This window comes from Oryctolagus cuniculus, chromosome 19 (assembly GCF_051225735.1).
Source record: "Oryctolagus cuniculus isolate XC-2025 breed Fujian yellow rabbit chromosome 19, ASM5122573v1, whole genome shotgun sequence".
NCBI classification, from domain to species: domain Eukaryota; kingdom Metazoa; phylum Chordata; class Mammalia; order Lagomorpha; family Leporidae; genus Oryctolagus; species Oryctolagus cuniculus.
This window is the reverse complement of record NC_142885.1, coordinates 1,663,227-1,735,315: the sequence shown is the minus strand read 5'-3', so window position 1 is coordinate 1,735,315 and position 72,089 is coordinate 1,663,227.

The following is a 72,089-nucleotide window of genomic DNA, read 5'->3' as shown; positions in this document are numbered from 1 at the left end:
CTATCCCTTGGTTGAGAGGTATCACAAAAGTCACCCAGGAAACTATTCTACCAAAAAAAAAAAAAACCTGATAGGGTTTAAATAGCACTGTGGTTTCAAAGTGTCCATTAAAAGTTGATGGTTTGGGCCGGCGCTGCGGCTTAATAGCCTAATCCTCCACCTGCGGCACCAGCACACCAGGTTCTAGTCCCAGTCGGGGCACCGGATTCTGTCTCAGTTGCTCCTCTTCCAGTCCAGCTCTCTGCTGTGGCCTGGGAAGGCAGTGGAGGATGGCCCAGGCCCTTGAGCCCTGCACCCCATGGGAGACCAGGAGGAATCACCTGGCTCCTGGCTTTGGATCAGCATGGTGTGCCAGCTGCAGCGGCCATTGGAGGGTGAACCAACGGCAAAAGGAAGACCTTTCTCTCTGTCTCTCTCTCACTGTCCACTCTGCCTGTCAAAAAAAAAAAAAAAAAGAGTTGCCAACTTACACTTTCATGAAAACAGCTGAAATGGTGGACTTACATTCTGGGAAAAAGAAAAAAGTTCATGGTTTGGAACTTTAATTATTCAACGGGACAGTTTTTGGACATGGCACCTAGTAGGAAGTGTGTCAGTTATAGAAGTGGAGCCTCGATAAATGAATTAAGGTCTTTTCCCCAAGAGGGAGCTCTTGTTCTTACAGAACTAAATTTGCAAGTGTGAGCCAGGCGTGATTAGCCTGCTTCACACCAGCAGAAGCCAATTCATCCAAAAGTCGTTAAAGATATTTGAGAAGCATCACCAGCAACAGCAGACACAACTGTTGTATTGGTTATTTGCTCGAGTGGTACTGTATTTATTTCCTGTGTGCTCCATTCAAAATCTCTGTTTTTTAAAGATTTATTTATTTATTTGAAATTCAGAGTTACATAGAGAGAGGAGAGGGGGAGAGAGAGAGAGAGAGAGAGAGAGAGGTCTTCCAACCACTGGTTCACTCCCCAATTGGCCGCAATGGCTGGAACTGCACTGATCCAAAGCCAGGAGCCAGAAGCTTCTTCCTGGTCTCCCACATGGGTGCAGGGGCCCAAGGACTTGGGCCATCTTCTACTGCTTTCCCAGGCCATAGCAGAGAGCTGGATCAGAAGTGGAGCAGCCAGATCTTGAATTGGTGCCCTTAAGGGATGCCGGTGCTTCAGGCCAGGACATTAGCCCACTGTGTCACAGTGCCAGCCCCTCCAAAATCTCTTTACACTCTGTTGATTGAATCAGTTGTAGAAGTGTCTCATTTTAATTAAATTTGAGCTTAGAAAACTAATTTGATGACAATGCAATTTCTGTCTACCGAGTATATTTTCATAAATTTCTTAGAAAGATAAGCTTAAATCCTCTCCTCTGTTTCAAACATAATATTCTTATTTGACTTTAATGTCAACTACTGCTATAGCAGCAGTGTCCAAATCATATTCATAAACAAGGAAAACAGAAAGATGCTGAAATGATGGGCTTGTTGTGATGTAATCTGGTTTAAAAAGTATTCTTGGCCGGCGCTGTGGCTCAATAGGCTAATCCTCCGCCTGCGGCGCCAGCACACCAGGTTCTAGTCCTGGTCAGAATGCTGGATTCTGTCCCGGTTGCTCCTCTTCCAGGCCAGCTCTCTGCTGTGGTCCGGGAGTGCAGAGGAGGATGGCCCATGTCCTTGGGCCCTGCACCCACATGGGAGACCAGGAGAAGCACCTGGCTTTGGATCAGTGCAGCGGCCACTGGAGGGTGAACCAATGGAAAAAGGAAGACCTTTTTCTCCTCTCTTTCTCACTGTCCACTCTGCCTGTCCAAAAAAAAAAAAAAAAAAGCATTCTTAAAATCCTTAAAATCAAGCCTATTCCTTTGTACTTTGACAAGATTATGTTAAGAATTACTACATCTATATTCTCTTCTGGATTCAAGATGGTATTCAGAGTGCATTAAAATTTATAAATCTCAGGCAGAATTTTAGAGTTTGAAAGAACCTCAGGGTTTTCTATTATCAGTTCATCAGCATCTTCGGGACAAATTACAAAGCTTCAGAGAAATGGCTGTGACTTGCTCAGGGTTCCCAGCAGTAATGGAAGCATGGCAGGGACAAGGCTAGAACAAGGTCTTGTGGGTGTTTTGGGGTTTTTTTAATGTATTTTTTGAGAGGCAGAGAAAACAAGCTCCTGTCTGCTAATCCAACTCCTCAAATGCCAGAAATTACCAGGTCTGGGCCAGGCTGAAACTGAGAGCCAAGAACTCCATCCAGGTCTTGCCTGTGGGTAGCAGGAACCTAACTACTTGACCCATGACCTGCTGCCTCCAAGGGTGCACATTAGCAGGAAGCTAGAATCTGAAGCTGTGCCTGGACTTGAACCCAGACGTTCCAATATGGAATATGGGCATCCCAACCAGTGTGTTAACCAGTAGGCCTGTCCTGGACCAAGGCTTGCTAGTTCCAAACTCTGCTCCATCTCCAGTGTCTGGATTGCAGTCACAGCCTTCTATTGTTGCTCCCCCTCTTCGTGGAGGAACGACACTAAACCCTGCCTAGGCTTCATATCCGAGTCACGGCACCATTATGTCGCTCCCCCTCTTCATGGAGGAACGACACTAAACCCTGCCTAGGCTTCATATCCGAGTCACGGCACCATTATGTCGCTCCCCCTCTTCATGGAAGAACGACACTAAACCCTGCCTAGGCTTCATATCCGAGTCATGGCACCATTATGTCGCTCCCCCTCTTCGCGGAAGAATGACACAGGACCCTGCGCTGTGCTTTTGTCTGCTTGGCCCTCCCCGGGTTTGCTGCTGGTTCTTCCTGGGTTGGCTGCTGATCCTTCCACCTCCGTGGAAGGGCGGTGCCCCCTGCCACTTCTTTCCCCACTTCCGCGGGGGAGCGGCACACCGCCGGCCGGCTCTCTTGGGGGCTGCTCAGATGTTATCCGGATGTTCCCCTTAGATGTTCCTGGTGCATGTTGTCTCTCTCCTCCTTTATAGTCCTCTTCCACCAATCCCAACTCTGCTACCCACACGCCGAGTACGCTGCTCTCCTCCAATCAGGACCAGCTCCTACAGCTTGTCAAGTTGGTGAAAGGCAGCTGTGTAGAAGCTGTTTACTCCTCTCCCAGCACCATATTGTGGGAGAGCAGATGCATAGAATAAGTCTTAATTCCAGTAACTTAGTCTAGTCCGAGTTGCTCCCCACATTCTATGCCATTGCTCTATGCTCCAGTTTCTTCCTACCTCTGTAAATCCTTTATAAATGCTACCAGCCAGCTCTCCCATGTGTTTTCATCAAGCTATTCTCTGGTTGAGAAACCTAAAAGGATGGTGTAGATTTGCAGCATTACAAATTTTCTATATCAAGTCCAAGTTGGCTATTTTTTCCCCTGGTTTTGAGTCCTTCTTTGCTAAAACAAGTTCTTTTACCTCTGTGAGCCTCAGTCTTCTCACCCACAAAGTGAAGATAATGATGCCTGCACCTTGGGGATGATCTGAGAATGGAGTGAGGGACTGTGTGGATGATGATGGAAAACACTTACCTCATGCCTGCTTCCAATAGCCCACACTGACTCTGCTTGTTTCTCTCTTGGGTTCCAGATAAATATGAATTGGAATTATTCATCTGAAACAAAACAAAAACAAAATGTCAAACATGCACCTGCAATGGCTTCTCCACCAAGGAAACACCCAGCAGGGGGAATCCAATGCTCCTACTTCCTCAGGAGCATCTGGGACATTTCCCCTCCTTTCTCCACATTCAGAGATCCCTAGTATCTCTTTCAGTAGCATTCATGGTTCAGGACATCATATGGCTCATGTGCAAATGTGAAACAGTGCTTCTTGGAATCATTTGCCATCCCTAAGTTACATGCCAAGCAGCTCTGTTACAATGAACCTTTGCTGAAGAAGGCAAGCAGATAATGGTTCCTATGCTCAAATTTTGTGACATTCATACCCAGAATGGTGAGAGGAACCATCACCAGGAAAATGCAATGGCTGTCAGCTGTGTCAACTGGGGTGAGGTCTTTCACTTCCCTGCCCCTAAGTTCCCTCACATGTTCTATGAAGGAAGGGGGTGCCCTCTTGATCAGACTGTTCAGTCCTGTTGCTCTATTCAAGCCTCACCAGGAAGGGCAATTTCCTTTACAAACTCTATCTGTTCAGATGTTACACCTACCCAGAAATTCCCATATAGACACATCGAGAATGAGGCTGGGCCAAATGTATGGGCAGTTGGTGGTTCAGGCCAGTTATTATTTAAAATTAACGTTCATACTATGAGCACACAGAAAATAAAACTCCAAGATTAAGGCAGGATTTTGGCATTCATAGCCATAACCCTAGATAAGCAAAGACAGGCAGGAGGAGGAAGAAGGGTTAGGAAGGGGAGAACAGGTTCACAAGGGAGCTGAGGGAAGGATTTTACTAGGGAGCAGGAAAATGATGAGGCTGGAAAGGTGAATAGCCAAAGACAAACAGTCCCATAGGGTCAAGCAGAAAGTGTAAAACTCGAGCTGGCGCCGTGGCTCAATAGGCTAATCCTCCACCTTGCGGCGCCGGCACACCGGGTTCTAGTCCCGGTCGGGACACCGGATTCTGTCCCGGTTGCCCCTCTTCCAGGCCAGCTCTCTGCTATGGCCAGGGAGTGCAGTGGAGGATGGCCCAGGTGCTTGGGCCCTGCACCCCATGGGAGACCAGGAAAAGCACCTGGCTCCTGGCTCCTGCCATCGGATCATCGCGGTGTGCCGGCTGCAGCGGCGGCCATTGGAGGGTGAACCAACGGCAAAAGGAAGACCTTTCTCTCTCTGTCTCTCTCTCTCACTGTCCACTCTGCCTATCAAAAATAAAAAAAAAAATAAAAAAATAAAAAAAATGAAAGTGTAAAACTCTAGAGTGAGAGAGCAGTTTCCTAAAGCCTGAGCCCTTGTGGTTCAGGCTATCCAGCAGCTCATGTGCAAATGTGGCACACATCCTTTCTTGGGATCATTTTTCCTCCCAGTGTATATGCCAACTGACTCTGGTGTGATGAACTTTTGGTGAAGGAGGAAAGAAGACAATGGTTCACATTTTATAAGATGAGAAACAAAATGTTGTGAGGATCTGACCATCTAGAGAACACCATGCCTGCCTGCCAGCTGTGTCACTTGTGGCCATGGCTTTCACCACCCTGACCTGTAGTTCCCTCAAATGTTGCATGAAGCAGGTACATGATCTGGATTCACCTTGACTGTTCATTGTTCCAGAGAAAAAGTTTCAGAAGAAGCTTGTAATGACACATTGTTCTGCATGAGGAAGGGATTCGGGCTGGCCATTGGGAACCCCTGAAATTGGCACTCTAGCTACCTCCCAAAGCATTTTTAAAAAGTGTGATGTGTGAAGAACCCCAGGACCAGTGCACATTCAAGCATAGTGGCCATGTGTTTATTGTTAGAAGGAAAGTTGGAGAATCCAGATGACTGAGAACAAAGAGAAAAGATCAAGGTAACTCTGGGAAATCCCTGTAGCTCTGAAGGTGTTTCCTGAATGTAGAGAGGGAACAAAGTTTAATGCCACCATGAAAACCAACTACACCATGACCCTCCTCAGCTCCTGCTCTATTTGAGAGGATGGTGAATTGAGGATGGTTTTATAGTTGTCCATCCTTTCCTTTTATTTCTTATTACAATTAAAAGAGAAATACATAAACATAATTAGAAATAAGCATGTTAGTGCACAGAAGTTATAATAATGTTATCTTTGACCAAGAAAAAAAAGGGTTGGACTGAGGTGTATAGGAACATTGTCTTTGTGTGCTATTGCAGGTGGCATCAACTCAGGCTAAGTGGCTATGTATTCAGAATGTTATATATAATATACATTTGAGATTTTTTTACACATTTGGGGCATGCATCCTTACTGGTGCATTAACTAACAGGCCCAATTCCAACCCCATATTGTCTTCTTGACCCAGTAATTTTCCTCAAAATAATGTTCTTCTTTTTCTCCTATATTAATCTTGCCAAGGTAAGTATTGGTAATAAGAACAAAAGTATCCTAAACATGTACAAATAGGAAAATGAGAAGGGAATCAAAAGTGTCCACTACAAAATTCAAGGAAATGAAGAAAATGCTGTGTGGGTTGAAATGAGATAAAAATAGTCTAAGAGAGAACAAAAAGCAAATGTAAAATTTCAGAAGTAATGTCATAATTATTCCAATATAAATAGTGTCAACACTCTAATGAAAAAGCAGATATCAGAATGCTTTAAAACTAAACCCATCCATACACTGTCTACATAAAATCACTGTAGATTCAATAGAAAGGAGGTTCAAAGTGATGGACAGAAAAGGAAATGTAGAATTGTATCATAGGTAAAAATCCAACTGGTGTGGTTATACTACCATCAGACAATTATATGAGAGACAAAAATCATTGCAGGAGACAAAAAGGACATTACATATTGATACAAATTACTGTGTTAAGAACATATAATATGGAGGGGCCAGTGCCGTGGCGTAGTGGGTTAATCTTTCCACCTGCAGCACTGGCATCCCATCTGGTTGCCGGTTCTGGTCCTGGCTGCTCCACCGCCAATCCAGCTCTTTTCTCAGGCCTGGAAAAGCACTGGAAGATGGCCCAAGTCCTTGGGTCCCTGCACCCATGTGGGAGACCTGGAGGAAGCTCTTGGCCCCTGGCTTCGGATTGGCGCAGCTCTGGCCATTGCAGCCATTTGGGGAGTGAACCAATGGAGGGAAGACCTTTCTTTCCCGATTCTCCTTCTCACTGTCTGTAACTCTGCCTCTCAAATAAAATAAATAAAATGTTTTAAAAAAGAACATACAATATGGAATAGGCATTTGGCCTATTGGTTAAGATACCAACCAGTTAGGATGCCTAAGCACCATATGCGTATACTTGGTTTCTAGTCACAGTTATGGCTACTGGTACCTGTTCTGCTAATGTAGATCACAGAGAGCAGCATGTGATGGCACAGGAACCTGGGTCCTGGCCACCAATGTGGGATATAGCTGTAGAGTTCCAAGCTTCTGGCTTTAGGCAAGCCTGGACCTGACTGTATTGAGTATGTGGGAAGTAAACAATCACATTGCTTTGCTCCCCATCCAGCTCACTGCTGTGCAAATAGGAAGCAGAAGATGTGCGTTCCAATACCTGGGGTTTTGCCACCATTTTGAAGACCCTGAATGAGTTCTGTACTCTTGGCTTTGGCCTGATTATGCCCAGGCTACTGTGCTGATCTGGTGATTAAATCAGAAAGTCAAAGATATCTCTCTCTTTCCCTCCCTACCCCCCTCCATCTTTGCCTTTAAATAAGTACATCTTTTTAAAAATCACCAGAATCAAACTTGATTCTTTGACAAATGAACACATATTACAAACATTTAGATTACAAACGAGAGACTCAGAATCTTAACTCAGAAATGAAACATAGACTGTTACAAATGAATTCACAGAAACAGAATTATTAAGAGAAGTCTATGGAGAAGGAACTTCAAAAAACCAGATAATTAATATAGGGAGAAATTCCCTGCAAACATGAATGCCATTGAAATTCTTTACAGAATAATTAGTAATCATCACTGGCATAGTACAAAAATGATGGTTAAGAACAATGCCATGGCATTCATGTTTTATGTGTAGTATACCAGAGTTAAAACACAAATTTAACTGGTTGCGATCTCTGAGTTTTGTGTTGTAGAAGCAATCAAACCTTCCTACCATGGAGGATAGAACAGAAAAAGAGCTGTTGGTAGGAGAGGGGCTGCATCTTGGCCTCCCAGTGCAGCCTGTCGTTCTCAGCACAGAGAAGCTATTGTAGAATTGGTCAGCTGCAGCCACCACACTCAGTCAGCAACTGAAAAAAGAATCTTATGAATGGGAAAGATATGCCCATTTCTCATTTACTATTATGAAGTTAAATACTTCTCTAACTCCAGTTTCAATAACTGAAGATAAACCTCAGTTGCCAAAAGTGGGCAATTCTGTAGTCAGATGTTCCTATGTGTTTCTTTGTGCTTATTGTTGCTGGTGCTGCAGTTGGATATCTATGGCCTTCTCATCTCACATCAGTCAGCAGATCAACTATAGCATTGTGAGGGTAACAGGGGGATGCTCCTTGAGTAACTATCTTGTGAGAATGCAGTAAGTGAAATACCAGCAGAAAGATAGGAAAATAACGGGTTCTGGGATATAGAAGTGTCCTTTTTTCTTAAATAACTACAAGATACCAGGTTCTGGTGTCAGAGCAGACCACCACATTTTCAACCTGTCAGCAACAGTTTCCAACTATGGCATTTCTATAGTGATCAGTGAGGTAACGTCTTTCAACTCTTTCTACTCAGAAAGATGACATTCTCAGCTCATCAGAGACCAGGACCACTTCCCAGATGTATAGAATGTTCCAGATATTGGAAGCCAGATCAGACCTCAATAGAGAGATAACCTGGTCAGAGACAATGACCACTTCCTGAAATGTATGTAAGGAAGCCATTTCTCAATTCACCAGAAACCAGATTCTTGAAGAAAACATGCAAACATGAAACAAAGCAACAAAGCAGGCCCCGACATAGGCAATTGATCAATCAACAGGCAATCGCTAAATAAGCTGTGTTGTCCACAACCTTACTGGAACACTCCCTTGGATCCCCTCCTCAGCAAAACTTTACTTCTCCTTTTTCTCACACTCATTATCCAACCTGAAATAAAACCTGACTCAAACTCCTGCAACAATTTGATTCTGTAATTCTTTTTTTTTTTGATAGGCAGAGTAGACAGTGAGAGAGAGACAGAGAGAAAGTTCTTCCTTTGCCATTGGTTCACCCTCCAATGACTGCTGCAGCTGGTGTGCTGCAGCTGGTGCACCGCACTGATCCAATGGCAGGAGCCAGGTACTTATCCTGGTCTCCCATGGGGTGCAGGGCCCAAGTACTTGGGCCATCCTCCACTGCACTCCCTGGCCACAGCAGAGAGCTGGCCTGGAAGAGGTGCAACTGGAACAGAATCCGGTGCCCCAACCAGGACTAGAACCCGGTGTGCTGGCACCACAAGGTGGAGGATTAGCCTAGTGAGCCACAGTGCTGGCTTATCTTTTTCATATTCATTAAGATACTCCAAGATATTTTGCTTCTCCTTATCATACAGAAGCAAGATGTCAAATAGAATACATAAACTTATGTTCAGTAGTTACTGTTTCAGTACTTTATCTGGCTTAGAAAGGATCTAGACTCTACTCTAGAGAGAAATAATATTAAAGAAAGCTAGCCATTGTTTTCAGTAATTTCCTAGTAACTTTTTATAACATGTATGTATGAGGAGACAGAGCTACTATTATTAAGCCTATGATACTACTATTTTACTTACCAAAGATTTAAATACTCACAAGCATTTGAAAGCAATTTGTTTCCTTTATTTATTTCTTGGAGGTTTAGAAATATATATCTATATATTTTTTCATACATTAAACACAACTGTTCACGTGCTAACCAAGACTAGGAATACAGGGTTACCACATGCTCACAGCACCTTCAATAATGGTCAGCTTGTAGCCTACAAAAACACTCTACAAGCTCTAGTTTTTCAGAACTAAAGGAAGAATCAAGTGGCTTTTACCAGGTATCATGGGATAACCATTTATGCATGCCTTGCCAGTGAGGTAGCCTGCTGTCCATGACTCAGAAACGAACAAATCACGTTTCTGATCTTTGAAACAGGATTTCATTCACTTATGGAATAAAGCAGGAAGGCCACACAGCCGCCTCAACACAGCAAGTGCCAGAAAAACACCATCTCTGTGCTGGGCCATGACATTAAGACAGAGAGTTTCCAGAAACTGAGGCCAAAGAACTAATACTTAAAACCACTGGGGAAGTGACATTTCTAGGCTCATGCTCTATAAATGGAAATGCCACCCAAAGGTCTCTGACACACAACAGAGCAGAGCCACCATGCAGCAGAAGGCAGTGATGTTAGACACAGAAGCTGTATGGGTGGGCCAGGATCATTCAAGCACCAAAGAAATCTACTCAAGCTGCTCCACATTGTTGACTCCTCCACGGTTTCCACCACCCAAACCTGTAGCTTTGCTGTCACAGGAGCCATGGTCACTAAGAAAGAAGGGCTGGCCATATGAAGGAGGCAGCCCCAGCAGATGGCTCTGCAGTCGAGGCTAAGCACTGCCAATGCAGAAGCCAATGCAGCATGGCCTAGCTCCCTGCAACAGTAAATTTCCATGGCATTGTTTGCTGTGCCTCTGTCCTGCTACCTTGTTGCCTGCACGCAGTGGGCGAGGCTGCTTCCAGGGACACTAAGGGAAGTTCACACTGTCAAGTAAACCTATCGGCTCTAGTCCAGGCTGCTTAGCGGGACAACAGTAACACATACATTCATCTCCACTGCTGCTGTTCCTAACCAAAAATAGGCCTGAATTATAACAGGCATTCAAAGGAACCTGCAAAGCAATAACCTGGAGGAACAAATAGCTAGAATAATATACAGTTGGACTCCTAGAAGGCAAAGCAGACCAGAGAGAAGCATGAATTTATCACTGACCCAGGTCCAAATCACCAAGAAGCCAGACAGAGATGGAACATCCCCCAGAAACTCTCCCTCCACACCCTATTTTCTACAACACATGGTTTAACGTCTATCCACAGCAATGGACTGAGATTCAAGTTGTGATGTTTACAAAAAGCAAAGGAAAAAGCAGTCTGAAAATCAGAAACCAACACAGTGCTCTGATGTGCTTATGCTTTATACTGCAGAACTATTACTAGGCGTCAGCTGACTACATCTGAGCGGCTTCTCATGGCCACTCTGGAAACACAACTAATGGGAACTTGTGCTATTAAAACCATGCTTACACCAGAGAGGTGGGGAAATAAATAAAATCGAGCAAATGAAGGGAAAAAGGAAACTACCTCAAGATTATCTATCTCGGCCGGCGCCACGGCTCACTAGGCTAATCCTCTGCCTAGTGGCGCTGGCACACCGGGTTCTAGTCCCAGTTGGGGTGCCGGATTCTGTCCTGGTTGCCCCTCTTCCAGGACAGCTCTCTGCTGTGGCCAGGGAGTGCAGTGGAGGATGGCCCAGGTGCTTGGGCCCTGCACCCCATGGGAGACCAGGAGAAGCACCTGGCTCCTGGCTCCTGCCATCGGATCAGCGCGGTGCACCGTTCACGGCGGCCATTGCAGGGTGAACCAATGGCAAAGGAAGACCTTTCTCTCTGTCTCTCTCTCTCACTGTCCACTCTGCCTGTAAAAAAAAAAGATTATCTGTCTCTAATGTTAAAATGATCTCCTTAGGTTCACATTAAAATGAGTTTATGCTTTCATCCCTTCATGAATGACAGAGGGAACCTCATATAATGTTTGCAGTCAATAATGCAGAAGGGTTGGTATCCCAAAGAGCAAATGCAAATTCACAGAGAATAAAGAAATGACTGGAAGAATCAAGGATGAATAGATTTATTAATTCATTAACCAAGGCAATGTTCAAAAATAAAACTACTTTGGGCTGACATTGTGGTATAGCAGGTTAAGCTGCCGTCTGTGACGCTGGCATCCAGTATGGGCACAAGTCCAGGACCTGACAGTTTCACCTCCAGTCCAGCTCTGGGCTAATTTGCCTGGAAAAACAGTGGCAGACGACTCAAGTGCTTGGTCCCCTGCACACATGCAGGAGACTTGGGAAAGATCTCTGGGCTCCTGACTTTGGCCTGGACCAGTCTGGGCCATTGTAGCCTTTTGGGGACTGGGCCAGTAGATCTAAGACCTCTCTGTCTTTCTCTGTAACTCTCATATAAATTTTAAAATCTTTAAGAAAACTAAAAAAGAAAAAGTCACCTCTAAATCTTGAAATTTACAGTTAATATGGAGTGGAATTTGATCCTTCAACTCTCACAATAAGCAAGCTTCCTGGGTTTTCCAGTGACCATTTTTACATTCAGTGTTGCAAAGCTGACATAGAAACAGGAGCTCGCCCCACATGACCTTTCCTAAGGTTCTCCATGGAGATGGGAACTCAGTTTTGCTGCGACATAAATGTGCACGACTGCACTGCTCTGCAGGATGCACCACAAAGGGGAGGACTCTCCACACCTGTCCCGTGGCTTTAGGAACCCAGGGAGTCTCCACTGTAGAGGAAGGCAGTGGAGGGCAGAGCTGGGGATTGCCTCTGGGGATCTCAGATTCAGGGAATCCCCTTCCAGGCTTCTCTCACTTCCTACTTATCTCCCAGCGCAGATGTGCACTGTGTCCCCTGCAATCCATGGTCTCAGGGAAAAGATTGCACGCTGGGAAATGAGTGAAGATAAAAGTGGAAGGGAGGCATTTAGGGTCTGTGCCACTTCACACAGGCTCCAGGATATGCATAGACTGGAGAGGCAGGACATGTGCTTCTGATGGTGTCAGAGTACCAGGGAGAGACTTACCCGATGCCTATATGGGATGCTGGTACTACAGGTTGTGGTTTAACCCACTACACCACAGCACTGGCCCCAACTTTTATGTATTTTTACTAGAAAATCGCTCATGGCTTCTAGGTCTCCAGCTCTATGCCATGAGTTTCTCTTTTCTGACTTTCCTCACAATGGGCCTGGGGTTATGGGTTTTCAGGAAGTAGATCACAACAGTAATTTATTGCCCGTGGTCCTGGACAGTAGACAAAGATTGAAGCTCTGGAGATTTCTGGTGCAGACCTGCTCTTCACTGATGGGTCTGCAGCTGTGGCCTTGAATGGCGGGACGGTGAAACGGGCTCCCTCAGACTCCTTTTCTCTTTTTCTTTTTACATTTTTTTTCGCTTCCTTCCTTCCCTCCCTCCCTCCCTCTCTCTTTCTTTCTTGAGCTACAGTGACAGAGGGAGAGACAGATCTTCCATTCCCCAAATGGCGACAATGGTGGGGTGGGCCAAGCTGAAGCCAGGAGCCTGGAACTCCCCCAGTGCCGTTCATGGGCGTGGCACGGGTGCAAGACTCTGGACGCCACCCAAGGCTTTCCCAGGCACATCAGCGGGGAACTGGATTGGGAGTGCAGTAGCTTGATCTAAGCAGCGCCCACAGGGAATGCCGGCATTGCAGGCAGCCACTTAAGCCGCTGTGCCGCAACGCCTGACGCCCGAAGCCTCTGTTGGCCCTGTAAGAAGGACGGTGCACTGCTCGTGTGCATTCCACTTTCATTCCGGCCTGTGGATTCCACACAAGCGCCGTCTCCCACCACGCGTCGTGAGTTTCCACGCATCTGTGACAGATGTCCTGTCGTGCTCTGCACTCCACACTCTAGGGCTCCATCGTTCTGAGGATAACGCGTGTGTGTGTGTGTGTGTGTGCGCCCTCGGGGAACGCAGGGAGATGGAGTCCTTTGAAGCTTGCCGCTGGAGATGGAGTCTGAGGCGAGCGCCTGCAAGGTGTTCTGGGAGAAGCGGTCCTCTGACGTGAGCATCCTGCTAGGAACTCTGGGAGATGGCGTCTGAGGCAGGCGCTCACAGGACCCTGGAAAGTTAGTCTGAGATGAGCGCCCGCGAGGTGTTCTGGAAGACGTGGCCCTCTGACGCACAGTGAGAGCGGGGACCTCTGGGAGATGGAGTCTGAAGCGGGAGACCACCGTGCATTCTGGGAGACGCGGTCCTCTGACGTATGATGCCCGCGGGGACCCCTGGGAGATGGAGTCCTCCGAGGCTTGTCGCTGGCTGGGCTCTGGTAGTTGGAGTCGCGGGGGGCGCCCGCGGGGCTTTCGCAGATGGCTTTCTGAGGGTTTCATGCTCAGGGGGTCTGGAAGCTGGGGTCCTCAAAGAGGGCAGCCCAGCAGGGCCCTCCGTGAGACGGAGCCCTAGGAAGCTGGACACCCACGGGGCTCTGGGAGATGGAGTCTGAGGCAGGCGCCCACGGGGCTCTGGGAGATGCAGTCTGAGGCAGGCGCCCATGTGGCTCTGGGAGATGCAGTCTGAGGCGGGTGCCCACGGGGCTCTGGGAGGTGAAGTCTGAGGCGGGTGCCCACCGGGCTCTGGGAAATGGAGTCTGAGGTGCCCACGGGGCTCTGGGAAATGGAGTCTGAGTCCAGAGCCCGTGAGGTGTTCTGGGAGACGGGGTCCTCTGATGCGTGACACCCGCGGGGACCACTGGGAGATGGAGTCCTTTGAGGCTTGTCGCTCGCTGGCTCTGGGAGTTCGAGTCTGAGGCGCCCATGGGGCTCTTGGAGATGGGGTCTTAGGGATTTGCGCAGAGTGCTCTGGAAGACGGAAGACGGGCTCCTCAAAGAGGGCACCCCCGCAGGGCCCTCCGTGAGAGGAGTACTCGGAAGTCGGCTGTCCGCGGGGCTCCGGGAGATGCAGTCTGAGGCAGGCGCCCCTGGGGCTCCGGGAGATGGAGTCTGAGGCAGGCGCCCATGGGGCTCTTGGAGATGGAGTCTGAGGCAGGCGCCCATGGGGCTCTTGGAGATGGAGTCTGAGGCAGGCGCCCATGGGGCTCTTGGAGATGGAGTCTGAGGCGGGCGCCCACGGGGCTCTGGGAGATGGAGTCTGAGGCGGGCGCCCACGGGGCTCTGGGAGATGGAGTCTGAGGCGGGCGCCCACGGGACCCTAGGAAATGGAGTCTGAGTCCAGAGCCCGTGGGGTGTTCTGGGAGACGCGGTCCTCTGACGCAGGATGCCCGTGGGGACCACTGGGAGGTGTAGTCTGTGGCGAACGGCCGCGAGTCCTGTGCCGAGTCCTAGAAGCCACCAGAGGGCGCGCGAGCCTGCCTCTTCTGGCTGTAGCCATCAAGGGTGTGAGAAGTGCGCCAGGTCCCCAGCAAGGATGAAATCTCAGATCTGCACTCTGTAAAATGCTTCCAATCTCTGGCTGACAGGTCTTCAGAGTGCTGGACACAGAAAGGTCTTGGGGGACAGGGGGAGAAATTCCACCTAAAGCACAAGATATCTACCAATAAGATATCCATGGCCGGCGCCGTGGCTCACTAGACTAATCCTCCACCTGTGGCGCTGGCACCCCGGGTTCTAGTCCTAGTTGGGGCGCTGGATACTAGTCCCAGTTGCTCCTCTTCCAGTCCAGCTCTCTGCTGTGGCCCAGGAAGGCAGTGGAGGATGGCCCAAGTGCTTGGGCCCTGCACCTGCATGGGAGACCAGGAGGAGGTGCCTGGCTCCTGGCTTCGGATCGGCGCAGTGCTGGCCATAGCGGCCATTTGTGGGGTGAACCAATGGAAGGAAGACCTTTCTCTCTGTCTCTCTCTCTCACTAACTCTGTCTGTCAAAAAAAAAAAAAAGTTGGCCACTGAAACTAGTATGAGGCCTGGACAGTGACCTGTAATACTGACTTTTAGGTCCACATGATGACCTGTAATATGGTGTGATATCTGATCTCTGAAACTAACTTGATGTTCCCTGTGTGGCTTCCAGTATTACTCTATCATGTCTGCATAGTGACATCCTACAAGGTTGATTGGTTTGGCAGGTGGCTGCACTGGACTTGGTGGGCTTACTGTATTAAATAAAGTTGGATGGTCTCTGTTTTTCCTGCATGGTGTTGACATGATTGTTTTCAAAAGCAATTTCCTTCTCAAATCTACAGGGAGGGTGGGACAGTGATGAATGCAAGTTCTTATTGCAACTGCTACTGTTTCTTTTAAAAGATTTTAGCAATGGGCCAGGTACAGTGGCATAGTGGGTAAAACCGCTGCCTGTAGTGCCAGCATCCCATATAGGTGCCGGTTCGAGACCTGGCTGCTCCACTTCAATCCAGCTCTCTGCTACAGCCTAGGAAAGCAGTAGAAGATGCGGATGGAAGACCTCTCTGTCTCTGCCTCCTTCCCTCTCTGTGTAACTCTTTCAAATAAATAATCTTAAAAAAAGATTTTAGCTGTTTATAGATACACATTCTGATATTCCTGTTTTTAAAAGGTTTATTTATTTATTTATTTATTTGAAAGGCAGAGAGAGAGAGAGAGAGAGAGAGAGAGTTTTCAATCTGCTGGTTCACTCCCCAGATGGCTACAATGGCTGGAGCTGAGTCTATCTGAAGCCAGGAGCCAGGAGCTTCCTCCAGGTCTCCCACATGAGTGTGAGGGCCCAAGGACTTGGGTTATCTTCTACTGCTTCCCCAGGCCATAACTGAGAACTGGATCAAAAGTGGAGCATCCAAGACTCCAACGGGTGCCCGTATGGGATGCCAGCACTGCAGGCGGTGGCTTTACCTGCTACGCCACAGTGCTGCCCCCCTATTTTTTTAAAGAGACTTATTTATTTATTTATTTGAAAGGCAGAATTACACACACACACACACACACACACACAGAGAGAGAGAGAGAGAGAGAGAGAGAGAGAGGTCTTTCATCCACTGGTTCACTCCCCAGTTGGCTGCAAGGGCTGGAGCTGTGCTGATCTGAAGCCAGGAGCCAGAAGCATATTCTGGGTCTCCCATGTGGGTACAGGGGCCCAAGGACTTGGGCCATCCTTCAGCGCTTTCCAAGGCCACAGCAGAGAGCTGGATTGGAAGTGGAGCAGCTGGAACTTGAACCGGAGCCCATATGGGATTCTGGCACTGCAGGCAGCAGCTTTACCTGCTACACCACAGCACTGGCCCCGTTTCCCTCATGACAACTGTTGTCATAATTTCTTTTTTTAGGATTTAAGTATTTGGCTTGTTTTCACATTTGAGTATTTCTTAAGCAGCTAAGTTAGATAATTAATTAAAATTTATAGATATTCTAGTTTTTTGTGGTTACCCTAAGGACTTATAACCACATAAGTATAGGGTAGAGAATTATTATTGTGTTTATCTTCAGAGTATAAAACTGTATACAAGAACTTGATTTAGACATCAGTGAACTTGAACTGAGTTCTGAAAAGCCATATTTCAGATAGGTGAGATCTCACTGCCAGATTAACTATAGGGTAAAAAGTAGCATAAGAAGGGACTGGGATCAAGGATGGATTAGTCTCACAGTGGGGGAAGTGTTCACTGACATAGCTTGAATGGGGATGGGAAGAATGGAGAGAATAACCACAGATCAGGAAGCACAAATCAATTTGTTGGGAAGGTGTCCTCCTGATGAATTCACATTTCCAACTCTTGATTTTGCTTCTGTTTTTTTATATTGTTTTGCAGATTTTTTTTGAGGGGCAGCAAGACTGACAGACAGAACTCTCATGCACTGGTTCATGCACCAAGCGCCTGCAACAGACAGGCTTCGGCCAAGCCAAAGCCAGGAGCTGGAAGTTCAATCCAGGTCTCCCACACCCAAGTATTGGATCCCTTCTGAGAGTCTGCATTAGCTGGAAGCTGGAATTAGGAGCAGAGACAGGACTTCAACCCAGGCGCTCTGGTAGGCAATGCAGGTGTCACAAGAGGCAGTGTAGCCACTGAACCAAATGCCTATGCTGACGCTGATTTGATACTGTCAACTGATAAACATAATCTTGCAAAGCAATAGCTTGTGTTTTTATTGAATGTAATTACAAAATAGCTTAAATGTCTATCCATCTTCGGAGTGATATAATTTGAAAATCTTTGGAATTTTTTGAAGATTCGGTTATTTGAGCAATGTCTTCTCACCCAAATCTTGTTTCTTGTGATGTCAACAAGTACTGAACATTATGTAGGATAAAAAGTGTTGATAGAAATATTTATAGAGTCTGTATACAAGGGGGCTTCAAAAATTGTGGAAAAATAAAATTAAGATATGTATCTTTTGATGCAAAACTGTTTCAACTCCATGCATAGTTTTTTCAAAATATGTACTTTCTATGAATTTTTGAAGAGCCCCTCATATTTTTAGGTCAGTAGCTTTAGAGTTCTTTTGAAGCATAAAGTTCTCCATTTTGAATAATGTAGAATTAATATTTTCTGACTCTTATGCAGGAAATCAGCTACATTTGTTGCTGTGGATTCATTCTGAGAGGAGGAGCATGGTGGGGGCAAGAGGCGTGGAGTCAGCACACAGACCCCGGGAGTCAGGTGAAAGCAGGCCAGAGGCGAGCAGCCCACAGACTCGTCTATTTCAGTTGCAACAGCAGCTTAAATTGCCAAGAAAGCCTATCTGGTTAAGGGGTGGTTTATGCCCTAACCAATCACAGCCTGTTGCCAGGAAGTATCCAAAGCCATCCAATCACAGCCTGTTGCCAGTCATGCTCTGTTGCCGGGGGGTTCCCAGGGGGTTTCCTAAGCCACTGCTGAGTAACTGATGCTTGCTTGCCAGTGGCCATTTTGGCATGGCCTTCTCATTCCACCATACATGAACATCTTTCAACTATAATTTGTCTGAGAAACTGTTTTTAAAACATTTCCTTCATAAAATTTAAATGAAAATCAGTAGGAGTTTATGGGTAATCTACTATATAACTTAGTGTTCAGGCTATAGCCAATGCCACTACTGTAAAGGCCAAGTGATTTGACTTGGCCCCTGGTTTGATCTTGGGCTACCCTGCTTGCAAAGTCATTGCTCTTTCAGAATGCTATGAAGTTAGAAAACGCTAGGTGGGGGTGCTGGCATCATGGTGTAGCAGGTAAAGCTGCTGCCAGCAGTGCCGGCATCCCATATGGGTGACGGTTTGAGTCCAGGCTGCTCCACTTCCAATCCAGCTCTTTGCTATTGCCTTGGAAAGCAGTAGAAGATGGTCCAAGTCTTTGGAGCCCTGCACCCACGTGGGAGACTCAGAAGAAGCTCCTGGCTCCTGGCTTCGGATCGATGCAGCTCCAGCCATGGCAGCCAATTGGGGAATGAACCAGTGGATGGAAGACCTCTGCCTCTCCTTCTCTCTGTGTGTTATTTTCAAAAAATAAATAAATAAAAAGAAAATGCTAGGTGGGAAAACATGAAAAATGACTACATATCAGGCACTAAGATCAGAGAACACCATTTCAAGACAAACCTCAAAAGCAAGTAATCAATTCTTTTTAAGAAAACAGAGCTTGTGAAGGTTCCTCTGGCATTTTTGCAAAGGAATACAGAGTTTAAAATAAAGGCGGGCATAAATAAGCTTTAGGAAGATAAGCTAACAAGTTTTACTTCAAAAGAATCTGCTGAAGCCAAGAAAATGGTCATATTAGAAACAGATTATTTGAGAGGATAGTTGACACCTGTATTTTCCTAAGAAAGTCAATCATTAGAGATGAAATGGTCAAATATCAGAGAAAGTAAGACTGTGTGGTGATAGAAATAAATACTAAAGTGCTCTTTAGACTCAGAGCTTCTACACAGAACAAATAGGCTTACGATGGCCCCCACACAATCCAGTGAATGTAACTGTTGTGCAGGACAGAGAAACACAGAGTAGTGGTCTCAACTTGGGAGTCAAAGGGTTTCCTCTGATCTCTCCAGAGAGTGCAGACAGCATACTGCCAGAGTGAGGTGTTCAATTGGGAATAAAGTTCTACGGACAGTTTGTAGGACCGGCACTGTGGCACAGCAATGTGACCTGAAGCACTGGCATCCCATATGGGTGCTGGTTCAAGACCTGGCTGCTCCACTTCCAATCCAGCTCTCTGCTATGGCCTGGGAAAGCAGTGGAATATGGCCCAAGTCCTTGGGTCCCTGCACCCACATGGGAATCATGGAGGAAGCTCCTGGTTCCTGGCTTCAGATTGGCACAGCTCTGGCTGTTGTGGCCAATTGGGGAATGAGCCATCAGATGGAAGACCTCTCTCCCCCTCTCTCTGCCTCTCCTCTCCCTGTGTAACTCTGACTTTCAAATAAATGAATAAATCTTTTAAAAAGAGGGCAGTTGGTTTAGTTCCTTGTCATTACACACACATATAAATGCTATTTGAAATCTCCCTGCCCATCCAACAAAATCCCACAAACATGAACACAGGCACACATATGTCACATACCCTAGCCCACACTTGAATAGGCCTGAGCCACACAAATGGACACACCACAGTGCACATCTAACACACACACACACACATACATGTGCATAGTATTTGATGTGAGTGGGTATACACAAACATATATTTCATAAAGGTACACACACACTCATACACTTAACCTTCACACACTTACATAGTACACACAGATGAAGGTACACATGAAGATATACAATAGCAACACTAACAGAGATGTATACATATGTTAGACAAGCACACACATCACAGTGCATGCGTGTGAACACTAACATATACTCGTGCACATGTGCACACAGACACAGACACAGATGCACAATCAGAAGGTTCCAGAGAAAGTAAATTTATCTCTATTAAGATGTTTGAGAATTTTAAAATGAAGAAAAGGAGACACTAACACAAGAAAGGTGGAATAAACATATTCCCAAGCCTCTGAGAAACAGGGGTGCAGATATTAAAGCCTACATCTTACTGCTCTCTTGTGGTGGTTCTAAAGAACACCTTTCTGATCACTGAACAGTCTCTCCTTCCTTTCCCAAATGTCTAAAAAATAATAAGCCTCTCCAAATGTTTTGGAATCCACTATGAGAAACTGATGATATTTGACGATTATTACAAAACCAATAATGCAGTATCATTTGGTCAGAACTAATTACCTCCTGATGGCCATGTTCTGAATTCAAGGACAACCATATACCAAATGCTTGGGTTGGTTTACATTATTATCCCCTAAGAATTCCCTCACCATATTTGTTAGCCATTTGCATTTCTTCTTTAGAGAACTGTCTTCTGAGGTCCTTTCCCCATTTCTTAACTCGACTGGTTGTTTGTTGTTGAGTTTTTTATGTTGCTGATATATTCTGAATGTTAACCCCTTATCAGATGAGTAGCTCACAAGTATTTTTGCACTTTCTGTTGGATGTCTCTTCACTCTATGTTTTCCTTTGACATGCAGAAGCTTCTGAGTTTTGATATAATACCATTTGTCTAGTTTTGCTTTTGTTGTCTATGCCTTGGAGACCTTAACCAAGAAGTCACCATCTACACCAATGCCTTGAAGTGTTTCCCCTATATTATCTCCTAGCAAATTTAGTTGTAGGCCTTAAATTCAGGTCTTTAATGCATCCCCAGTAAGCTTAGGAGCCCCAAAATTATTCAGCTATCTGATGGTAATAAGGTATATAACATGCAATATCTTTTAAGATGATTTATTTACTTTATTTGCAAGATAGAGTTAGAGGAATAGAGAGAGAGGGGAGAGAGAGAGAGAGAGAGAGAGAGAGAGAGAGAGAGAGAGAGAGAGGTGTCTTCTACTTCACTGCCCAGATGGCTGCAATGGCCAAAGCTGGGCCAGACCAAAGCCAGGAGCTGGGAGCTTCTTCCAGGTCTCCCACATGGGTGCAGGGGCCCAAGCACTTCTGCTACTACCCCAGGTACGTTAGCAGGGAGCTGAATTGGAAGTGGAGTGGCCAGGACTCAAACTGGCACCTGTATGTGCTGCAAGCACCTCAAGCAGTGGTTTAACCCACTGCACCACAGTACCAGTCCCAAAATGCAATCCTATTGTAAATACATCCTTAAGATGAACATTTTCAGAGAAAGAAAACAACTAGGAAAAATATTTTAATTCGGTGCAATTGCAGCATACCACACAATGAAAAATGGCTCTCAGATGAAAGACAATCTTCCCTCATCAAAGCACAGACAAACCAAAGAGAAATTGTTTGTTGATATTTCTCATTTCTAAAGTAAGTGCACTCTGAAGTCCCTTGTATGTTGATTTTCTACCAGTGTCTCGCATCAATCTCTTTGCATGGTTTGAGCATCGTATGCAATGTTCATCTGTGAGACAAAACCTCTGCATCACATGTCTTTGTGAACACTTGACTCTCTTTTCAGCAGGAAGCATGGACTCGTGTGTATACTCTTGTCCATGCTTCTGCCATTCTTTCTTGGGCTCACCCTAATTGGGCATTTACCACCATTCTAGGGACACTTCCTGTATGGTCACTAACAACCATGAGTCCCATAGCGCCATCTCAGCTCCTGTCATGTCCAACCTGCTGCAGCCCTGGAGCTGATGCTAAACTCTTGGTTGCCTAATAGTAGCTATTGTAAAGGACTCAGCCTAGGTATTATCCATTGTGATCCAATATTGTTGTTTCAAGGTATTTGGTATAGCATTCCTTATGTTTTCCTTTAAGAACTCCCCCTCCTTCAGACCCTTTGAGTGCACTCATAGTCTATTATGACACATGTTCAACCATTGTGTTGCTCTACCATTCCCAAATGAACATCATTCTTTGCAAAGCCTGATTATTTTTGCTTTTGAGATTGCCATTGTCCTGGGGATATCACAGAAAACCTGGCCAGGTGGCCCAAGGCATCATGTTCTCTCCCAAGAGGCCCCTTCTTTTCCTACATGCCCCAGACAGGTTCCAAGAGGCCTGACTGCTGGCCTTGGAGCTGTCACTGAGATCATATGTAAAGTGGGGGCCAGGATGACCCCATTCTGGTCTTGAAGGTGCTGACCTTTTGAAAGGATGAAAGAGAGGTTGTTCTCTAGTCACTGAGCTGCAAGGGGCATCTCTACTCCTAGATTCCATTACTCCATAGCCCGGGGGAGAAAAAAAAAAACAATTTCCTGCAGCCTCAGGCCCCCATAGGCAAAAGTCTCTTCTGGCTCAGTCATCCTGCCCTCCCTGTGTACTCTCAGAGCCTCCAGAGGTTTTGTGGGGAGTCTCAGAATATCCTGATGCTGGTCCGTGGTGGTGAGGCAGGCCTGAGAATGGATCTTAGGCACCCAGGGTGTGGGGCTGTGTGAGTGGGCAGAAATGAGTGCAGGCATCCTCAACTCTAGCCAAGTACAAAGCACTAGAGAGAATCCTCTTCCTGGATCCAGGCCTTGGGGACCTCTGGGCTGGTCTATGTATCAGTGTGTGCAAAGCTCATGAGTATTCACGTGGGGCCCAAATCACCTCATCGTTAGAGAAGTAAGACCAGTAACTGGAACATCTCTTTTATGTGGTGTGGATACCTGTTCATTTGTCAGGCATCCCCCAAGTGGCACCTGGAGACCTGGCTTGGACTGGAAGCTAAGTACGAATTCTTGGTTAACAACATCCAGGTGCAGAATGCAGTTTCTTTCTGAATAAAGGAGAGAAGATAAAATTTGGATGGGGGAATGAAGTAGCAGGGTAAGACCCTTCAAGCTAATCAAGGGTGGGTTATCAGGTAACTAACAGGAGCCACCCTGCAGCTTCTCTCTGGCAGGTATGTTCCTGCAGGGCTCCTGGAGCTGCATCCAGGCCTGGCTGTCCTCAAAGAGGCGCCCCTGGGCCAGAGTGCAAATCTCGAGTTTTAATCCACATTCTGAGGCAGCCCCTGCTTCCCCCCGAACTTAATTGTTACTGTGGATTCGTTCTGAGAGGAGGAGCGTGGTGGGGGCAAGAGGTGCGGAGTCACCACACAGATCCCAGGAGTTGGGTGAAAGCGGGTGAGAGGCGAGCAGCCCGCAGACTCATCTATTTCAGTTGGTACAGCAGCTTATATAGTCGAAGCAGCCAATCCAGTCAAGGGGCGGTTTATGCCCTAACCAATAATAGCCTGTTGCCAGGAAGACTCCATTGCATGTGGTTTTGGAAGCCATCCAATCACAGCCTGTTGCCAGGCAGGCTCCATTGCCATGTGGTTTCCAAAGCCATCCAATCACAGTCTATTGCCAGGCAGGCTCCGTTGCCAGCAGCCATCTTGGCATGGCCTTCTTGTTCCACCACATTGCCCCCTTTTTGTTTATTTTTGAGCAATGGGAGGCATGATTCTTGGCCATACCATTGTTGACCCCATTTCCATGTGGTCTCCATTCATGGCTGTGCCTGTCTTAGGTTGTCCCCCAGGGGATCTTACCCATCATTGACTAACCAGCGCTCAAAATGGGAGACAATAGGAGTGCTTGCTCAGATGGGGGTAGGAATGAGGAACAATGGTAACCACATGCAGGCTGTGGGCCATTTGAGTGGCTGACCAGAGCTAGTGGGGATATAAAACAGTAGTGGATGTGGCTATGGGCAGTTCCTGAGGGTAGGATGATAGGGCAGCAGCTTGACAATTGGTAGCAGGTGCATCCACTAACAAGGTGGACTCTGTCTTGTTCAGCTGGTTCTGGTTGACTATCAGTTGCAGGCTTGATGTTTCTGGCTGGTACCCAAATGGGCTGTCCCACATTCTCTGGATAGACACAAGCATATCCTTGGCCCTTGGTCAGCAAAAGCCTTTCTATGGGTGTTGGAATCCAGGGCCTGAATTCCACATCTGCTCCTACATTTAGGGCAAACATGCAGATGGGATGGGGTCTAGCAGCTGCTCTGGGAGCCTGGGGTACCTGGGGACTGCCACAAACATGGGGATCCTCACTGGGTGCAGATGGGATGACCTCACATGGGTTATTGCCTCAAGGTCATCTAAGTTCATCCCATGGGTATCTGGGGGGTGTCTGACCAGGCATTGCTGCGTTGTCTGCTGACACGTCATTTTCACTGTCAGAGCGCTCTCTCCCTAAGTCATCAACTGATGTCTGTGAGACAGGGACCTGGAGTGACAGGCTCTCATCACTCACAGATTCATTATGTTTGGTCATCTCTGTGGGTTTCTGAGAGGGGGTATCTTTCCCATGTTTGAGTGCTTAAGAGTGGCACGGCACACCAACTCTAGCCAAAGGAAAGACACGCACAGCACTGCTGCCATAACAAAACAAATTCCTAGCACCTCAGTGGTTGATGGCATTATGCAGGGGTTCCCTACTTTAGACGGACAGACAGTGGTATATCAGGTCATATGTTGTCCTCTGCAGGGACTTCCTTGATTTGTTAGGTCAAGGCCGTATGCCCACATGGTGTCTCCGGAGCGTCAACTCTCTCAAGGGAGGGTAGATGACTTGGTTCCAAATTCTGGGATGATCAGTCCCTTATGTGAATTCACCAGGCGAACTGAAAATAAAAGGAGGAGCCGCGAAGCGGCATTAGGTTTCTGGGCAGTGTGTGCCTAACCTGGGGTCACTTAGACCGAGGACAAGGACAAGGAACGGGGCGTAGGAGGGGGTTCTGTGCTCACCCTCACAGAACCGAATAGCACACAAAACACCGAGGGGCCTACTTGCTGAAATCAAGGGGGGACCTCGCCGAGTCCGACACACTGTCTCTCAGTCACGTTGGTGCCAGATGTTGCTATGGATTCATTCTGAGAGGAGGAGTGTGGTGGGGGCAAGAGGCGCAGAGTCACCACACAGATGCTGGGAGTTGGGTGAAAGCAGGCCAGAGGTGAGCAGCCAGCAGACTTGTTTATTTCAGTTGGTGCAGCAGTTTATATAGCCAAGGCAGCCAATCTTGTCAAGGGGCGGTTTATGCCCTGACCAATCACAGCCTGTTGCCAGGCAGACTCCATTGCCAGGTGGTTTCCCAGGGAGTTTCTGAAGCAATTCCTGAGTAACTGATGCTTTCTTGCCAGCAGCCATCTTGGCATGGCCTTCTCATAATACCACATGATCCCTTGAGGGTGCAGGGGCCCCAACATGTGGTGCCAGTGCCCCCCGACCCATGAGGGTGCCAGCATCCCCAGCCCCATGAGTGTGCCTGAACTACCAACCCCATGAGGGTGGCTGCTGCCCGCCCTGGTGATGGTGCCCATGCCCCCGACCCGTGAGGGTGCCTCTGTCCCCCGACCCATGAGGTTGCCAGCGCCCGCCAACCCCTGTGATGCCAATGCCCTCCATCCCCCATGAGGATTTCTGAGCCCACCCAATTGGGGAGAGGTTGTCTACGTGCCCCCCCCACACAGTGGCATCATGACTACCCCCAGCCCTCCCCCACCCCAACCACAGCCCACAGGTGGGCCTTCCTCAGTCTTCCTGAGCAGACAAAACTCCGGGAGGCTCCCGAGCTGTCTTTCAGAATCCCTCTCAGTGGCCCCTGAGGAGCGTCAGCCAAGGTAGGTACCTGACACTCTGCCTGCCTCAGGACTGCATCTGCTGCACTGCACCAGCCCCACACTGGGGGGTGCCCCTGGGACCTCAGGCCCTTCCCTTTCCCTACTGCAGCGCCAGACTCCCTCATTCCTATTTCTTTCCTTGGGCCAGCTGGCTCTCTCCTCTCCCTTCCCAGGCAGCCTCGGGACTCAGTGTCGCTGCCCAGGGCCTCCGTGGCTGAGCCTGGGGGTTCTCTAGACAGGATCCGCACCACTGGCAGATGTGGGTGCCCTCTGGAGCTGTCAGAGAGGCCAGGGGCTTGTGGTTGATGGTGTAGGGGCTGGGAACTTGGGGGGTGTTGTTGTGGGACAGCCAGAAGCCTTTGAACTTCCTCCTGGGTGTGCCACACCTGCCCCAATCAGAGCTGTGCTGCTGGGGGCAGGGTGGTATCCTGCCCCCAGCCTGGGAGCCCCAGCACAGGCCAGGGTGACATGCCGGGGGTCACCTCGTCCCTTGGGTGTGCAGTTGAGAGTGGCCGGGGGTGAAGCCTTTGGTTGCTTGATGACCTCAAAGCCTGAGAATCCTCTGCACCCATCAGCCCAGGCGAGGCAGGGACGTGCAGGCCTCCTGCCTCCCTCCTGGGCATTGTCACACCTGCTACTGGCTGAAGGTGGGATCCTCAGCCCCGGATGAGGCCCCTTAGCCAGGACAGGTCAGCTACTCTGAGTTCAGCCCAGCCAGGCCTCAGAGTTGGCCCAGGGCCCCACCTGCCGCTCTTCGCTGGCCTCTGACTCTCCCCTTCTTCTGCTTTTCTCCAGCAGGGAGGGTCCTGCCTCGCCTCCATGACCTGCAGCCCCCCGACCAGCCGAGACTCCCCTCTTAGATTTTTGAGTTTATGGCCGCCTGCCGGCCCTCGCTCCCCAGGGTCCCCTCAGAGGACTCCTGGGGTTTGTGAGTACCCGAGGGGCCTCCAGCGCCCCCTCCAGCCACCCGTTTTAGCTGCGTGCTCCTGGTTCAAGCAGGGTTCTTCCTCCTGTCTTTCTCCATCAGGCCTTCTGGCTGCCACATGAGCCTCCCAGGCTAGTGCTGGCCCTGGCCCGTGGGTCCAAAGGCAGGGCCGTCAGGGAGGAGGGAAGTCTGAGAGGGCCAGGCTTGTGTCAGGACTGTGGCTGTGCTGCCTGGGTGCTGTGTGAGAGGTGGTGTGAGTGGCAGGGGAGGCCCTCTCCAGCCTCCACCCCGACTCCACGGAAGCTCTGGTCACCCACTCCAGCTCCTCCTCCCATCTTCCTTCCCCTTCCTGTCCATGGCCTTTTCCAGAAAGCTCACTCATGTGCCCACCTCCTGCTGCTTCCCACCTCCGCCCTGCCCACCAGTGCCATGGCCTGGCTGCTCTTGCCTTACCACCTGTCTCCCTCCTCTCTCTCCACTGTTCTCTCTGCTCTCTCTCCCACTGCCAGCTGATTGGGTCAGGCAAGGCCATCCCGTCCTGAGAGCCCCAGGCCTCCCTTCGACCTCTAACCAGATCCCTCCTCTTCCTCAGAGACCTCCCTTTCCAAGCCTGCCCGGACACCTGCTCTGTGATTTGACAAGGGCCCCTCAGCCCCAAAGCCTCCCCTTCATCTGTGACTTTCTGTTGTGTGGTGAGCTCATACCTCCAGGCGTGACCTTGGTGAAAATTTGTGCCCTTCTGGGGTCCTGCCTCTGCCCTGTTCTATAAATATCTATAAGTACTCATAAATACACACACACACACGCACACACACACACACATGTGGTAGTGCCCCTGGAGTCGCAGTGTAAGGAGACCAGCCTGGAAGAGGCCTCTTCACCCCACTGAATGCTCAGCACAGCACAGAGGCTGCCCACTGCTGGCAGGCCCTGCTGCCCTGTGCAGTGCCCACCCGCAGCACAGCAGACCCTGGACCCTGCGACAAAGCTGCTCCTCACGGGGCCAAGCAGTATGGCTCTATCTCTTTATTTCAAGATAATAACAGGAGCCACATCACCATGGTGCTTTAACCCTGTCTCCGCCTCTTTCCTGGGCCATAGACTGTCAATAAATGTTTCCCAGCCCCAAATAATTATTAAGGCCTCCTCCTCATTTGCGAGCTCCAGCCTCAGCTATGATACAGGGGAGGCCCTACCCCCAGCATATACAAAATATACACAAGTACAATATGTACGTGGGGGTGGGGGTGGGGAGGCCCACTGGAGGCAGCCTCTTCCCCTCATCAGGCCTAGAGTTAGCCCCAACTGTCCTAGGGCCTGACAGAATGCTGCCTACTGCCCTGCCCCAAAGTGCCTCCAAAGAAAAGGGAGTCCCCCGAATGCCTGCCTAGCCTGCCTCAGCCCTGCCTGGCTGGTGTGCCTCTCTTAGTAAGGGGACAGGCGCCCCTGCATCACCTGCCCCAGCCGACCCTTTGAGGGCTGTTGACCGTGCCTCCCAGCTGGCCTGCCTGGGGGCACAGGCACGGAGTGAAGAGCTGGACCAAGCTTGGCCTCCCATTAGCTTCAGCTTGCCTAGGCCACCCTGCGATTTGGGACCGGGAGCCTCCCTTAATAAGGGACTGCCCTCGCCCAGAGGACCCTCATCCTATTGTGCCCTCCTCGCCCATATACCCTTACCCACGATGCCCCTGGCCTGGAAGTGACCCTTGCCCATGATGATGCCCCTGCCCCAGAAGTGACCCCTGCCCAGTGATGCCCTTGCCCGGGTGCCCCCCACCAGCAATGACCCTCACTCAGATGCCCTCCTCTCCTGATGCCCTCATGTCTGTGCCTGCTGATGCCCCCACGTGATGTTCCCGGCCAGATTATGCTGGCCAGGCTGACAGTTAGCCCCAAGAGGGGTGATGAAAACTGCCTGGCTGACTTGCCCAAGTGGATGAGCACCCCCTGGTCTCGGCTGTTCTGGGGGCCACACAAATGCTGCCTGTGTTGGTCACGGCCTCTGAGGATGGAGCTGGAAATGAGGAGGCCCCAGGAGCCCCCGGGGTCCTCCAGAGAGGCAGCCTAAAGAGGCCTTTCTCTCCCCATCAGGGGTTCTGGCTAAGGAGGGAAGGGAACTGGGAAGGAACGGCAGGGGATAGGGTGGCTAGCAGGGGTGGAGTGGCAAGGATGGGGTTGGGGCTCCCCGGGCTGATGGCATCTGGTGTTAGATGATAATGTCGTCATGCTCGTCAGCCCAGTAGAAGAAGGGGATGCAGCGGTTGGTGCCCAGGCCTGGGCGCTCCCGGGGGTTCTGCATCTCCTGTGGCTGCTTCCTGAGCTGCTGCACAGTAGGGTTCTGCTTGTGTAGCACCTTCTTCTCAGAGTGCAGCTGTGTGTAGGCGGCCATGTGCTGCTGCAGGTGGAACAGGCACTGGTTGCGCTGTTGGTGCAGACCCTGAGCCTCCTGGCTCTTCAGCTCCATCTGCGGAAGACCAAGGCGGGTGGGGGGAGCATGAGGGCAGGTGGTGGCTTGCTAACTGATTCCATTGGTTGCAGGGGAGTGGCACAGAGCGCTGCGTCTCCTGCACCCAGCCTCACACCTCATCCCCTTCTTTCCCATCACTTTAACTTGAGGCCACACACGAGAGGGAAGGCATCATCTTTAGGGGAACACTCGTGCCTAATACTTTACATGCACAATCTCAGCTCATCCTCAACACCTGTATAAGGAAAAAATGCTAAGTTCCTTTGTCAGGAATCTGAGGCTTAGCAAAGGGTAGCTAAGGTGGGTGACACGCCTCTCGTGGGACAATGATGTCCAGGCCTGGGAGGAGCCCGGGGCTACCAGCCCTAAGAGAGGCAGGACAGTCGATATGGAGGTCACCTGTCACTCCAGACTGGAGCGGCCTCCCTCCTGGGCCTAGCACTGCCCTCCCCAGAGACTTGTACCCATGGCCCAGTCCTTCACAGTCGGGCTGAGTGTTACCGTTTCCTTCAGCTCCCCCAGCTTCTCCTGCAGCTGGCCGAGTTCCCTGGCCAGCTCGTTCTTGATGTGCTGCTCTGCCTGCAGCGAGAGGGTGAGCTGCATGTTGTCATTGCTCTGCACAGAGAGAAGCAATCCGTTGCCACCCAAAGTGGCTGCATCCGGATCCCAGCACCAGGTGCCCACCTCCCACAGTGCTGGGAGGGCTGGAAGCTCAGCCCCTCTCCTCCAACAGACATTTGAGCAGGGTCCTGGCTCACAGGGTGCCTGCCTAGGTCATCACCGTCCCCTTTGGTGGGGGGGGAGTGAAGGCCCAGAGGGAAGTGTTTTGTACCAGAGGCCTTGTCCAGGGAGGCCGAACATACCAGTCTCACTAAGCCATCCTGCAGCTTGGCCAGCTGCTCCTTGAGCTCCCGGTTCTGCAGGAGCGCACGGCTGATGGTCACGTGGTCGCTCTGCTTGTGCTCCTCAGCCTGGCTGCCCCACAGCTCCGCCTCCCGCTCCAGCTGCAGCAGCCGCTGTTCCTGCTGCTGGTTCTGGCGACTCAGGCCTGCATTGTCCTGCACCTGGGCCTACAGCTGTCCCGCCAGGCTCTCCAGCTCCTTCTGCAGCTGCTCAGCCTGCGCCTGCAGCTGCTGTTCCACCGCCGACAGCCCCGCAGGGGAAGCTGGGGACTCTGGGGTGGGAGGCTCAGCTGAGAAAGGAAGCAGCCATCAGGGGCCCCAGCCTCTGGGTTTTCAAAAAGCTCCTGTCTTGGTCCTTAGCTCCTCAGGCCAACGGCTTGCCCCCACCCCGGTGCTGGCTTCTTGGCTAACAACTTTCCATATTCAGATGGTCATTACCCTTCCAAGTCAGGACACAGAGTGCTTGAGCGTGCATGGTGGACAGTGGGTGCGCCACCCCTATTTACAGATGAGGTCACCTGTGCTCAGAGAGATGACAAGACTCGCCATCCACCAGCACAGACCTGCTTCCCTCTGCCACAACACCACTCACCGGGGCACCCAACACCCATCCTGCTCCCAGGCCACCTCTGCCCCTGCTTACCCATCTGGCTCTTGAGCTCGGCCAAGGTGATCTCCAACTCCCACACCTGACTCAGGCTGCACTCCTTTTCCTCCCTCAGTGTGCAGAGCTGCCCAGAGCACAGGGAAAAGAGCCATGAGCAGGGGCCACTGCCTCCCTCTAAACCGATGCTGCTGTTGTTTCTGTGGGGAGAGTCAAAGAAAGGAAGGTGACTAAGGATGTCCCCTCTACTCCACTCCCAGAGCAAGAGGGGGTGCACAGGGGGCCAGAGCGGGATTGGCACATTCTCAGACCCTATGGGCACAGGGCCTGTCCCGAGGCTCCCAAGGAAAGAGCATGTGGGTCTTTGCTGGTTTTTGCTCACAGCTATGGAACTGCGTCTGAATCGGGATTCTTCTTAGGGGACAGTAAGGTGAGCCTCCAGAAACAGAATGTGAGAAAAGACAGGCCTTCCGCAAGGTTTGGATTTACATGGGTGTGCGCATCGTTCAAAAGCTCAGCACGTGCTACATAGGGGTTGGGGCTGCTCTTAACAGCGGGGATACAGGAATGAAAAGCACAGGTAAGATCCCTTCTCTCCCTGAGGTTGACGTCCCAGGGAGCCTGGAAATCTTGGATTCTTAGAGCTAAAAGAGACTTTTGACAACTGCCATTTCAACCTCCTTGGGAAACTCAAGCCCAGGGTGGAGAGGCGCTTGTCCAAACTCAAAGCTCAGGTCAGGGCCTGAGTCAGGGTGGGGACATGAGTCTCATGGCCAGCGCTGAATGAGAGGCCACAATCCCAGGGCTGTGTGGCCAGGGTGCAAGCAGGGGTGTCTGGAGAAGAGAGGAGGTGGAGAGGGCAGCAACAGGATGAGAGCCATGCTGCATGCTCCATGCTCTGGGGTCCCTCCAGCTGAGACCTGGCCCACCCAGCACCCCACTCTCCCTCAGCACCAGGGGCCCCCAGCCCCTTTCTTCAGAGCCCACGGGGAAACAGAAGCCCAGGGTGGGCAGCATGGAATCAGGGGACCCCACTGGGCTCTTACCAATTCCCCTATGGTGTTACTGAGTTGTTTGTTTGTTAGATAGCTGGAGTCTGGGGCTACTGCCAGCTCTTGGTACTGGCTCTGAGGTGCATGCAGAGAGGAGGAGTTGCAGGAGGGTTTGAGGAGAGGCAGAGAGAGCAGTCATTAGGGCTGGGGGGGCACGGGCTGTCTCAGCTGGCAGCAGGGCACTCAGCCCCTGCTGTGGGAGAAGAGGGGGGCTGGCCCTGCAGAGCCACTCACCTCCAGATCCTTCATGTAGGAAGATGTGAGGCCCTCTCCACCGATGTAGGACATTGACTAGAAGAGACAAGAGCTCCCATGGAGATGCTACGCCCTCCACCGCCAAGTCCCTACCCTCAGACTACCTCTCCCCCCCCACCTCCACCTGGCAACTCTTCGCCCAGCCTGGCCTCTTCCTCTCATCTATGCCTACCCTCAGACTACCTCCCCCCCCCACCTGGCAACTCCTCTGCCCAGCCTGGCCTCTTCCTCTCATCACCCTCTATGCCTACCCTCAGACTACCTCTCCTCCCACCTCCACCTCCACCTGGCAACTCCTCTGCCCAGCCTGGCCTCTTCCTCTCATCACCCTCTATGCCTACCCTCAGACTACCTCTCCTCCCACCTTCACCTGACAACTCCTCTGCCCAGCTTGGCCTCTTCCTCTCATCACCCTCTATGCCAGCTTCTCCTGGGTCTCATCACCATCCCCCTCCCTTCCTGAATGATGCTCTCCCAGTGCTTCCTGCGCTGAGATACATGGTCACCGTTCTCATGGCCACGTCCTTCATCTGTATGGCTTCCAAGAAGAAGCCAACACCTAGCCTGCCCAACACAGCCCAGCAGGTCAGTCTCTCCCAGGATCTCCCCATCTCTCAGGAATCCCAGCCTCCATTTCTGTCCTTTCCTCTCTCTCCTCTCTTCCTGAGTCCCAGTGTCTGGGGTACCTCGGAGACAAGACCATTGAGCTGCCGAGCAGGTTGACGCAGGCTCTCCGTGGAGGACAATGTCCTAGGGACAGGCACGCAGAGGTCAGGGGTGCAGGGGCTTGATGCAAAAGAGGTCCTTGGGCCGTGGCCTGCCCTCATTCCCATGGCTTAGGGAATGCTGCCCACACAGGAAGACACTCACTTGGTTTCATCTATGAGGACAGGGCCATGGTCAGCATCATGGATCTGAGGGAGAACAAAGAGACAGTGATCACCTGATTTCCAGTAAGAACCACTCAGGGTGGCAGGAGCCCATCTCCTTCCAGCAACCTGCCACTGCCACAAGCTCAAGAGAAAGCCCTGTCTTGGCCTGCCCCCCCCCCCCAGTGCTGGGAAGGGTGCCTGGCACTGGGAGCCAAGCTGCTGGAAGAAAGGAGAAGAGAAGGCACAGCAGGCGCAGTCCTCTGGGAAGGGAGATGGTACAAGCATATGGGGTAGCAGGCACAAGGACAGAGGCAGAAACCCGAGTTGGTGTCATGCTAGGTAGACTAGCACCAGGGGGCGCTACACCACCAGGTAACACAGTGGCATCAGCAGAGGGTGGTGCAGGAGCAGTGCAGTCTTTGGGCGCCTGTCAGGGAACAGAGCAGGGGGTTAGGGGGCCATGCAGGAGAGGAGGTGCCTCGCTGCCATGGACACAAGGGCACAGAGCAGGTAGGAAGATGTCGTAGCAGTCAGAGTGACAGTCATACATGCTGGGAACCACAGGGGTTGTGGGAATGGCTTGCCCAGGCTTGGGGACACGTGGCATCTTTTCAGGTGGCCAAAGCTCAAAGGAAGGGGGCTATGACCTCTGTGGACACAAGGTCCTGATTCTCCCTGGACCTCAGCAAGGGCTCTGACCTCTGGCAGCTGCAGCAGGCAGAAGGAACGGGCACCAAGATCAAGCAGCACGGCAGTGTTCTTCCAGAAAGCCAGTCTCTGCTGCACAGTGACCCTAACTCTAGGCCCCTGCTGGGCCGAGGCTGCTGGTGGTGACGGGGCTCCCTCCAGGTAGTACTCTGCTGCTGCCCTCTCCTGCTCTCTGCCCTTTCTCCCTGCCCTCCTCTCTGCCTCAACCATCAGCTGTATTTCTCTGATTCAGGCCTTTCCAAGGAGAAATGTTGTCCAAGAAGCCCCTCCCTGCTTTCTGGAGATAAAATCAACCACAGCCGCCTCATGGGCATACCTCTCAGCCCCATCTCGCAGCTCCAGAAACACCTACTCTACCAAAAGAAGCCAGGAAATCACAGGTAAGATGTCTGCTCTTTGATTTGGCACATGGAGGTCATGGTGCCTCATTGCCAGAAAAACTGCTAGGGAACAATGCGGGGATCTAGTGCTTGGAGCCGTGGAGAAGCCTCTCCTCCTTCTTCCCCAGTGGGACCCCCTCCCTCGGCCAGCCCCATCCAGCTTCTCCCCAGGCTCAGGCCTAACTCTCGGTCCAAGCATCTGGCTCTAAAGACCACCTCATGTCAGCAGGCCAGACGGCCGCATACAGCCAAGATGGCTGAACAAGTGACAGCAGCCAGAGGAGCTGAGTGGAGGCAGGGAGTTGCTGCCTGCTCTCTGAACCCTTCAGCCCTGGCCTCTGAAAACTCCAATTGGCTGCCTCCTTAGAGTCCAGGCTGCAAAGCCTATAGATGAGGAAAAGGCGTGCTGACTCTGCACTTATATCTTTGGAGAGTGGACCAGGGGATGGACTACTTCTCTCTCCCCCTCTCCCTCTCTCTGTCTCTCTCTCTCTCTTATCTCTGCTTCTCTATAACTGAGTTTTCAAATACATAAATAAGTAAATAAAAATTGAATCTATCTACTGTGATTACTTTGTGAACAACCAGGTCATAATTCTACGTCTGAAGCTGGAGCTTCGACTGGGTGTCAAGAAACCAGATGAGAAGCCTGCCCCTCACTTTCAGTCTGAAGGCGCAGCTTCCCCACAGCGTCAGGACACCAGATGAGAAGCCTGCACCTCGCTTAACAATGATGGTGAAGCTTCGCCTGGGTGTCAGGACACCAGATGACAAGCCTGAACCTGCCTTTCAATCTGAAGATGGAGCTTCGCCTGGTTGTCAGGACACCAGATGAGAAGCCTGCACCTGGCTTCACATCTGGAGGTGGAGTTTCCCAGGGTGTCAGGCCACCACATGAGAAGCATGCACCTGGCTTCACATCTGGAGGTGGTTTCCCAGGGTGTCAGGGCACCAGATGAGAAGCCTGCCCCTCACTTTCAGTCTGAAGGCGCAGCTTCCCCACAGCGTCAGGACACCAGATGAGAAGCCTGCACCTCGCTTAACAATGATGGTGAAGCTTCGCCTGGGTGTCAGGACACCAGATGACAAGCTTGAACCTGCCTTTCAATCTGAAGATGGAGCTTTGCCTGGTTGTCAGGACACCAGATGAGAAGCCTGCACCTGGCTTCACATCTGGAGGTGGAGTTTCCCAGGGTGTCAGGCCACCACATGAGAAGCATGCACCTGGCTTCACATCTGGAGGTGGTTTCCCAGGGTGTCAGGGCACCAGATGAGAAGCCTGCACCTGGCTTTCAGTCTGAAGGTGGAGCTTCACCTGGTTGTCAGGACACCAGATGAGAAGCCTGCACCAGGCTTTCCGTCTAAAGGTGGAGTTTCGCCTGGGTGAAAGGACACTAGATGAGAAGCCTGCACCGGGCTTTCAGTCTGAAGTTGGAGCTTCGCCTGGGTGTCAGGACACGAGATGAGAAGCCTGCCCCTCGCTACACATCTGAAGGTGGAGTTTCCCAGGGTGTCTAGACACCAGATGAGAAGCCTGCACCTGGCTTCCAGTCTGAAGGTGGAGCTTCGCCTGGGTGTCAGGACACCAGATGAGAAGCCTGCACCTCGCTTTCAGTCTGAAGGTGGAGCTTCTCTTGGGAATCAGGCCACCAGATTAGAAGCCTGCACCGGGCTTTCAGTCTGAATGTAGAGCTCTACTGGGTGTCAGGACACCAGATGAGAAGCCTGCACCTGGCTTTCAGCTTGAAGGTGGAGCTTCATCTGGGTGTTAGACACCAGATGAGAAGCCTGCACCTCGCTTTCAGTCTGAAGGTGGAGCTTCTCTTCGGCATCAGGCCACCACATTAGAAGCCTGAACCTGGCTTCACATCTGGGGGTGGAGCAATTCCAGGGTGTCAGGACACCAGATGAGAAGCCTGCACCTCGCATCACGTCTGCGGGTGGAGCTTCTCCTGGCTTCACATCTGGAGGTGGTTTCCCAGGGTGTCAGGGCACCAGATAAGAAGCCTGCACCTGGCTTTCAGTCTGAAGGTGTAGATTCGCCTCGATGTCAGGACACCAGATGAGAAGCCTGCACCTCACTTTCATCTGAAGGTGGAGCTTCACCAGGCTGCCAGGACACCAGATGAGAAGCCTGCACCTCGCTTTCAGTCTGAAGGTGGAACTCCTCTTCTGCATCAGGACACCAAAATAGAAGACTGCACCGGGCTTTAAGACTGAAGGTGGAGCTCGACTGGGTGTCAGGACACCAGATGAGAAGCCTGCACCAGGCTTTCCGTCTGAATGTGGAGCTTCACCTGGGTGTCAGAACACCAGATGTGAAATCTGCCCCTAGCTTCACATCTGTATGTGGAGGTTCGCCTGGGTGTCAGGACACCAGATTAGAAGCCTGCACCTCACATGACGTCAAAAGGTGGAGCCTCAACTGGGTGTCAGGACACCAGATGAGAAGCCTGCACCTGGCTTTCAGTCTGAAAGTGGAGTTTCGCCTGGGTGTCATGACACCAGATGAGAAGCCTGCACCTGGCTTTCAGTCTGAAGGTGGAGGTTAGCCTGGGTGTCAGGAGACCAGATGAGAAGCCTACACCAGGTTCTCAGTCTGAAAGTGTTGCTCACCTGGGTGTCAGGACACCAGAGGAAAAACCTGACCCTCACTTTCAGTCTCAAGGTGGAGCTTTGCCTGGGTGTCAGGACACCAGATGAGAAGCCTGCACCGGGCTTTCAGTCTGAAGGTTGAGCTTCATCTGGGTATAAGGACACCAGATGAGAAGCCTGCCCCTCGCTTCACATTGAAGGTGGAGCTTTGCCTGGGTGTCAGTACACCTGATGAGAAGCCTGCCCCAAGCTTCACATCTGAAGGTGGAGGATCGCCTGGGTGTCAGGACACCAGATGAGAAACCAGCACCTGGTTTTAAGTTTGAAGGTGGAGCTTCGCCTGGGTGTCAGGACACCAGATGAAAAGCCTGCACTTGGCTTTCAGTCTGAAAGTGGAGCTTCGCCTGGGTGTCAGGACGCCAGATGAGAAGCCTGCACCTGGCTTTCAGTCTGAGAGTGGAGTTTCACCTGGGTGTCAGGACACCAGATGAGAAGCCTGCACCTGGCTTTCAGTCTGAGAGTGGAGCTCACCTTGGTGTCAGGACACCAGATGAGAAGCCTGTACCTGGCTTTCCGTCTGAAAGTCAAGCTCACTTGGGTGTCTGGACACCAGATGAGAAGCCTGCACCTTGCTTTCAGTCTGAAGGTGGAGCTCACCTGGTGTCAGGACACCTGATGAGAAGCCTGCCACCAGTTCACATCTGAAGGTTGAGCTCACCTGGGTGTCATAATACCAGATGAGAACCCTGCACCTGGCTTCACATCTGGAGTTGGAGTTTGCCAGGGTGTCAGAACACGAGATGAGAAGCCTGCTCCTCGCATGAAGTCAAAAGGTAGAGCTTCGCCTGGGTGTCAGGACACCAGATGACAAGTCTTCACCTGGCTTTCAGTCTGAAGGTGGAGCTTTGCCTGGGTTTCTGGACACCAGATGAGAATCCCGCACTGTCTTTCAGTCTGAAAGTGGAGGTAACCTGGGTGTCAGGATACCAGATGAGAAGCCTGTACCTCGCTTCCAGTAAGAAGGTGGAGCTTCGCTTGGAGTCAGCACACCAGATGAGAAGCCTACACCAGGCTTTCAGTCTGAAGGTGGAGGTTCACCTGGGTGTCAGGACAACACATGAGAAGCCTGCACCTGGCTTTCAGTCTGAAGGTGGAGTTTGGCCTGGGTGTCAGGATACCAGATGAGAAGCCTGAACCTGGTTTCACGTCTGAAGGTGGAGCCTCGCCTGGGTGACAAGACACCAGATGAAAAGCCTGTACCGGGCTTTCAGTCTAAAGGTGGAGCTCGGCTGGATGTCAAGACACCAGATGAGAAGCCTGCACCTGGCTTTCAGTCTGAATGTGGAGCGCTGCTGGGTGTCAGGACACCAGATGAGAAGCCTGCATCAGGCTTTCAGTCTGAAGGTGGAGGTTCGCCTGGGTGTCAGGACAGCAGATGAGAAGCCTGCACCTGGCATTCAGTCTGAATGTGGAGCGCTGCTGGGTGTCAGGACACCAGATGAGAAGCCTGCACCTCGATTTCAGTCTGAAGGTGGATCTTCGCCTGGATGTCAGGACACCAGATGAGAAGCCTGCAAGTCACTTTCAATCTGAATTGGGAGCTTCAACTGGGTGTCAGGACACCAGATGAGAAGCCTGCACCTGGCTTTCAGTCTGAAGAGGGAGCTTTGACTGGGTGTCATTACACCAGATGAGAAGGCTGCATCAGGCTTTCAGTCTGAATTTGGAGTTTCGCTTGGGTGTCAGGACACCAGATCAGAAGCCTGCACCTGGCATTCAGTCTGAAGGTGGAGCTTCACCTGGGTGTCAGGACACCAGATGAGAAGCCTGCACCTGGGTTTCAGTGTGAAGGGGGAGCTTCACCTGGTTGTCCGGACACCAGATGAGAAGCCTGCCCTTCGCTTCACATCGGGAGGTGGAGCTTCGCCTGTGTATCAGGACACCAGATGAGAATCCTGCACCTGGCTTTCAGTCTGAAGGTGGAATTTTGCATTGGTGTCAGGGCACCAGAAGAGAAGCATTCACATGGCTTTCACTCTGACAGTGGAGCTTCACCTGGATGACAGGACACCAGGTGAGAAGCCCGCACCTGCCTTTCAATCTGAAGGTGGAGCTTCGCCTGTGTATCAGGACACCAGATGAGAAGCCTGCACCTGATTTCACTTCAGGATGTGGAGATTTGCCAGGGTGTCACGACAGTAGATGAGAAGCCTGAACCTCGCATCACGTGTGCAAGTGGAGCTTTGCCTGGGTGTCAGGACAGCAGATGAGAAGCCTGCCCCTCACTTCACATCTGAAGGTGGAGCTTCTCCTGGGTGTCAGGACACCAGATGAGAAGTCTGCACATCACTTCCCGCCTGAATGTGGAGCTTCGCTGGGTGTCAGGACACCAGATGAGAAGTCTGCCCCAAGCTTCACATCTGCATGTGGAGGTTCGCCTGGGTGTCAGGACACCAGATGAGAAGCGTGCACTTCGCATCATGTCTGAAGGTGGAGTTTCGCCTGGTGTCAGGACAACACATGGGAAGCCTGCACCTGGCTTTCAGTCTGAAGGTGGAGTTTCGCCTGGGTGTCAGGACAACACATGGGAAGCCTTTACCTGGATTTCACTCTGACGGTGTTGCTTCGCCTGGGTGTCAGAACGCCAGATGAGAGGCCTTCACCTGGGTTTCAGGCTGAAGGTGGAGCTTCGCCTGGGTGTCAGGACACCAGATGAGAAGCCTGCACCTGGCTTTCAGTCTGAAAGTGGAGCTCACCTGGGTGTCGGACACCAGATGAGAAGCCTGAACCTGGCTTCACGTCTCAAGTTGGAGCTTTGCCTGTGTATCAGAACAACAGATGAGAAGCCTGAACATCGCTTTCAGTCTGAAGGTGGAGCTTCGCCTGGGTGTCAGGACACCAGATGAGAAGCCTGCACCTGGCTTTCAGTCTGAAGGTGGAGCTTTGCCTGGGTGTCGACACCAGATGAGAAGTCTGCACTTCGCTTTCTGTCTCATGTGGAGCTTCGCCTGGGTGTCAGAACACCAGATGAGAACCCTGCACCTGGCTTCACATCTGGAGTTGGAGCTTTGCCAGTGTGTCAGGACACCAGATGAGAAGCTGCACCTGGCTCTCATTCTGAAGGTGGAGCTTCCCCTGAATATCAGGACACCAGATTAGAAGCCTGCACTGGATTTCAGTCTGAAGGTAGCGCGTCACCTGGGTGTCAGGACACCAGATGAGAAGCCTGCTTCCAATAAGAAGGTGCAGCTTCGCCTGGGAGTAAGGACACCGGATGATATCCTGCACCTTGCATCATGTCTGAATTGGCACATCGCCTGGTTGTCAGGACACCAGATGAGAAGCCTGCACCAGGCTTTCAGTCTGAAGGAGCAGCTTGGCCTAGGTGTGAGGACAGCAGATGAGAAGCCTACACCTGGCTTCACATCTGGGGGTCGAGCTTCGCCAGGGTGTCAGGACACCAGATGACAAGTCTTCACCTGGTTTTCAGTCTACAGGTAGAGCTCACCTGGGTGTCAGGACACCAGATGAGAAACCTGCACCTGGCTTCACATCTGGAGTTGGAGCTTTGCCAGGGTGTCAGGACACCAGATGAGAAGCATGCCCCTCGCTTCATGTCTGGAGGTGGTGCTTCGCCTGATGTCAGGAAACCAGATCAGAAGCCTTCACCTGGCTTTCAGTCTGAAGATGGAGGTTCGCCTCGGTGTCAGGACACCAGATGAGAAGCCAGAACCTCACTTTCAGTCTCAAGGTGGAGCTTTGCCTGGGTGTCAGGACACCAAATGAGAACCCTGTACCTCGCTTCCAGTAAGAAGGTAGAGCTTCGCTTGGGTGTCAGGACCCCAGATGAGAAGCCTACACATGGCTTTCAATCTGAAGGTCGAGCTTCGTCTGGGTGTCAGTACACCAGATGAGAAGCCTGCCCCTAGCTTCACATCTGAAGGTGGAGGATCGCCTGGGTGTCAGGACACCAGATTTGAAGCCTGCACCTGGTTTTCAGTCTGAAGGTGGATCTTTGCCTGGATGTCAGAACACCAGATGAGAAGCCTGCACCTCGCTTTCAGTCTGAAGGTGGAGCTTCTCTTGGGCATCAGGACACCAGATGAGAAGCCTGCACCTGATTTCACATCAGGATGTGGAGATTTGCCAGGGTGTCACGAAAGTAGATGAGAAGCCTGAACCTCACTTCACATCTGAAGGTGGAGCTTCGCCTGGGTGTCAGGACACCAGATGAGAAGCCTGCACCTGGCTTTCAGTCTGAAGGTGGAGGTTAGCCTGGTTGTCAGGAGACCAGATGAGAAGCCTCCACCAGCTTTCAGTCTGAAAGTGTTGCACACCTACGTGTAAGGACACCAGATAAGAAGCCTGCACCTCACTTTCAGTCTCAAGGTGGAGCTTTGCCTGGGTGTCAGGACACCAGATGAGAAGCCTGCACTGGATTTCAGTCTGAAAGTGGAGCTCACCTGGGTGTCAGGACACCAGATGAGAAGCCTGTACCTCGCTTCCAGTAAGAAGGTGGAGCTTCGCTTAGGTGTCAGGACACCAGATGAGAAGCCTACACATGGCTTTCAGTCTGAAGTTCGAGCTTCATCTGGGTATCAGGACACCAGATGAGAAGCCTGCACCTGGATTTCAGTCTGAAGGTGGAGCTTCTCCTGGGTGTGAGGACACCAGATGAGAAGCCTGCACCTCGCTTCATGTCTGAAGGGGGAGCTTCGCCTGGATGTCAGGACACCAGATGAGAAGCCTGCAAGTCGCTTTCAATCTGAAGTGTGAGCTTCAACTGGGTGTCAGGACACCAGATGAGAAGCCTGCAACTGGCTTTCAGTCTGAATGTCGTGCTTCGCCTGGGTGTTAAGACACCAGATGAGAAGCCTGCCCCTCGCTTCACATTGAAGGTGGAGCATCACCTGGGTGTCAGTACACCAGATGATAAGCCTGCCCCTCCTTCACCTCTGAAGGTGGAGGATCGCCTGGGTGTCAGGACACCAGATGATAAGCCTGCCCCTCCTTCACCTCTGAAGGTGGAGCATCACCTGGGTGTCAGTACACCAGATGATAAGCCTGCCCCTCCTTCACCTCTGAAGGTGGAGGATCACCCGGGTGTCAGGACACCACATGAGAAGCCTGCAGCTGGTTTTCAGTCTGAAGGTGGAGCTTCGCCTGGGTGTCAGGACACCAGATGAGAAGGCTGCACCTGGCTTTCAGTCTGAAGGTGGAGCTTCACCTGTGTGATAGAACACAAGATGAGATGCCTGCCCCAAACTTCAAATCTGAATGGGGAGGTTCACCCGGGTGTCAGGACACCAGATGAGAAGCCTGCACCTGGCTTTCAGTATGAAGGTGGAGTTTTGCCTGAATGTCAGGCCACCAGATGATAAGCCTGCACCTGGCTTTCTGTCTGAAGACGGAGCTTCACGTGGGTGTCAGCATACCAGATGAGAAGCATGCACCAGGCTTTCAGTCTGAAGGTGAAGCTTCACATGATTGTCAGAAGACCAAAAGAGAAGTCTGCCCCTAGCTTCACATTCTGTATGTGGAGGTTCGCCTGGGTGTCAGAACACCTGATTTGAAGTCTGCCCCTAGCTTCACATGTGAATGCGGAGGTTCACCCGGGTGTCAGGACACCAGATGAGAAGCCTGCACCTGGGTTTCAGTCTGGTGGTGGAGCTTCGCCTGGGAGTCAGGACACCAGATGAAAAGCCTGCACCTGGCTTTCAGTCTGGTGGTGGAGCTTCGCCTGGGAGTCAGGACACCAGATGAAAAGCCTGCACCTGGCTTTCAGTCTGAAGGGGGAGCTTTGCCTTGGAGTCAGGATGCCAGATGAGAAGCCTTCACCTGGGTTTCAGTCTGAAGGTGGAGCTTCGCCTGGGTGTCAGGACACCAGATGAGAATCCTGCACGTGGCTTCCAGTCTGAAGGTGGAGTTCGCCTGGATGTCAAAACACCCGATGAGAAGCCTGCAAGTCGCTTTCAATCTGAAGTGGGAGCTTCGTCTGGGTATCAAGACACCGAATGATATCCTGCACCTCGCATCACATCTGAATTGGCACATCGCCTGGGTGTCAGGACACCAGATGAGAAGCCTGCACCTGGTTTTCAGTCTGAAGGTGGAGCTTCACGTGGGTGTCAGGACACAAGATGAGAAGCCTGCACCTGACTTTCAGTCTGAAGAGGGAGCTTCGCCTGGATGTCACGACACCAGATGAGAAGCCTGTAAGTCGCTTTCAATCTGAGGTGAGAGCTTTGCCTGGGTGACAGGACACCAGATGAGAAGCCTGCACCTCACTTTCAGTCTGAAGAGGGAGCTTCGCCTGGATGTCACGACACCAGATGAGAAGCCTGTAAGTCGCTTTCAATCTGAGGTGAGAGCTTTGCCTGGGTGACAGGACACCAGATGAGAAGCCTGCACCTCACTTTCAGTCTGAAGAGGGAGCTTCGCCTGGGTGTCAGGACACCAGATGAGAAACCTGCACCTGGCTTTTAGTCAGAAGGTGGAGCTTCCACTGGGTGTCATTACACCAGATGAGAAGCCTGCATCAGGCTTTCAGTCTGAAGGTGGAGTTTTGCCTGGGTGTCAGGACACTAGATGAGAAGCCTGCACCTCGCTTTCAGTCTGAAGGTGGAGATTTGCCTGGGTGTCCGGACACCAGATCAGAAGCCTGCCCTTGCTTCACATTGGGAGGTGGAGCTTCACCTGTGTATCAGGACACCAGATGAGAATCCTGCACCTGGCTTTCAGTCTGAAGGCGGAGCTTCCCGTGGGTTTTAGGATACCAGATGAGAAGCCTGCACCACGCTTTCAGTCTGAAGGTGGTGCTTTGTCTCGGTGTCAGCACACCGCATGGAAAGCATGCACCTGGATTTCAGTCTGAATGTGGAGTTTCGCATGGGTGTCAGGACACCAGATGAGAATCCTGTACCTGGCTTTCAGTCTGAAGGGGGAGCTTCACCTGGGTGTCATGACACCAGATGAGAAGCCTGCACCTCACTTTGAGTCTGAAGGTGGAGCTTCGCCTGGGTGTCAGGACACCAGATGAGAAGTGTGCACCTGGCTTTCAGTCTGAAGGTGGATCTTTGCCTGGCTGTCGACACCAGATGAGAAGCCTGCACCTGGCTTCAGAATGCCTTAGTCCGATTCCTAGCTCCAGCTCTGACTGCAGTCCTCCTCATGCCAGCCCTTGGAGACCCTGTGATGGCTCAAGTACACTGAGCTACTCGAAGTCAAATTTCAGCTGTCAGGACTTCTCTGTGCCTGGGCCCTGCCCAGACTATGTCATTTGTTGTCTCCTCTGAGGCTGCAGAGTGAGTCATGGCCCCTGGCCAGACCTTCCTGGGTGGGAGCCGCCATGATGGTCGACCAGCCATCTGTCCCTTTCCCTAGGCCCATCCCCAGATCAGCCCTGCTACACTGGCTGGGCTGAAGGCCCTGGGGCAGTTAGACAGGAAGTGCCAACATTATCTGCAGGTTATGGCCTACCTAGCCCCGTGTGCCTGTGCCCTGCCCCTCCCCCAACTCAGGCTCGCTGCAGCCCTGGAAGGTGTTCTATGACCTCACTATGCTGCCTATGACCTCATCGCTCCCTCTGCCTCCCCCACTCGCCACGTGGATGAATATTACCCACCTTTAATCTTCACACTGGCCTCAAACGCCACCTTTTCCAGCCACAAGTCCATTCGGAACCCACCTCCCTCACCTAGCCATGCAGCTGGCCTATTGCCGCCTTTCCCCTGCCCCCTCAGAGCACTCTGCCACCCCCATGGCACCTCCTGTCTTGTTCTACTTCCAGCACTGTGCATCCAATGCCTTTGCCATCCACGGGCCCAGTGAACATGGTTGAGTGCCCCATCTGATTTGTCAAAGAGACGAGGGGCAGGCAGAGTGTCCTAGCACTGGTCTGTCTGGGTAGCCTCACATCCTTGCCGGTTAGTTCCTCTGAAAAGCTAACCTCCATCCTTGTGATTATAAAGCCAATTCATTTTCTCTTAATTCTATCTTCTCACTCTCAAACCAAAATGGAATTCATCAAGTTGAAAAATCACTTACTTCCATCTGGTCTACTTGCCCAGAGGGCAAAATGTAACAGCATTTGTATTTTTTCAAATCTCTCCTGGTCTAACTGCACTGGACATTCAAAGCCCAAAACCCTACAGACCTGCTCTGAAAGTTATTCCCAAATTACTGAATCTTTGAGGTGTGCCTTACCCTCTCCAAGATGATAAAAGACACAAGGGAAGGGAAAAATGCAATTAACCAAGCAGGGGAGGAAGCAGACATAAGCAGGCCGAGGGTTAATGGCAGCAACTTAAAACAAGCCAGAGGCAGTCTCCACCATATGAGACAAGCCTCAGGGACATGCACACCTGGGAGGCAGCAAGCCAGAGAGGGGGTCTTGGCACTGCCTCCCCTTCCACTTGTCCTATGGGGCAGCGCTACCCCATTGGAATGGTTAAGGTCAGACGCCAGCACCTTCAGTATGTCCTGCATCTAGAGATGGTGAAAAGGGGAAAACAAGGGCAGGAGAAGACACAGAGACGTTGTCGCTCCCCCTCTTCGTGGAGGAACGACACTAAGCCCTGCCTAGGCTTCATATCCGAGTCACGGCACCATTATGTCGCTCCCCCTCTTCGTGGAGGAACGACACAGGACCCTGCGCTGTTCTTTTGTCTGCTCGGCCCTCCCCGGGTTTGCTGCTGGTTCTTCCCGGGTTGGCTACTGTCCCTTCCACCTCTGTGGAAGGGCAGTTCCCCCTGGCCACATTCCCCACTTCCGCAGGGGAGCGGCACACCGCCGGCCGGCTCTTCTCGGGGGCTGCACAGGTGTTCCTTCAGCTAGATGTTCCCCTTAGATGTTCCCCTTAGATGTTCCTGGTGCATGCCGTCTCTCTCCTCCTTTATAGTCCTCCTCCGCCAATCCTAACTCGGCTGCCCACACGCCGAGTACACTGCTCTCCTCCAATCAGGAGCAAGTCCTACAGTTTATTAGCTGAACTGGAGGCAGCTGTGCGGAAGCTGTTTACTTCTCTCCCAGCGCCATACTGTGGGAGAGCAGATGCATAGAATCAGTCTTAATTCCAGTAACTCAGTCTAGTCCGGATTGCTCCCCACAGATCCCCCTTTCTTTTTATTTTTGGCGTTGATACGCGCCTGTCTTCGGTGCCCCGTGGCACACACTCTGCTCTGCTTGCTAGAGTTGCCACAGGTTCTTACAAGTCCTATCAATCAGGCAAACCGAATCCGGGTCCTCTCTTCGCCATGTTGTGAGGAGGTTTTTAGGCGCTGATGCGTGCCTGTGTTCGGTGACCTGCGGCTCATACTCTGGTCGAGCCGCCTGCTGGCGCTTACCGCCTTAATCAGGCAGACCGAATCCAAGCCTCCTAATTGTTGTATTGTGGGGAGGCCTTTCTGATGTTAATTCGTGCTTGTCTTCGGTGACCTGCGGCGCATAAGCTGCTAGCCGCCGCAGGTGCTCATCGCCTCACTTAATCAGGCAGACCGAATCCAAGCTCTCTCACTGCCATGTTGAGGGGAGGCCTTTCTATTTCTCTATTTCTCTATCTCCGGGCATTCCTACTTCTCCCATTTTACTTCCATCTTCCAGCATTCCTATTTCTCTCACTTTACTTCTAAACTTCTATTTCTCCTATCCCTGCAGCTTCCCGGCACCTCGCCCTGCCGGCGGCTTCCCGGCACCTCACCCCGCCAGCGGGCTCCGCCCCGAGGCTGCTTCTCGGCGCCTCGCCGGCTCTGAGCCGCTTCAGCCCACGCCTCTCTCATCTGCACGGCTCGGCTTTGCGCGCACACTCCGCGGTCTCGCATTTAACCCTTTCGCGTCTGAACCACGGCCTCGCGCCAGCCCCGCGTTCCCTATGTACTTGAGCCCCGCACGCTCTGTCTGCGCGCGGCAGCCTCCGCGAGTCACACAGCATAGCTTACGTGTCCGCCACTAGCATTCAATCTAAGTTCCCCAGGCTAGCCTGGCGAATTCAACCCAGCTTACGTCTCCGCCCCACGGTTTGGCTTCCCGTCCTTTGCTCCCCGGGCTAATCAGACGGATCCCAATCTGGCTTACGTTTCAGCTTCTGGTTTCAACTTTTCGCCCCCTATTCCCGGGCTAACTTGAGAATCCCAAAGTGGCTTTCATTTCCGCCTCGGCCTGCCCCCCGCGGCTTCAATTTCCCTAACATTTTTTTCTACCCGGTATGTTTCCCCAAGCTTTCTTCCAACAATACTCCTCCCTCATTTCTCCTGGCCTCTCCCCACAGTCCGCATCCGAGTCTGTTTGTTCTAGCTTTCACTTTCGCTTTCGACCTTAGAGATTTCTCCCAGTTTCCCCCCGTAGTCCGTATCTGAGTCTATGCCTAGGCTTTCAATAGCTTCTTCCGGCACCTCTTTCGTCCGGCTTTTCCCTAGGCTGTTTGCTAGTCTCTCTCTCCGATATTTTCCACTTCTTCCCGTTTCTTCCCTCCTAAGTTTCATATCCATCCTAAGTTTCCTATCCGAGTCACGGCACCATTATGTCGCTCCCCCTCTTTGTGGAGGAACGACACAGGACCCTGCGCTGTTCTTTCGTCTGCTCGGCCCTCCCCGGGTTTGCTGCTGGTTCTTCCCGGGTTGGCTACTGTCCCTTCCACCTCCGTGGAAGGGCAGTTCCCCCTGGCCACATTCCCCACTTCCGCAGGGGAGCGGCACACTGCCGGCCGGCTCTTCTCGGGGGCTGCACAGGTGTTCCTTCAGCTAGATGTTCCCCTTAGATGTTCCCCTTAGATGTTCCTGGTGCATGCCGTCTCTCTCCTCCTTTATAGTCCTCCTCCACCAATCCTAACTCGGCTGCCCACACGCCAAGTACGCTGCTCTCCTCCAATCAGGAGCAAGTCCTACAGTTTATTAGCTGAACTGGAGGCAGCTGTGCGGAAGCTGTTTACTTCTCTCCCAGCGCCATACTGTGGGAGAGCAGATGCATAGAATAAGTCTTAATTCCAGTAACTCAGTCTAGTCCGGATTGCTCCCCACAAGACGTGGCTTAGAGAGAGGCAAGGATGTCGGGGAAGGAAGAGGTGGAGTGAGGAAACGGAGGCTGAGGAAGAGCAGAGATCCACACCGTGGCCCCCAGGCCATCCTCTCAGACTGGCCATTGCTGCCTCGCCAGACAGAGGGAAAAGCCCCCAGGCCCCAGAGTCACAGGAAGCGCAGTCACTGACCAGCACGGCTCTCAGACCCTCCCCCAGACACGACCTCCACTCTCCATGTTAAAACCAGACATCTGCAGAAGGGTTCTCTTGAACAGGGAGGCTACAGCTCAACAATTAGAAGACACTGTTCCAATCCAATAATATCTGACAGCCTGAAACGGAAGCCCAGGGGAGGCTGTGACTTTTCTGAGGTCATCCAGAGCCAAGGCTGAATCCCAGTGCCTGGGGCTTCCTAAGGGCACAGCCCGATGGCCGGGCTGCTCTCGCTGACCTGGCTTTTCCTGAGGCCGGGGATGAGGAAGTCGCAAATACCAGCGACTATGAATGTTACAAGACCCTGTATTCTGGATTAATACGAGAACAGCAAAAACTCTCAAACTTTGTAAGTAAAACATCAGCCCCATCTATTTTACAGATGTGGAGAGAGAGGCCCAGAAAGCTTGAACAGTTTGCCTTACATTATATCCCTAGCAGAGGGAAAGGGAGCATTCACACCCAGAATCCTTGACCAGTATCTAACACTCCCTTCCACCATCTTCCATTGTCCTCTGGATCCCCAACCCCCACCCCCCATTGCCCCTTAGCCCCCGAGCCCCCAGCAGCCTGGCCAGCCAAGACTCACATCCTCAGTTGAGTGACAACCCTGAGAAGTGGTTGTCTCAGGGCTACTGCCGTTTTTAAGGCAGGAGGCCGGAGACGAGGTCTGAGGCTGGGCCGAGGAGCCCCAGGAGCCAATGGCCCAAAGTCACCCAGGGGCGACAAGCCAGGGCGGGGGCTGGGTGCTGAGGGGGCGGTGCTGGTTGAGAGGACTTGGGTGGGGGAAGCCAAGAAGTGCTGGGGCTCAACCCGAGTGTCTGAGGAGCCACACAGACCCCGCCACGGACCGGCTGTCAGAGGGGCAGTGGGCTGGGCCGGGGGGGCGCGACCCCAACGTTTTACCTTTTTCTTGGCCGCAGCCAGCTTGCTCTGTCTGGTTTCCTCCGACATCGCGGGGCGGGGAGGGGGCGAGGGAGGGGGGCCACATCACCACGATCCCGGCAACCAACGCAAGTTGCTCCCGGCAGCTACCGCGCAGGTGTGTGACTGAGCCAGGAGACGCAGGTTCAGGGCAGAACTCGGAGGGGCTGGGTGGGCGTGGTCGCCACACTTCAAGCCCGTTGGTCAGTGAGAAAGATGAAACAAAGAGGGGCGTGGTCCGAGGCATCAAAATGGGAGCTGCACATGCAGCTCTGTCACCGCCCACTCTGGGGGCGGGGCGATTTCCCTTGGGTGCGGGCGCAGCTTTCTGGGAGCCTCTCATGGCGTCCGACACAGAATTCTAGTTAGTCTGCGGACGCCAGAGGCCGCTCTCCGGCCCGCGCCCTGGACCCCTTTTCTCCACAGGCGCCCCCGAACCGGGGCCCTCGGACCCCAGGGCTCAGGAGGTGGGCGCGGAGCGCAGAGCAGGGGACACTGCATCAGTTCACGACCCCTTTCTGACTCCTCCCAGATGTGCCCCAGACGTTCTCCTTTCAGAAATCCCCTCAGGGTCCCTTTCACGTCCTCCAGACACTGCCCTCTCACACCCAGCCCTTCCTCGAGGAGCCCCACGCTGACCCCGCCCAGCTGGATCCAGTCGGGCATGCCCAGGTCCTGGCGGCTCCTCCTCCCGCACCCCCACGGGCCCCCTTTCCCCTCAGAGCAGCTCCGGGGCCTCAGCCTCTCCCACGCTTCCCTCCAGGGCTGAGCAGGACCCGGCCGCAGCTGCCTCGGGACCTTCCGGTCACGGTGAGTAGCCCGCGCCCCCCGACCCCGTGCGTGTGCCTGCGCCCCCCCGACCCGTGCGGATGGTTGCGGACCCCATCCCGTGAGGGTGTCTGTGCCCCCGACCCGTGAGCGTGCCTGCACCTCCCAACTCCATGAGTGAGCCTGCGCCCCCCCTATCCGTGAGGATGTTTGCGCTCCCGAACCATGAGCATGGCTACGGACCCAGACCCCGTGAGGATGCTAGCACCTCCCGACCCCGTCATGGTGGCTGCACCCCCCCGACCCGTGAGGAAGTCTGTGCCCCCAGACCTCGTGCGTGTGCCTGCGTTCCCAGATCCACGCGGATGTCTGCGCCCCCAACCAGTGGGGGTGCCTGCGCCCCCTGACTCCGTGCATGTGCCAAAGCCCCCAGACCCTGTGAGGATTTCTGTGCCTCCCGAACCGTGAGGGGGCCTGCGCCCCCCGACCTGTGAGGAAGTCTACGCCCCCCCAACCCCATGAGTGTGCCTGAGACCCCCGACCAGTGAGGATGTCCAGGCCACCGAGCCGTGAGCATGGCTGTGGACCCCAACCCCGTGCGGGGGGCTGCAGTAGACATCAACCCCGTGAGGGTGCCAGCACCTCCCAACCCTGTGAGGGTGCCAGTGCCTCCCAACCCCATGGGGGGCTGCACCCCCGACCTCTTGAGGTTTCCTGGGCCCCTCGACCCATGAGGGTGCCAGCATCCACCGATCAGAGAAGATGCCAGCACCCCAACCCTGTGAGTGTGCCTGGGCCCCCAACACTGTGAGAATGCCCGTGCCCCCCGACCCATGAGGGAGCCCGTGCCCCCCAACACATGAAGTTGCCAGTGGCCTCCAATCCGTGAGTGTGCCAGCACCCCCAATTCTGTGTGGGTGCCAATGCCCTCCATCCCGTGAGGATTTCTGAGCCCACCCAATGTGGGGAGGATGTCTGCGTGCCCCCCCCACACAGTGGCATCATGACTACCCCCAGCCCTCCCCCACCCCAACCACAGCCCACAGGTGGGCCTTCCTCAGTCTTCCTGAGGAGACAAAAGGAAACCTGTTGAAGTGAAATGGACACTATGGGAAACGGTGACTTGATCAGCATAGCCCTGACTGTTAATGAACAACTTAATACATTATCCCTCTTAGTAGTTTTTTTGTCTGTTCTACTTAATATGACCGGTTTAATTCTGTAATTAATACACAGTTATTCTTAAGTGTTGAAAATTAACTGAAATGTGATCCCTGTTAAACATAAGAGTGGGAATAAGAGAGGGAAGAGATGTATAATTTGGGACATGCTCAAGCTGACTTGCCCCAAATGGTAGAGTTAGAAACATACCAGGGGATTCCAATTCAATCCCATCAAGGTGGCATGTACCAATGCCATCTCACTATTCCAAGTGATCAATTTCAGTTCACAATTGATCATAATGAAAGGACTAAGAGTCAAAGGGAGCACATAAACAAGCCTAGTACCTGCTAACACTAACCGATAGAATAAATAAAGGGGAGAGTGATCCAACATGGGAAGTGAGATACTCAGCAGACTCATAGAATGGCAGATGTCCTAAATAGCACTCTGGCCTCAGAATCAGCCCTAAAGGCATTCGGAGCTGGCTGAAAAGTCCATGAGAGTATTTCAGGCATGGAAAGCCAAGACACTCTGGCAATAGATCTCTGTGAGTGAGATCCCTGTGGAAAGAACAGGTCATCAAAGAAGGAGGTACCTTTCTCTGAAGGGAGGAGAGAACCTCCACTTTGACTATGACCTTGTCTAAACAAGATAAGAGTCGGAGAACTCAAGGGGCTTCCATAGCCTTGGAAACTCATGACTGGAGCATAGGGAGATTACTGATGCCATAGACAGGAGTGTCAATTGGTAAAGTCAACAACAGGAGTCATTGTGCACTTACTCCTCATGTAGGATCTCTGTCCTTAATGTGCTGTGCATTGAGATTTAATGCTATAACGAGTACTCAAACAGTATATTTCACTTTGTGTTTCTATGGGGGTGCAAACTGTTGAAATCTTTACTTAATGCATACTAAACTGATCTTCTGTTAAAAAAAAAAAGAAATTATCAATTCCCAACTTGACTCTCACTGGGATTAAACATGACAATAGGTCTGATCTGATTTCATCATCATTTAAAAAAATCATCTATTATTTTTCACTTTATGTTTCTGTGTGGGAGCAAACTGTTGAAATCTTTACTTAATGTATACTAAGCTGATCTTCTGTATATTAAGATAATCAAAAATGAATCTTGATGTGAATGGAAGGGGAGAGGGAGCAGGAAAGGGGAGGGTTGTTGGTGGGAGGGACGGTATGGGGGGGGGAGCCATTGTAATCCATAAGTCGTACTTTGGAAATTTATATTCATTAAATAAAAGTTAAAAAATAATTTAAAAAATTTAAAAAAATATGGTTGAGGGTCCTATTAATATCGTTTCTGATAGCTTGTATGTTGTTAATGCTGTTAAGAGGCTAGGCTCCCCTTCGCTAATATCCAAAAGTTCTACAGTGTTTCCTTATTTTGAGCTTGTTCAGCACGCTTTATTTAGGAGATAAGATCCCATTTTTATCACCCATATTAGAGCACATACCTCTCTGCCAGGTCCTCTCACCGCGGGAAATGCCCTTGCTGATCAACATTCCCGCTTCCTTTTAGCTTGCACTGCCATGGAACAGGCAACGGAATATCACAAACTTTGGCATGTTAATAGTAAGACCTTAAGGATGAGGTTTAATATCCCTATTCATAAAGCTAAATCTATTGTCCAAAATTGTGAAAAATGTGTTATTCATCAGCCTGTTACTATGCCCACTGGAGCTAATCCCCGGGGCCTTTATCCATGTCACATTTGGCAAATGGATGTAACGCATATCCCTGCCTTTGGCAAGCTATCCTGTGTCCATGTTACGGTGGATGCTTACTCAGGAGTAGTTATGGCTACCACCACCACCAAAGAGTCTGCCTCCCATGTAATGCAACATATGTTACAATGTTTTGCTTCTTGGGGAATTCCTAATATAATAAAAACTGATAATGGACCTGCTTATACTTCTAAGGCTTTTGCTGAGTTTTTAGCAACTTTTCATATCTCTCATTTAACCGGCATCCCATATAACCCTACTGGACAAGCCGTTGTGGTGGCACTAATCTGTATCTGAAAAATTTTGTATTAAAACAAAAAGGGGGAATAGGGGCACTATCCCGTTCCCCTTAAAGACATTCTCAACCTCGCCTTACTTACCATAAATTTTTTAAATAAAAAAGCTGATGGTCTCACCCCGGCAGAACGTTATGTAATCTCGGAACAGACCCCCAATAGTAATAAACCCCATGAACCGACAGAAGCTCAGCCACCCGTTAGAAAAATGATTATGTGGAAAGACCCACAAGATAACAAATGGAAAGGCCCATACCCATTAATAAGAAGGGTATGAGGTTCTGTTTGTTTTCTCCCACAGGAAGAAAAAAATCCAATCTGGACTCCAGAAAGACTGACAAGAACAATAGAGTAGCGAGATGATCGTGATTCTACTCCTACTAATAATGACACAACTGTCACCGATGATGGCCAAGCTGGATGAGTATTGGGGTCTCTTGAGAGCCCTACCTCTCCTTCTACCTGTTTCTAATTCTTCTAACCTTCTGCCAGTTGTGTATTTGCATAACTCTACCATAGGTGAAAGATTCGGAGTGCCTTACAACAGTCTTGTCAATTCTTCCCATCAGGGCCAGGTTAACTTACCCATCCACCTTTCGGGAGCGCTATGCTTCCATAAGCCCAAGTTTGGTACAGATCTTTGTGGTTATAATTATACCGGCTTTCCTATGCCATGTATTAATTTGGCCACTTATTCCATGGGAGATGTTATCAACTGGAATGAGTCAGGTAGTTCTTACACAGCCAATATTATAGGGGAACTTATAGCCTTTTGATCTGAGTCACTACCTCTCAGGTGCCAGGAGTGTCACAGACCATTTGCTCCTTACCCTCCTACCAATCCACTTCCTTCTTGCACTCCTCAGGCACCCCCAATTCTCCAGATGCCTGTCCACCTCTGATCGATTCCCTGTTGCTCCTTAATGTTAATTTCTTTGCAGCTTCTTGATTTGCCTTTTCATCACCCAACGAAACCCATGTATCATCCGCTGTTTGCCTTCAGCCTCCCTTCTTTTGGTATTGCTGTAATGCTACTAATAATACTTGCACTACAGGAGTTATTTCCTCATGTGTTAAAGGAAAATTAAATGAAGTGGAAACACTGGTGGTTGTGCGGATTCCCATTTGGGTTCCTGTACCAGTTGCGGTGCCTGAGAAGGACTTCTCAATGGCTGTTCGACACAGGAGAGACTTCGGAGTCACCGCGGTCGTCGTTGCAGTAATTGCGGCATTATCAGCTGGTGCGGCCGCTATTGGCATGGCTGTGAGCCAAACCTCCACACTGTCCACACTTGATAGCATCACAAGATCTACTGCCCAGGCACTTGATGATATACTGCTATTCAGCTGTTAACTCAATGAACGGATTTATTGCAAGATCAGGCCTGGCTGGCATACCCTGTGTTATTCGATCTACTGCAGTTTGTGTTACCGCCTACCCCTACAACCACTTCTCATTTGCCGCTAATCAGTCCCATCTTTTGGGTAGCATGTTAAATGGTAGTTGGAATCCAATTGAATAATGGGCCGCTATTTTAGGGCTGGCTCTTGTGCTTATAACAGGATCAATTATTGTTCGGATCTTGCAAGGGCTGCTCAGGTGTCAGCGTAATACACAAATGGTGGTTAAATAAGCCATGCTAACATTCAATAACCAGTACCCCATGCAAAATGGACAGATTCAGGTGTGGCTGAATCTGCTGGACCGGTAGTCAAAGACGGGTAAGTTCTGAGAGGTCTTCAAGGCAACCTAAGACAGGGCATGAACGCTCCCTCCACACCTCATGTTCATGTGCCAATGATGGGTAAGCCCAATAGATGCTCTTGGTCACCTAAGACAGGCACAGTATCACTCCATTTTGCAAAGAAATAAGGGGGAGATGTTGGGGAATGGGACAGCCTGGCCAGCTGTGCCCCTCCCGACATGTACAAGCACAAGAAGTTTAGTGCTGGGCTTTTTCCACCCTGCCCGTTGCTAACCGCAAGATCCTCTTTTGACTGTAAGCATCCTGTTATTGCATGTTTCCCACATTTACTAAGTTTTGTTTCTTGCTGATTTGGTAACATGTTTTCCGTGAATCATATATAAACAGGTGGACGGTGGGAGGGGGATATATAAGAGGGTTGGAGGAGGCGAAGACAGTGGGTGTTCACGACATGTAACCCGAGTCCGAGTCTGCTAAAAAATAAAGTGGAAGCTGAAAAGCCGATAAACACATCTGGTGTCTCTGAGGTCTCTCTGGCATTAACCTATCTGGAAGGTGCACACCTGCACCTCATCTTTTTAAAAAAATTTTATTTCATGTTTCAGTTCTGATATTTCTGTCTTCTAACTCTGGGATTTTCTTGCTTTTTGCGGTCCTTGAGGTGCATTGTTGTGTTTGTTGCACTTCCATTTCTTAGGCCATCCTCTGCTACTTTCCCAGGTGCATCAGCAGGGAGCTGGATCAAAAGTGCAGCAGCTGGGATTTGAACCGGCGCCCATATGGGATGCCGGTGCTGCAGGCAGAGGCTTAACTTGCTACACCATGGTACTGGCCCCTCAAATCCATTTTTCAAAGTTCATTCTGATGCGCCCTAACCTCTGCTGCTGCCTGGAGGTGCTCGCAGCCTGAGCCCTGAGGGGCCGTGTGGCATCCTGGCCAGCCTCGAGCACCCTTGGTATGGCTTTGGCTCACAGCTAGTTAAATGCCCTTGAACTTGTCCCCCATGTACACAAAAATTATCTAGGGGCTGGTGTTTGTGATGTAGCAGGTAATGCTGCTGCCTGTGATGCCAGCATCCCATATGGGCACCAGTTCAAGTCCTGGCTGCTCCACTTCCAGTCCAGCTCCTTGCTAATGCACCTGGGAAATTAGTGGAGGATGGCACAAGTGTTTGGGCCCCTGCAGCCATGTGAGATCTGGAAGAAGCTCCTGGCTCCTGGTTCTTGACTTTGGTCATGGCCAGCTTCAGCCATGAGGCCATTTGGGTAGTGAACCAGTGGATAGAAGATCTGCCTCTCTCCCCCCCTCTCCCTATAACTCTGCCTTTCAAATAAATAAAAATAAATCTCTAAAAGATTATCAAAAATATGTTGATACTGAGATCACATACAGCATCCTAAATATATAGCCCCTTAGTCTGAGTCAATGCCACCTACAATAGCATACACAAATTCTGCTCCTGTGTGCCTTGGTCCAATACTGCTTTTCTTGTTATTGATAACATAGTCATGCCTTGTGTGCACAAACTTGCCTGTGTATAATTAATTTTATGTAATTCCCTCTTAAGTGTTGTAGGAGTAAAAGGTGGATTCCTGGGGCAGCAATAAGTCACCTCTTGGTGTCTACATCCCACATAGGATTTCCTGGGTTTACATCTGGTCCAGTCCTGATTTCAGCTTCCTCCTGATGTGCACTGTGGGAGACAACAAGTCTCACAAGGGCCCAAAACACAGCCCACAGTTCTTTGTGGGCTCCAGTGTTGGAGTGTGGGTGGGCGTGGATGATACGGGACTTTGCTTGTCATGGAATGGGAGCTGGAAACACATCTGCTTAGAAGCTGACAACCAAGGCACAGAGATGAGTCTGAATCCCATTGTTTCAAGCATGTGGGGGCAAAACCCCCAAGCTACTTCTTGGAATCCGTGCCACCACTAGGAGAAGTACTAGGCTAAGACTGCCGGGGGGTGTGTTTGGGAATTTGTAATTTGCCGGAGGATACAGACATGCAGGCAGTTTACAATAGACCCTTTCCGGGCCATATTCAGGAGTGGGAGATGATTTCCCTCAGATGAGAGTGTGAGTTTTCTACATGAGTGCAGATTTGTGTTAGCCAATATAGTATATCTTCTCCTAGACAAGCCCTTGTTCACCCCTCACACATACTGCTCTGCACAAAGGTACCTTGCCCAAGAACTCCTCTTCACTATTCCTCCCTGTGAGAAGTAAACACTTGGTGCATTTTCAAAGTAAGAATGGTAGATTCCGTGCACATGAGTTTTTAGGAACCCAGGAAGGTTGTGGCCAAACAGCTGAAGCAAATGCCAGGAAGATTGTCACGCTGTTGTTACTCAGCCAATGAGGAACTGGGGGAGAGATCTGCTTGCTAGGAAATAAATAGCTTTCTGGAACCTGCTCCCAGTGTGCTGGCACAAAGCGTTGCAAGATCGGAAGTTGGGTCTCGCTCTTGTTGCACTCGCTGAGTCGAGTCCATCGCTTGAGTGAATGAGTGAGGCTGTTTCTCACACAGACCAAGCTTTAGGAATCATCTGTCAGCCAATGGAGGGCTGCCCGTGGTGTGTGTGTGTGTTCCCCGAGAGGCAAACATGCGTGGTCTTGCCTTCATTATGTGCCTGTGGTTTCCTGGGCTGTCCTGAGCTTCAAAGACCCCCAGGGATGAGAGAAGGCAGGGACTGCAGTTTCCTTGCTGTGGGAACTGAGGTGATGCCCGTGAAAGCATACATTTTGCCCACATGAGAGGGTTGTTTGGAGAAGGCTGCACATCTAGCAGCTAGCAGAGCTGCTTCCTGAGTTCAGGAAACTTGGCCCTGGTTGCAGTGCTGGTCACAATGGGGTGAGGGTGAGGGACTGAGCTAGAGCTCAGGGCTCCGCTTCAGGGGGCTGTGCTTAGTCTGAAGTTTTACTCTTTCTGCTGATGCCTTTTTTTATGTATTTGAAAGAGTTACACAGAGAAGGAGAGGCAGAGAGAGGCAGAGAGAGAGAGAGAGGCAGAGGCAGAGACAGAGAGGCAGGCAGAGACAGAGAGGGAGATGTCAGTCTTCCATCCGCTGGTTCACTCCCCAGTTGGCCATAATGGCCAGAACTGTGCTGATCTGAAGCCAGGAGTCAGGAGCTTCTTCTGAGTCTCCCATGCAGGTATAGGGGCCCAAGGACTTGGGCCAGCTTCTACTGCTTTCCCAGGCCTTAGCAGAGAGCTGGATCGGAAGTGGTTCAGCCAGGTCTTGAACTGGCACCCATATGGGATGCCGGCATTGCAGGTGGCGGCTTTACCTGCTATGCCACAGTGCTGTTCATCCTTATGACATTGTTGTGCTTTTTTTTTGAAGATTTATTTATTTGAAAGTCAGAGTTTTACACACACACACACACACACACACAGGTCTTCCATCTGCAATTGGCCGCAACGGCTGGAGCTGTGCTGATCCTGAACCCAGGAGCTTCGTCCAGGACTTGGACCATCTTCCTCTGCTTTCCCAGGCCATAGCAGAGAGCTGGATCAGAAGTGGAGCAGGCGGGTCTTGAACCAGTGCCCATAGGCATGCTGGCCCTTCAGGCCAGGGCATTAAGCCGCTGCAGCACAGCGCTAGCCCCTGTCTTGTCTTCTGATTCCTGGTGTTTCCAAACTCTCCATCTTCCTGTCCTCCAGTGAGCCCCTCCCCTTGCCTGTCTTTTTCACCCCTTCTCCCCTCCAGCCCTTCCTCCTCCTGTCTGCCTATGCATATCAACTGTTATGGCTGTGAATGCAAAGGCCTGCCTTACTCCTGGTGTTTCATTTCATGTTTGATTCTAGTATGAAAGGTGATTTTATGTAATGACTGGACTGGGCCACCAAGTGCCCACACATTTGGCCAGGCATAAATTTGATGTTTCTGTGTGGGTACTTCTGGCTAGGTTTAACATTTGTAGACTTTGTCAGGGAAATCGCCCTTCCTGGTCAGGTTTGAGTAGAGCAAAAGGGCTACTCAGTCCGTGAGCAGGAGCGGACCCTCCTACCTTAGTGCCTTAGATAACTGACCAATACTCTGATAGTGTCCTAGAATTGAATGAATGGCTCTCCTGGGTCTCCAGATGGGGACATGGACATGTTGGTCCCTGGGATCCTCCCCAAATGACTCAGGAGTGTCAGTAGCTGTATAATGCATCTTTCTTTGCCAATACAGGCAAATGCCAGATACATAGAGGGATGAATGGATGGTTAAATAGATTCAACAGATGCACATACATGGAGACTTCTGCATTCTGTTGTTTCTACTTACATTGGCATTTCTGGTTAATTTCCACAGAAATCTTGAGGATCTGAATTATGCTAAGGTGTCAGGCAGTGTGGTTTTGTAAAGATGAAAGAAACGGCAGTGTACCCTGAATGCACAAGCTTGGTGGGTAGATAAAGCAAACTCACCTAAGAAGACAAAGAACAAATCAAAGTAGAGCACAGGGAGATGCTTTGTCTCGCAGAACAGGAGCACAGTTGAAATGTGTGCCTGTGTAATCCGCAATGAGGCCAATTGTGGTCAGAATAAAATTAACTCACCTGTTTCGGGGATCGGTAGGAGCAGTAAGACACCCTGGTTTTTCCTTAGATGAGCTGGTTCCTCCACGTTGGCTGTCTATCAGCCACACCTGGGTAGACCCCTGAGCTGTGATGACCCGAAGATCTCAACACGTTTCAGCCTTGCCTGAGCCTGTGAGTCTGGACAGGCATTAGATTCCCTCCTTGCAAAATGCCCTGCATGGTGCTGAAATAGTTTGTCCAAGCTCTCTGTCTGATGGCTGAACTGCTAGTGGTGATGTACTAGTGTGTTCTCATCCCAGATTAGATCCGTGGTCACAGCTTCAGTGAGATACTCTTGGAATGGAGGAGCTAAATTGTTCATGCTCCCCTGGGACCTGTCTAACCAAATCTAGTTGCAAATGATACAGTAGCTTCTCTGGGGAAGGAAGATTGTTTCTTTGGTTTCTAGGAATAATCTATTGTTACACCTAGAAGAAGAGTCTTTGGGTGGAATCCAAAACTCCCCAGCCAGCTGTCTGGTGAGTGGCACACAGGGAGGTGCACAATGTACCATAGTGATTCTTTTTTATGATTTATTTTATTTATTTGAAATAGGTAGAGACAGAGAGGTCTTCATCCACTGTCTCACCACCAGATGGCCACAATGGCCAGAGCTGTGCTGATCTGAAGCCAGGAACCAGGAGCTTCCTTTGTGTCAGGATCTCCCCCTTCGGGAAATGGCCAGGTTACCACGAAGGAAGAGTTGAGGATTCTGAGGAAGGTCAAGCTAAACACACTTTATTGATACTCTAGGCGACTAGGAGGAGAGATCGCTCAAGCCTACTCCTGCGGACGTTAGGCAGTACGGACCAGGAGCTTCTCCCCGCGGGCACTAGGCACTACGGACCCGGGAGAGAGGCTGAGCAACCTCTGGTTTACAGCAGCTGAGGGTCCCTTTATATAGTTTCTAGAGGCTAGCCCTGCCCACATTCCCACCCCCCAGGGTCCCATCATCATGGCAATGACAGTTTGTGGTTAGGCCCTCTAGGCCATCGGTTTTCAAATCTTACCAGCTAGGGTGGCTACTACTCTACGTTTCCTTCAAGCTGGGCGCGACTGCGACTGCGACTGCGGCTGCACAGTTATTTTCTTTCAAAGGGTGCTACAGTTACTTTCTCCATGAATGGTTCCCTAACAGTCCTCCCTTTTCTTTTCTTTAAATGTGCTCGTAGCCCTGCAAAGCCCATTGAGCTGCTGGGCCAAGGGGATGAACATTCTTGAGCATATTCTGGATTGATTTCCAGATTCGGGATCTTCCTTTTCTTCTATTTCTGGTGGGCTGGGTTCCTTTCGGAGGGCTTGTGTAGGCATCCTAATATCAGACAAAATAGACCTTAATAAAAAAACTTGAGACAAAGAAGGGCACTGTGTAATGATTAAGGGATCAATTCAATAGGAAGATGTGACTATTATAAACGTATATGCACCCAATTTCAGGGTACCTGGCTATTTAAATAAATGTTAAGGAATCTAAATGGAGACATAGACTCAAATGCAATATTAATGGGGCACTTCACACCACACTTAAGCAATGGATAGATGAACCAGACAGAAAATCAGCAAGGAAACAGCAGAGGTTATTGATACTATAGACCAATGGACCTAACAGATCTCTCTCTCCAGTGTATGGAACTTTCTCTAGTATCAGCCACATGCTAGGCAATAAAGCAAGTCTCACCAGTTCCAAAGAGTCATCATCATACCATGCATCTTCTCGGACCATCATGGAATGAAACTGGAATTCAGCAACTCAGTAATCTCTAGAACATATGCAATCACATGAAGACTGAACACCATGCTCCTGAATGAGCAGTGGATCTCAGAAGAAATCAAGAGATTTTGACTGAGCACCAAAAAGGAAACCTGTTGAAGTGAAATGGACACTATGAGAAACAGTGACTTGATCAGCCCTTGTCCTGACTGTCGGGGAACAACTTAATACTTTATCCCTTTTAGGTTTTTTTGGTTCTACTTAATACTTAATACTATTGGTTGAACTCTTTAATTAACACACAATTCTTCTTAAGTGTTGAAACTTAACTGAAAAGTCATCCCTGTAAAATATAAGAGTGGGAACAAGAGAGGGAGAAGATGTACAATTTGGGACATGCACAAGCTGGCTTGCCCCAAATGGTGGAGTTAGAAACGTGCCAAGGGATTTCAACTCAATCCCATCAAGGTGGCATGTACCAATGCCATCTCACTAGTCAAAGTGATCAGTTTCAGTTCACAATCAATCATAATGAAAGGATTAGAGTCAAAATGATCACATAAACAAGCCTAGTGTCTGCTAATACTAACTGCTAACATTAAAAAGGAGAGAACGATCCAACATGGGAAGCAGGATACACAGCAGACTCATAGAATGGCAGATGTCCTAAATAGCACTCTGGCCTCAGAATCAGCCGTTAAGGCATTCAGATCTGGCTGAAGAGCCCATGAGAGTATTTTAGGCATGGAAAGCCAAGACACTCTGGCAAAAAAAAAAAAAAAAAAGAAAAAAGAAAAAAACTAAATGAAAGATCTCTGCAAGTGAGATCCCAGCGGAAAGAATGGGCCATCAAAGAAGGAGGTACCTTTCTCTGAAGGGAGGCGAGAACTTCCACTTGGACTACGACCTTGTCTAAATAAGATCGAAGTCGGAAAACTCATAGGCTTCCATAGCCTTGGCAACTCACGACAAGAGCCTAGAGTGATTACTGACACTATAAACAAGAGTGTCAATTTGTTAAGTCAACAACAGGAGTCACTGTGTACTTACTCCTCATGTAGGATCTCTTTCCTTAATGTGTTGCACAATGTGAATTAATGCTATAACTAGTACTCAAACAGTACTTTACACTTTGTGTTTCTGTGTGGGTACAAACTGTTGAAATCTTTACTTAGTATATACTAAATTGATCTTCTGTATATAAAGAGAATTGAAAATGAATCTTGATGTGAATGGAATGGGAGAGGGAGCAGGAGATGGGAGGGTTGCAGGTGGGAGGGAAGTTATGGGGGGAAAAAGCCACTGTAATCCAAAAGCTGTACTTTGAAAATTCATATCTGTTAAATAAAAGTTTAAAAAATAAGAAGTAAAAAAAATTCTGAAAGCAAATGATGATGACAATACAACATACCAAAACTTATGGGATTTAGCAAAAGAAGTGTTAAGAGGAAAGTTTATAGCAATTGGTGTGTACACTACATAAATGAGCTGTCAATGCATCTCAAGTACCTAGAAAAACAGCAGGAAACCAAACTCAAAACTAATAGGAAAAAAAATTAAAGTGAGAGGAAATCAATAAAATTCAAACAAAAAATACAAAAGATAAGCAAAACAAAGAGCTGTTTTTTCATGCAATAAACAAAATTGGCAGAACATTTTTCCCACTAGCCATCAAGAGAGAGAGAAGACCCAAATCAATAAAATTAGAAGTGAAAAAGGAAGTGCAACAAAAGACACCACAGGAAAAAAAATCAGAAATTACTCGAGAGAGCTCTATGCCAACAAACTGGGAAACCTACAAGAAATGGACAGATTCCAGGCCACATACAACCTTCCTGAGTTGAGCCATGAAGACATAGGAAACCTAAACAAACCAATTACCCAGTCATAAATTGAATCAATAATAAAGAGCCTCGCAAAAAAGAACAGCCTGTGACCAGATGGCCTCACTGCTGAATTCTACCAGACATTTAAAGAACTAACTGCAATTCTTCTCATGTTATTCAAAACAATTGAAAGGGAGGGAATCCTCCCAAATTCTATGAAGCCAGCCATCACCTTAATCTCTAAACCTGAAAAAGATGCAACTGAAACAATGAATTACAGATCAATTCCCCTGATGAACATAGATGCAACAATACTGAACAAAATTCTAGCCAATCAAATTCAACAACATATTAGAAAGATCATCCACCCAGATGGACCAAGTGGAATTTATCCTTGGTAAGCAGGGATAGTTCAACATTTGCAAATCAATCAATATGATACACCACATTAACAAACTGCAGAACAAAAACCATGTGATTGTCTCAATAGATGCAGAGAAAAATTTGAAAAAATACAACACCCTTTCATGATGAAAACTCTAAGCAAACTGGGTATAGAAGGAACATTCCTCAACATAATCAAGGCAATTTATGACACAACCACGGCCAGCATCCTATTGAATGGGGAAGACTTGGAAGCATTCCCACTGAGATCCAGAACTGGACTAGGATGCCCACTTTCACCATTGATGTTTAATATATTCCTGGATGTTTTAGCCAGAGCCATTAGGCAAGAAAAAGAAATCAAATGGATACAAACTGGGAAGAAGGAATTCAAACTATCCTTATTAGCAGAAAATATTTCTATATAGGGGATCCAAAAGTCTCTACCAAGAGACTATTAGAACTCATAGAAGAGTGTGGGAAAGTAGCAGGAAATAAAATTAATACAAAAAATGGCCTTTGTATACACAGAGAATGCCAATACTGAGAAACAACCTCAAAAATGAATCCCATTCACAATAACTACAAAAAAATCAAATACCTTGGAATAAATGTAACCAAGGTAGTCAAAGATCTGCACAATGAGAATTAACAAATATGAAAGAAAGAAATAGAAGCAGATACCAAAAAAATTGGAAAAATCTTCCATGTCCATGGATTGGAATTATCAATATCATCAAATGTCCATTCTCCTGAAAGCAATTTTCAGATTCATTGTGATACCAATCAAAATACCAAGGACTTTTTTTCAAATATAGAAAATATGATGCTGAAATTCACAGGGAATCACAGGGGACTTTGAATAGTTAAAGCATTCTTTAACTATTCTCATAGTGGCCAGGGAGTGCAGTGGAGGATGGCCCAAGTGCTTGGGCCCTGCACCCCATGAGAGACCAGGAGAAGCACCTGGCTCCTGCCATCAGATCAGCACGGTGCGCTGGCCGCAGCGGTCATTGGAGGGTGAACCCACAGCAAAAGGAAGACCTTACTCTCTGTCTCTCTCTCTGTCCACTCTGCCTGTCAAAAAAAAATGCTCAGGATCACTAGCCATGAGGGAAATGAAAATCAAAACCACAATGAAGTTTCACCTCACCCCAGCTAGAATCTTGATTTCTGAATGAAATCCACATGGGAAGCCTGAATGATGCCCCTGTCTCTGGGCTTCAGTCCCTCAGTCCGAGCCAGTCTGGGCTATTGGAGCCACCTGGGGAGTGAACTGGCTACCAGAAAATCTGTGTGATTCTGCCTTTCAATCAAAATCAAAGTTTAAGAACCAAAATAATCACAGTGGGATGAGGTGCACATTGTGAATGTTTTAGACCAAACAGGAAACATGTTTTGATAGAGGAAATGCCCTTATGAATTTTCTAGGGAACTCAATGCAGAATTCCACCTATAACGAAGTAAAAGAAGAGCTTATTCCTCACAGTTCTGGAGGAAGGGTTACAAAGAGCACACTAAGGGCAGGTATCATTTCTTCTGGCCTCTCTCCTTGTTTGCAGATGGCTGCCTCCTCACACTGTCCTCACCTGGCTTGCCGTCAGTGCACAAAGCTCCCCACTGCTTCTCTGAGTGTGTCCTGATATTCCTTTCTTCAATGAACACTCCAGCTGGATTATGGCTGAGCGATCTCATTTTAATTCAACAGCTCTGCTAATGCCTAATAAATATCTTTACATTTGAAATCCTGGGATGTTGAGCTTCAACATGAATTTGTGTCTGGAGAGAACTGCAATTCCATTTAACATGCTTTGGAAATTCCGAGATGACTTTGGGAATAGAGTGATAGAATTTTTGGAATGTAAGGCCTGAATTCATCTGACAGGTTGATCTGCTCAAAATAGTTTGTTTCCTAAACAAAAATGTTTTGCCCAATAGCCACAGAGCCTCTGGGTCACCTGGCCAGGCATTCTGATTGCAGAATGCCCATATTTTACTAATGATGCATTTCTAGGGGTTAAGGAGTCTTTGGGTGAAAACAGACATCAGATTGCACTCATCTGAATGACCTCAGCCACACATGTTAGACCCATTTTCATAATCAAAAGTACATTCATGGTAACATCACTAAAAATTCCCAAGCAGGGAGATCTAGTGCTCCATTGTGCCCCCGCAGCAACAAAACCTAGAAAATCCACAGGAATCAAGTTTCCAGAACCTGGGATGGATTTACCACCTTACAGCAGTCAGGGGAGGGATTCATACAGAAAGCTGCAGCTTTAAGGAAGCGCTGCTGCAGTTTAAATCCCTGCCCGATGTTCCATTCTCAGGTGAGCGGCAGTGCTAATGGCAGCAATACAAACTCCGGACACAAGCTACTCAGACCAGAAGGGGCAATGCCGACATCAGTCTCAAAGACCACGCTTCTCCACTGGACTGTGAGAAGGTCTCTGAGGTGTGGCACGGAGGCTGCTTGCCTCTGGTGTGCCCAGCTTGAAGCCTTTCCAAGGATGTGATAGCTTCTCAGGCGACATTTGCAGAAAGTCCAGAAAGGCACAGCATTGGCCCCAGAAGGCTGAGGGACCAGAGATCAGATGGGATGAGCCACAGATACTCTGAAGAGGGGTAAGTGAGGGGATGGGTCAGGAGCTACTTGGGATAGCAGGACATTTAAACTTCCTGTGTATGCCTTGTAATCACGGACACTACCACATCTGTGAGGTGGGCTGCGTGCACAGGAGATGGGAGAAGTGTCCCAAGATTTCAGCTCTGGCTGATGTGCAGGATGCACACAGGAGGTGTTGAGTGTGGCACAGAGGACAAGTTGCTGAAAAGCACTGAAGGAGTAGAGCAACATGGAGTCAATCTGCAGGACTGGAAAAGGATTTTCTTTACCTCAGTTTCCTTTGACTTAAAGAATTTTAGGAACAGAAGCTGAACACTTCAGTAGACACAGAAAACATAAGACAGACATTCCAAAAAGAGATGATAAAAGAAAATGAACACATAGGCCCACAAAAAATTGGAACAATGAACCTGAGGTGGGGTTGGGGCAGAGATGACGAGAGCTATATGTCTTGGGTAAGAAATTGTGTGCCATGCAAAGAAACACGAAAGCAAGTCTCTTTTACAAGAAAGTGAAAACATAGAAATATTCTACAAGGACAAAAAGAAGTCAATTTTTTTAAAACTTTTATTTAATGAATATAAATTTCCAAAGTACAGCTTATGGATTAAAATGGCTTCCCCCCCATACCGTCCCTCCCACCCACAACCCTCCCCTTTCCCGCTCCCTCTCCCCTTCCATTCACATCAAGATTCATTTTTGATTATCTTAATATACAGAAGATCAGCTTAGTATACATTAAGTAAGGATTTCAACAGTTTGCTCCCACACAGAAACATAAAGTGAAAAATAATACATGATTTTTTTAATGATGAAATCAGATCAGACCTATTGTCATAACAAGTCAATTTTATTTTGCACAAAAATAATCAAATCAGAAAGATCTAGAGCAAATTGGGAAAACCACACATGACCAAAATAAGAATGTCTTCAAAGAAACAAATTTTAAACAGGAAGCAAATAAATTCTAGAGCTGCAAAGCAGAACTGAAATGAAAACAAAAAACAACTGACTGAACACCAAAAAGGAAACCTGTTGAAGTGAAATGGACACTATGGGAAACGGTGACTTGATCAGCATAGCCCTGATTGTTAATGAACAACTTAATACATTATCCCTCTTAGTAGTTTTTTTGTCTGTTCTACTTAATATGACCGGTTTAATTCTGTAATTAATACACAGTTATTCTTAAGTGTTGAAAATTAACTGAAATGTGATCCCTGTTAAACATAAGAGTAGGAATAAGAGAGGGAAGAGATGTACAATTTGGGACATGCTCAAGCTGACTTGCCCCAGATGGTAGAGTTAGAAACATACCAGGGGACTCCAATTGAATCCCATCAAGGTGGCATGTACCAATGCCATCTCACCAGTCCAAGTGATCAATTTCAGTTCACAATTGATCATAATGAAAGGACTAAGAGTCAAAGGAAGCACATAAACAAGTCTAGTACCCGCTAATACTAACTGGTAGAATAAATAAAGGGGAGAGTGATCCAACATGGGAAGCGAGATACTCAGCAGACTCATAGAATGGTGGATGTCCTAAACAGCACTCTGGCCTCAGAATCAGCCCTAGAGGCATTCCGATCTGGCTGAAAAGCCCATGAGAGTATTTCAGGCATGGAAAGCCAAGACACTCTGGCAAAACAAAACAAAACAAAACAAAACAAACAAACAAACAAACAAAAACCCTAAATGAAAGATCTCTGTGAGTGAGATCCCAGTGGAAAGAACAGGTCATCAAAGAAGGAGGTACCTTTCTCTGAAGGGAGAAGAGAACCTCCACTTTGAATATGACCTTGTCTAAACAAGATAAGAGTCGGAGAATTCAGAGGGCTTCCATAGCCTTGGAAACTCATGACTGGTGCATAGGGAGATTACTGATGCCATAAACAGGAGTGTCAATTTGTAAAGTCAACAACAGGAGTCACTGTGCACTTACTCCTCATGTAGGATCTCTGTCCTTAATGTGCTGTACATTGGGACTTAATGCTATAATGAGTACTCAAACAGTATATTTTGCTTTGTGTTTCTATGGGGGTGCAAACTGTTGAAATCTTTACTTAATGTATACTAAGCTGATCTTCTGTAAAAAAAAAAAAAGAAGAAATTATCAATTCCCAACTTGACTCTCACTGGGATTAAACATGACAATAGGTCTGATCTGATTTCATCATCATTTAAAAAATCATCTATTATTTTTCACTTTATGTTTGTGTGGGAGCAAACTGTTGAAATCTTTACTTAATGTATGCTAAACTGATCTTCTGTATATAAAGAGAATCAAAAATGAATCCTCATGTGAATGGAAGGGGAGAGGGAGTGGGAAAGGGGAGGGATGCGGGTGGGAGAGACGATATGGGGGGGAAGCCATTTTAATCCATAAGCTGTACTTTGGAAATTTATATTCATTAAATAAAAGTTAAAAAAAATCAAACAAATCTTAAAAGTGGATTTGAGTGTGATGAAGAATAGTGAGCCTAAGTGCCAGATAATTGAGATGTCCCAGTGCAAGGAACAGAGGAAAAATAATGAAGAACAGAGTTTAAAAGCAGTGAAACTGTATCAAATGTACCATGTCTTGTACAAGATAAGCTGCATAAGAAAAGGAGACTTTAAGAAGCAGAAACAATAATGACATAAACACTATCTGAAAAGTTACAGGTGGAGGAAAAGCTTGAGCCTACACCTTGAAGACACACAACAAATCCATGGCAGAATAAACCTCAAAGACATCCAAATTGAGATATTTTATACTCAAATTATAAAAAAATTGGGGAACCATATCTGCCCATCTCCATAAGATGCCAATGAGCACACCCCCATCCCACATCAGAGCATGTCTTCAGCTCTGACACTTAGTCTTTGACCTTGATGCTTCTAGGTAGATTCCTGGAATTCACAAATGTGAATTCTCCCATTTGAAAATGTCAACATGAAGTAGGGGAGAGATAGTAATTCCCTTACCTGCTTTGTTTTATCCAGGACTAAACAACCAGAGTCAAACACTAGGAAGTACTCCAGATGACACCCTGAGAAATCTGCCTTCTAGTGGAGACCTTAGATCAGCACTCAGAAGGATGCCCTACTGCTGTCCCTGAAGGGTGCCCCATTTAGCATGAAGCCATCAGTATGGTAGCAGTCCCCGTATCCCTAACTGCAGTTAGGGTCCATTCTTCTGGGTGGGGAGGGGGTGGTAATGTGAGGAGGTATTTGAAAGAACAGTTAGGTCAGTTCCCCACTGAAATGGGGAAAGAGGATGTCCCTTTAAGCATGGACAAGACCGTTAGCAAAACTGATGAAATCTTTACTTAATATATACTAAGTTGATCTTCTGTATATAATTAAAAATGAATCTTGATGTGAATGAATGGGAGAGGGAGTGGGAGATGGGAGGGTTGCAGGAGGCAGGGAAGTTATGGTGGGGAAAAAGCCATTGTAATCCATAAACTGTACTTTGGAAATTTATATTTACTAAATAAAAGTTTAAAAAAAAAAGAAAAAGACCGTTAGCAAGACAAAAGTGCCAATTCCATGATTCTGGGTCTCTAGTTTTTTTTTTTTAAATTTATTTGACAGCAAGAGAGACAGAGAGAAAGGTCTTCCTTCTGTTGGTTCACCCCTCAAATGGCCATGACGGCTGGAGCTACACTGAAGCCAGGGTCCAGGTGCTTCTCCTGGTCTCCCATGCGGGTGCAGGGGCCCAAGCACTTGGGCCATCCTCCACTGCCTTCCCGGGCCACAGCAGAGAGCTGGACTGGAAGAGGAGCAACCAGGACTAGAACCTGGCTCCCATATGGATGCCAGCACTGCAGGCGGAGAATTAACTGAGTGAGCCATGGCACCGAACCCCTGGGTCTCTAGTTTTATCATGAGAATATAAGTTTACTATTGCATACTTCTGACAGCTTTTGTATTTTATCGTGAGCAGTCTATAGGGGACTGCATTTCCAGGCTTGAGTTGGGCCCTTACCATCTGTTACCTGAAATCCTGTACCTCAACTCAATTGTACTAAAGGACCCATCTGTCATTTCCAGAATTTTCTTCTCTCTTGGAGGCCCCTCCTGATCTCTGTGGAAAGAGCATCCTGACTTAAATACATCTTGCTTGCCACAGGTATGGAAGTGCACACACACACATACACACAGTAGGTTAACAAAGATGTCAAAAAGAGATTGCAAAACACTTAGAATTTTAATTTCAATGAAAACAAAATACAATCACCTAATGGATGAAGTAAAATCAGGGCCTAGAAGAAAATTTATACCTACAAGCAACTACAATAAAAAACAAATATCTGAAATCAATCAATTCTTTGAACATATTTAAGAACAAGCAAAAAAGAACCTAAATCCATCAAAAACTAGCAGAAGAAACAAAAGTAGAGACACAAAGTGCCACACAGTAAAACAACTTTAAGAAATCATTACCAAGACAGAAACTGAATCAGTAATAAAGACCCTTCCAGCAAAGAGTAGCCCACGACTGGATGGCTTTACTGAATTCTAACAGGAATTTGAAGAAGGTCCAATCCTTCTCAAGCTATTCAGAAACTATTGAAAGGGGGGGGGGGATCCTCCCGAATTCATTCTATGAAGCCAGCATCACCTTAATTCATAAACCTGAAAAAGATGCAACAGAAAAAGAGAACTACAGACCAATTTCCCTGATGAACATAGACACAAAAATCCTCAAAAAAATGTTAGCCAATTGAATCCAACAACACATCAGAAAGACCATTCAGCTGGACCAAGTGGGATTTATTCCTGGTATGCAGGAATAGGTCAACATTCACAAAGCAAACAATGTCAAACATCACATTACCAACCTGAAGAACAAAAACCATGTGATCCAATGGCTGCAGAGAAGCCATTGGATAAAATACAACACCCTTTCATGATGAATACTCTAAGAAAATTGGGTAAAGAATCAACATTCCTCAATACATTCAAGGCATTTTATGACAAACCCACAGCCAGCATCCTATTGAATGAGGAAAAGTTGGAACCATTCCCACTGAGATATGGAACCAGACAAGGATGCCCACTCTCAACATTTCTATTTAAAACATTCCTGGAAGTTTTAGCCAGAGCCATTATGCAAGAAAAATAAGTCAAAGGGATACAAAATGGGAAGGAGGAAGTCAAATTATTCCTATTTGCACATGACATGATTCTATATAGAGAATCCAAAAGACTCCACTAAAAGACTATTGGACCTCATAGAAAAGTTAGGTAAAGTAGCAGGATATAAGGTCAATTCAGAAAAATCAACAGCCTTTGAATACACAAAGCCACGGCTGAGAAAGAACTTTTAAGATCAATTCCATTCATAATAGTTCCAAAAAAATCATACCTTGGAATAAATTTAACCAAGGATGTCAAGGATCTCTATGATGAGAATTATAAATATTAAAGAAATAGAAGATACCAAAAAAATGGAAAAATCTGCCATGTTCATGGATTCGAAGCATTAACATCAAAATGTCCATTCTTCCAAAGGTAATTTACAATTTCAATGCAGTTCCAATCAAATACCAAGGATAAAAAGTGATGCTGAAATTCATATGGAAACACTGGAGACCTCAAATAGCTAAAACAATCTTATACAACAAAAACCAAGCTGAAGGCATCACAATACCAGATTTCAAGACATACTACAAGGCAGTTGTAAGCAAAATAGCCTGGTTCTGGTACAAAAACAGATGGATAGACCAATGGAACAGAGTAGAATTGCCAGAATTCATTCCAAGCATCTACAACCAACTTATATTTGACCTAGGATCTAAAACCAATCCCTGGAGCAAGGACAGTCTCTTCAACAAATGGTGTTAGGAAAATTGGATTTCCACATTCAGAAGTAGGAAGCAGGATCCCTACCTTACATCTTAACCATCCACTCAACATAGATTAAGGACTTAAATCTGTGACCCGATACCATCAAATTATTAGAGAACATTGGGGAAACCCTGTAAGACTTTGGAACACGCAAACCATTCTTGGAAAAGACCCCAGAGGCACAAGCAATCAAAGCCAAATTAACAAATGGGATTATATCCAATTGGGAAGTTATGCAGTGCAAAAGAAACATTCAACTATTTGAAGAGCAAATGACTGCATGGGAGAAATTATTTGCAAACTATACAACTTATAAAGGTTTAATAACCAGAATATATAGGCCAGCGCCGCGGCTCACTAAGCTAATCCTCCGCCTAGCGGCGCCGGCACACCGGGTTCTAGTCCCGGTTGGGGTGCCGGATTCTGTCCCGGTTGCCCCTCTTCCAGGCTACCTGTCTGCTGTGGCCAGGGAGTGCAGTGGAGGATGGCCCAAGTGCTTGGGCCCTGCACCCCATGGGAGACCAGGAGAAGCACCTGGCTCCTGGCTCCTGCCATCGGATCAGTGCGGTAAGCCGGGCACAGTGCGCCAGCCGCGGTGGCCTTTGGAGGGTGAACCAACGGCAAAGGAAGACCTTTCTCTCTGTCTCTCTCACTGTCCACTCTGCCTGTCAAAAAAAATAACCAGAATATATAAAAATATCAAGAAACTCCACAACAACAAAGCAAGCAACCCAGTGAAGAAATGGGCAAAGGTCTTAG